General features: G+C 36.4%; 1 long non-coding RNA gene across 1 annotated transcript; it reads right to left on the bottom strand.

Moving 5' to 3' along the window:
• Window positions 1–9,047: 9,047 nt before the first annotated feature.
• LOC138153302 (uncharacterized) lies at window positions 9,048–42,469 on the bottom strand. Its single transcript, XR_011166334.1, has 3 exons — window positions 42,245–42,469; window positions 9,537–9,653; window positions 9,048–9,281 (listed from the first exon to the last, which is right to left on the bottom strand). It is a non-coding gene; the product is annotated as an uncharacterized lncRNA (long non-coding RNA).
• Between the last annotated feature and the right edge of the window lie 18,479 nt (window positions 42,470–60,948).

The following is a 60,948-nucleotide window of genomic DNA, read 5'->3' on the forward strand; positions in this document are numbered from 1 at the left end:
ATCAGTGTTGGTTGATGAGTTTGGCATAAGAATACTCCAAAGTAAAACAATCTGGTCTGTCAGAAGCACAACAACTTCAGACTGTTCTTTGATCTATAGCTCACAAGCTGGCTGCTACATGACATTTAATACCCTTCCCCACCTGGGGCTAACATCCTGGCCATCTGGAATCCACCTTCTTTTCCCTCCCTCATGGAATGGTTTTGCTCATCATATGGAAATTCTGGTGTCTGTGTCTTGATTTCTTCCACCCTATCCAGTAAATGTCTCTTTAGGTTTTAGTCTCTCAGAACAAACATTTGGGAATCTTTAGGTGAAATGACTCCTACACCCACTTGAACTTGCCAACATGTTTAGAAAGAGAAAAGCATGCATGGCATTTTCCTGTTCATTAATTGAGTTGTTTCCATGCTTTGGCACTTTACTGGAGATTCATATTATTTCTGGAAAATGTGCTTTCCAGAATTGACATATATTTTTTCAATGCATTTGGCAAGAAGCTTGTATATTTTCAGGGGTCTTGCTCAAATGAGTGTCGACATAAATTCACCGTGAAAAATTCAAATGGGAAACCATTTTTATCTCTCTATGAACATGCCTATTTCTGTATGGCTGTGTTTACACTGGTACCCAATCTCTTTCGGCTTGTAACGCTCACCTGAGGGGAAACGAGTGGGGAAATACATGTTTTCTAGTACCAGAAATAACTCCTAACCCCAGCAAAGAACAGGTGAAAAGCTGCAAAATAAAAGAGGAGGATTCATTGTTAAAGAGGAACAAAGTTCCTTGCAACTCCAAATCTTTGGACTCAGACATCAATGGGTATTTATTAAGCCTCTTTGACCAGGCTCTAAGCACTATGCTGACACCAGGAATACAAAGGCAAAAATGAAATCCTCCTTTGCCCCTAAAGAGTTTTGGGAAACAGCATTAATTTATGTACATATGTATTTACATAGGTACAGAATATATACAGAATGAATATGAAAGGTTTCACATAGAAGGTGGTACTTGAGCACTAGGGATATCAAGAAGTGGAGGTAAGGAGGGACAGCATTACAGATGTGATAGATAAGTAGTGAAATAATGAAGATGAGACAGAATGTTAAATGTGTAGAACAGTGATACCTAAATCCCAAAATGGGAGAAGAGGAATAATATGTACAAAGACTGACAAAGAAGAAAGGGGGCAATTTGTGAAGAGTTTTACATGACAAAAAGAAAAGTTCATATTTGATCCTAAAAGACATAGGGAACCACTGAATTTTATTGAATAGGAGAGTGACAGTATCTGATCTATACATTAGGAGAATTGCTTTGGCAACAGTGAGAAGGATGGAATGAATAGAGAAGAGCTGGAGGCAGGGAGACCAGAGGGAAAACACTTCAGTAGCCTAGGTGAGAAGTGATAAGGCCTGAATACGCGCGTGGATTGGGTGAGAGAGATAGAGAGGACATTAGAGCTACAGCAGATATTAGAAAATGATATGGAGATAGAAATGACAAAATTTGGCAACTGATTTGATACATAGGCTTAATAAGAGTAATAAGTAGAGGAGGTTAATGAGGTTGTAAACTTGGGTGACTGGAGGAATGATGGTGCATTAACAACAAGAGGGAAATCTGGAAATGGAGTGAGTTTTTTGGGAAAGTAATGAGTTCTATTTTATTTTATTTATTTAATTATTTATTTTGCTTTTTGGAGGGGGGAGGATAGGGCAATTGGGGTTGACTTACCCAAGGTCACATGGCTAGTTTTTGTGTTCGGTGTCTGATGTCAAATTTGAACTCAGGTCCTCCTGACTCCAGGGCCAGTGCTCTATTCACTGTGCCAGATAGCCACCCCCCTGAGTTCTATTTTAGATACACTGAATTTGAGATTCCTGCAGAAGAAACAGTTTGAAATGTCTACTGAAAAATCATTTGAGAAAGGAGACCAGAAGAGAAATCAGGGCTGGGTTTATAGATCTAGGAGTCACCCACTTAGAGAGGGTAACTATTGGTGATATTGCCAAAAGAAAGATTATAGAGAAAAAAAAGAACAGAGAGACCAGTGCAGAGCTTTGTGGTTAGTTGATAGAGTGCTGCTGGATTAGAGACAGAAATACCTAAATTCAGATCCTTCACAGAAAGTGGGACCCTTGGCAAAATTCTTCTCCCTTCTCTTTCTCACTTTTCTCTTCTGGAAAATGAGCAGGTTGAACTTGGAGGCCTCTAAGGTCCCTTCCAGCCCTAAATCTATGATCCTATGCATAAAGGAGACAGAGGAGTGGTCAAATAGGTAGGAGGGGAAATAGGAGAGAGAACTATTATGAAAATTCATAGAGAATCTAGGGATCATAGAGAGTAGTCAACAGTGTCGAATGCTTCAGATAGGTCAAGGAGCATGCAGATTGAGAAGAAATGAATAGATTTTACAATTAAGAGATTGTTAGTAAATTTGGAAAGAACAACTTCAGTTCAACGGTGAGGGTGGAAGCCAGAGATTGGAGTGGGTTTAGAAGAGAATGAACTGGAAACAATGATTATAGATAGCTTTTTATTTTCTAAAAATAGTAAACATATTTTATGTGATAATTTTGCAAAATTAATATTCAACACAGATCTTGATGTAAAAAATAAAGAAAACAACAACTAAGGTCTTGGCAACTGGTGTCATCACTTCCTGGAAAGTAGAGAGAGAAGAAATAGAAACTGTCAAATTTTATAATCTTGGGCTCTAAGATCACTGCAAATAGTGACTGCAGTCATGAAATGAAAAGACCCTTACTTCTATGAAGGAAAGCTATGGCAAATCTTGATAGCACAAACAGAGACATCATCTTGGTGACAAAGGTTCATACAGTCAAAGCTACGTTTTTTTCTAGTAGCAATATATGGCTGTGAGAGTTGGACTACAAAGAAAGCTGAGTGCTATAGAATTGATGCTCTTAAATTGTGGTTGCGGAGAAGACTTTTGAGAGTTCCTTCAACAGCAAGGAGGTCAAATCAAAAACAATTTAAAGAATTTATTTGAGGCTATTCACTAGTAGTTCAAATGCTGAAGCTTAAATACTTTGACCACATAATGAGAAGAAAAGAATCATTGGAAAAGACCCTGATGTTGGGAAAGATTGAAACCAAAATGAAACGGGGATGGCAGAGGATGAGATGGATAGATAGTATCATGGAAACAATGAACATGAACTTGGACAACTTCAAGAGATAGTGAAGGACAAAAGGGCGCGGCATGCTTTGGTCCAATGGGGTATGAAGAGTCAGACGTGGTTGAATAACTAAATAGCAATGCAGAGTTATTTTTTTAAGCAATTAGGGTTAAGTAACTTGCCCAAGGTGACACAGCCAGTTTTTTTGTGTGGGTGTTAAGTATCTCAGGCCGGAACCGATCCCAGGTCCTCTTAACTCCAGGGTTGGCACTCTTACTCACTGTGTCAGTTAGCCACTCCTTTTTTTTTTTTGCTTTTTTTTTGGAGGGCAATTGGGGTTGTGACTTGCCCAAGGTCACATGGCTAGTTAAGTGTTAAGTGTCTGAGGCCGCATTTGAACTCAGGTCCTCCTGACTCCAGGGCTGGTGCTCTGTTCACTGCACCACCTAGCCGCCTCTACAGATTTATTTTTTTTAATAGCTGTCATTGTCAGTATGTGGCTTACGGGGATGGTTAGATCTAGTGAGTTGTTTTTTTTTTAAAGATGGAAGAGACTGTAGTTTATTTGTAGAGAAGAGAGAAAGAAATAATAGATATGGAAATATCAAAGAATAGAAAGAATGAGGGAATGATAATGAGGGGAATTTCCTGGAAAAGAAGGAGGAGAAGGACTTGATGAGAAGGGTTACTCTATCAGAAATTGAAGTAAAGGAGGAAATGGCTGGGGATGAAGTCAAGGATTTAAGAGATGATGAGGAAAAGTGTCAGATGCAGAGGGAGTTCTTGACAAAAAGATTTTTAAAAAATAAAGTAGGAGGTGAGTGCTTCAGTAGAGAGGGTGGGGCAAGGGTCTTGACACAGGAAGAGAAATTTTGGAACAGCCATTGTGAAGAGTGGGATAGAGAATCAATTAGGGTGGAGCAAAAGGACTGCCTTCTTGCATCGAGTATCCATTAGATGAGCAGTGGCTTCAGTTAGTATGGTTACAAGATTTTCTCCAGTTCTACTTATTAGCATATTAATAGGAGCAGAAAAAGATTAATGGCAAGAGGGGATGCTAGATATTTTTGCAGATTTGAGAAGAGAGGATAGTGTGGAGTTAACTAGTTCACTAAAATATCATCATTAGGAAGAGAGGAGAATCTAGCCAAAGAAGGGATGATGGTCTAGCAACATACTGAAATGTGGAGAGATTACAGGTGGAGATAAGTATGAAGGATAAATTTGAGTGGTGTAAAGCACAGGAAAAGATAGAGTGATTAAAAAACCACGGTCAGATAAAAGAATTTCAGAGTTCATGGCAAAATCAAGGGAGTGAAGATCTCTGTGTGTATTGAGGGAAATGGGAGAAATAAATCATGAGAGTTGATCAGATTGAGAAACTGAGAAATTGAATATTAAATTCAATTCAGTATTGAATAATTATTAATATTAATCAATAACAATTAAATTCAATATTAAAGTCCCCTAGAATGAATTCAGGAGATGGAAGAGGAATACTGTGAATCAAGAATTGAACCATTAGAGAAAAGAGAGAGAATATTCTGGAGGTTAAAAGACAACAGCCACCAGTATCTGGATTGGGTGATAAGTTTGTTTAAAGTGAATCCCAAAGAAAGATAGGATGCTGAGTGATTGTGGCAAAGATAAAGTCTAGAAGTAGCAACAGAAAGAGAATTCTGACTCCCTCACCATGACCAATGAGTTGCGGATGTTGGGGTCACATGAGAAAAAGTATAGTCAATGATATAAAAGATAACTGGGGAGTGAGGTCTTTGTACTCATGTATATTTCAACTCCTTCCTCTGGGACCAGTGTGTCAGAGGATGTGATAATCAATGCAAATAAATTTCTCAGACTACCTCACATATTTTTTTGGGGGGAAGCTTTTTGCAAATCTTAAAGCACTAATATAGTTGTGAATAACTATTCCCAGCTGGAGGAAATGTAAAAGTGGAATAGGTGGAAAAGGACAAGAGTACAGTCCTTTGGTGTCATAGTTTGTACTACCCCCTTCTCATCTACCACTTCCAACATTAGGGATATATCATAAGCAATTCCACACCCTTACCTGTCTCTGCTTTAAAAAGGCATGGGTCATATGTGGTTCAAAGGCCATTTGATCTGAACAATAGATATGTGTATATTGCAGAACCACAGAAAATGAGAGTTAGAAGCTATCTGGTTCAACTCATTCTGGTAATAATGAGGTACTAGGGCTGACCTATAAAGAAGGAAGACAGAAGAAACTATATTTCTGTATTTCCCTTAAATTCTAAGCCAACACTAACAACCATTTGGCAAAGCAGGAGATGTGAGTCAAGCTACCCTCAACCAATGCCATAAAAATGCTATAAAAGCTGGGAGAGAGGTGCAAAATATGACTAGCTCTGCAGACAGTATATAGTTATCCAAGAACATCAAGACAAAAGGCAATATAGCATAGTAAAGAGAATGTTGGGTATGGTGTCAGTAAGACCCAGGTTTAAATCCCATCTTCTGACACATAACTCCCCTACAGAGATCTCAGATCTTTCCTGTATTTATGAGGCAAAAGACAGCAAATGAGAAATTAGTCAAGAATACTGCAATCATAATAGAGAAAAAATCAAAATTAATAAAACAGCATGAGGCGTAGTCAAATGTTGGTAATACAATTAGTTTAAAATTAACTTGGATGAGACTCAGGCAAATGTAATCTTATCTCTCTACCAAAATTAGATTTTTCTCAATACTTTGTCCAGTTGAGATAGGCATATTGTAAATTGTCAGGCTAGATCACATCTGGGCCACAAGTTAAATAGTAGTTTTAGGTGTCAAATGGCTTAATAAGGTAGCAGTATGATGTGTCAGCCACAAAGATAATGTGTTTTGTTTTGTTCTGTATTAAGAGGGAAATAGTTTCCAGAAATTGTCATAGTTTCATTGTATTATGTTAGACCACATCTGGTAGATTTTGCTCATTTCTGAACATTATAATATAAAAAGGACACTGATAAGTTTGAGATCCTCTAGAAAAGAATAAGAAGGATGGTATAGGGCCTTGATTACATCCCTCATGAAGATCAGCTGAAGAAACCAGGAATTATTAGCCTAAAGAAGAAAAGGTTCAGAGGGGACATGATAGATATTTGAAGGGCTACCATGTAAAAGAAAGATTCAACTTACTCAGTTAGATCCCAGAGGGCAGAACCAGGAGTATTGATACAAGACACAACAAGGAAGTTTTCAGTTTTATATCTGGGAATATTTCCTAATAATTAGATCAGTCTGAAAGTGGAATGGACTCTCTCAGGAAATAGTGGATCCCCTTTCATTGAATGTCTTTAAACAGAGTCTGGGTGAACACTTGTCAGGTATATTAGAGTAGGAATTCCTTTTGGGGATAGGAGTTGGTCTAGGTGATTATTGAGAGCTCTTCAAAATTTTAGAATCCTATGATTCTGTGACCCTGAGTAAAAAGAAAAATTATCCTCATTCATAATTACATAGAGTCTCAGTATTTGAAGGTGATCCCAAAGGCCATCTGCAAGAGATCATTCAGCCTTTATTTGATGACCATAAGTGAAGGAAGAACTTACTACTAATTTCACTTTTAGAGAGCTCTAATTGTTTGGATTTTTTCCCTTATAAAAAGCATAAATCTCCCTCTCTGCAATGTATACCAATTCTTCTTACTTGTCCCTGCTGAGGTCAAGGAGAAATCAAATGTAATTTCTGTTCTGTACAACATCCCTTAAAATTCTTAAAGATGGCTTTCGTGACCTTCTATATATTTTTCTTCTTCATCTCATTCATTTCTAATTCCTTTACCTGATCCTCAATGTCATGACCTTAAGATCTTTTACCAACCTGGTCACTATTTTGGGTGCTCATCAATGGTCTGTCAAAAATATAATACCCAGAATTAAATACAAGATTTTACAAATGGTCTGATTAAGATAAGGTACAGTGGGACTCTCATCATATTCTAGACACTAAAACTTTATTATGGTAGCCTAAGACCAAATTAGTTGGTTTGTTTTTGTTTTTGTTTTGTTTGGTTTGGTTTTTGTTCTGTATTTTTTGGTCTACCACATTATAACTGTTGCCTCTTCAGAGTACAGTCTTCCACAGATGACCTTCTGTCTAACCACAATTCCCCCATCTTGTGCTTTGGAGTTGTGGGGTTTTTTTATCCAAATGCAGGACCTTATATTTATCCTGAATTAACTCTCATCCTATTAAATTGAATCCAGTGCTCCAGTCTATCAAGACCTTTTTTGGATACTGACTTTGTCATATGATGTGTTACCCACCCCTCTCAATTTTTATCATTTATAAATTTTATAAGTATGTCAGTCCAATTCATCAGTTAAATAGTAGAGAAGTGATTATGCTTCTGTTCTCAAGATTGATAGTTTTTAAAATATTCTTGTATCCTAAAAATATCTAATCATATTTTAATTTTTTGAAGGCTTCTAAATTCATATCACATTGAGAAGAGAAACATTAACATTGACATAATTTATACATTTCTTGATTTTATTTGGATGTCCAATTTCTTGAGGTTTTGTGGGCTTTTTCCACCATACCATAGGAATTCACATTTATTTTTTATGAAACTTTCCTTCAGAGGTTCACAAAATAGGAACAATATGCTAACCTCCTCTTTTGTGAAAGTTAGACTAGTTTTACCTTAAAAGGTTTTGAGACATTCCTTGAGTTTTGGTTGACTTAGTGGACTAGTGGGTTGGACTGTTGTCATTTTCTAAATGGCTAATTATAGCCACAAGGAGCTAAGAGGATGTTGTGATGCCCAGCTGGGGGAACAGGATGGTTAACTCAAACAAGAGAACTTAGTTCGCAAATGAATCAACTCAAGCTGTCTGCAATGACTCTTATTGGATATCTTTTCCCCACTGTGGCGAAGTACATTTCTTCTTGTTAACTGCTGATTAACCTACAATGTCTCATTTCTGTTCTAGTTTCAAAATTAACTACCACGGGTCTCAGTCAGGCCTCATGGCCTAGCCCAGAAAAACATAAATAGGAAAGTTGAAGGCCCCAAATATAAGGATAATGCAGATGAATTAGCAGTTCTCAGCCTTTCATTGTTTTGGGTTCTAGACAGTTTTACCAGGCTCACCTCAATCAGAAGACCTCATGAGTGAGAGAATAAATAGCAGAGCCCTGAAATTATAGTGTTAACAATGATTTCTATAGTCCCCACTGCCTAAAAGCCAAGTATGTTGCATTTCAACACTCCCCCAGAGTTCTCCAGTACCTTTAAGGGGCTTTGGGAGTGTCTCTCATCTCTACTGTTATCTCACGCCCCCACAAATTATGTTCCCCAAGATTTAGGGATCCCTACCACTTCAATTCCACTTAACCACTAAATAGATTAACTTTTTGAAAGGAATATTTGCTTCAACAGTAGAGCAAAAGCAAACATACAAGTATTCCCTCCATGATGTCATTGGTCCTCTTTGAAAATGAAGGACAAACAACGACATCACCATGCTACTCACTCAAGTGTTGATTGCTCCTACCTCCTTCAGCCTCCTCCACTCTCTGATTGGAAGGCTGGACAGTGCAGTACCAAACTCTTTCCAATGTCTTCCTTTATACAGGGCAGAAGCTAGACTTCTGACTCACTCTATTCTTCATCTGCTACTCTTCCTGTTTTCAACTCTATGAAACAAGATGGCCCCTGGTGTTCTTCTCTCCTGCCCTGGCTTACTTGCCTCCTTTTGTGCAGGATCTTATATTTATCCCAAATTAACTTTTATCCACCATGTCTCCCTCCACTAGATTGTAAGATCCTTGAGAACAGGGACCATCATTCTTTTTTTATTTGTATCCCTAGTGCTTAGCACAGTGTGTGACACATAGTATATGTTTAATAAATGTTTATTGCATTGAATAATGCCCCATCTGCCACCTCAGTCTTTGAGGAGGAAAGGAAGATTAGGTTTAGCTCAGTTCCTATATAGCAGTAGTCCCAACAAGTTCAAAGTCCAAAGTGGCCTCGTGCCCCAGCACCTTGGATTCTCAAGGCTATCCTGATGAGCTGGTGACAACATTTGACCTTGAATCCTGGCTCCAAGATCACCATGCCTTGAGCTCCTAGGACTCTATTTCCTTCATCTATACCTGAAAAAGACAAATAAAACAGAACAAAATCTCAACCCTATTTCTAGGAATCACAGGGTTTAAGGGAAAAATGATGGAGGCCCTTCCCCTAACCTCTTGGTTTTAGTGAGTGGTACTCATGCAGTGAGTGAATGAATGATACCATCACCCTATTTGTCACTGGGAAGAGAAAGTGAGGCTTTCCCAGTCTTGCAGTTTTAAAGATACAAACAGTTCTTTCTACATAGTCAATAGAAGGAGACCATTCCCACCTACATGATAGCAGAATACAGAACTTCTTCTCCCAGAAGCTGGTCTCTGGGATCTTCCACATGAGTATTTTCTTCTTAGGTGATCTGGGCACGTGACAAATCTTGTTTACATTAGGATGGCCTGATAACGACAATAAAGAATTTGAGTTGTATTTATTGTTTTCTGTTTGTTTAAAGTTTGAAATATAAGAGAACATGATTTGATCATGTAGATTTTTTTGGTATAAGCCATTGGGGATGATTTTGAAAGATCAATGTTAAATTCTACCCGAGAGTCCAGAGATATTTCCACTGAGGGAACCTGTGGCAGTGTAAGCCCTCAAGAACGTATGTGATCATTATGTATCATTCAGCCTTACAACAGAGATAATTTAGGTGGTGTGGTAGATAGAGGGCTAGACCTGGCGTCAGGATGATCTGAGTTCAAATTCAACCTTAAATACTTATTAGCTGGGAAAGTAGCTTGCCTTCTGCTCACCTCAATTTCCCTAACTGTAAAATGGGAATAATAATAGGACCCATCTCCCAGGATTGTTGTGAGGTTCAAATGAGATGGTATTTGGAAAACACTTGTCATACATAGTATTTGGTATGTATGTAGTAGGTGCTTAATAAGGCACTAGATGGCACAGGTGATAGGCACTGGTCCTGGAGTCAAAAAGACCTGACTTCAAATTTGGCCTCATATACTAGCTATGTAACCCTGGGCAAGTCACTTAATTATGTTTTCTCTTCTGTAAAATGAACTGGAGAAAGAAATGGCAAACCACTCCAGTATCATTGCCATGAAAACTCCAAATGAGGTCATGAAGAGTTAGACATGATTGAAATGACTCAAAAAAAACAACAGGTGCTTAATAAATTATTATTTCCTTCTTTCAAAACATTCTTTTGATGTATAGCAAGAAAAGATAGAGTTAACCTTGTATTAGAAGAGAAACTAAATTTCAGAAAACCTAGGTCAATTTTAGCAGGAAATATGTGACTTCATCCTAGGTCAGTTGACCCTTGGTAAACTTTTTCTGTTACATTACCTCATCTTCTCAAGTTTGATCATACCAACTTAGATGTATCAGACAGACAAAACTACCTTCAATAGGGCACTACTGAACAAATCATTTCAAGTCCCATAGCCAGGTAAATAGAATTTTACCTGAAATTTTATTCCAGGAAATAAATAGCAGTTTTATACAAATCTCTATTAATAGAATGTTACCCTACTTTTATCTGAAAAACACATCTATTATGCCACGGAATTATTTGTCTTTTCTGAATCTCGTACTCTATTCTATCTTAATAAATATTTATTAAATACCTACTATGTGCAGAAGTCTATGCAATAGTAGAAATGGAGTTTATATAAAGCACCATCCCTGAGCTAATGCAGCTTAAGGTTTATTCACTCCTAGATATATAGAGAACATTTTTAATACCTAGGTCTACCTTATCAAGTAACAATACAAAGGAACCCAGAGAGTGGTGTGGAAGACAGGAAGGAAGGCAGAATAATACTAGTACTTGGATAGATGGTATCATGTTAATGAAGTTGAGCTACTAAATTTCAGGAAACAGAGTATCTGGATTTCAGGCAGCCATAGTATATCCTATGGTATTCTTTTAAACAAGATGGAGAGATTTGATATGAATAATGTGTTATAATTTGCTGAACAACTTGTTGATAGTTGTCAACCTGGAGAAGGACTTCAGGTAGCATGTTTGTTCATATTATCAATAATTTGAATGAAAACATGGAAAGCATTCTTGCAAAATGGTTGGATGGTATAACTGGTGGGTAATATGTTGGAGAATAGTAATAATAGCTTAGTAATAGTTTAAAAAATAGGCAACATAATTAGACTCTGAAAAAACTTTGGTAGGTTAGAATATTGAATCGAACAAGATTAAATTTAGTAAAGATGTGTAAAGCCCTGGACTCATATTTAAAGAATTAACTGAATGGAGACATGAATGAAAATGATATAGGGGTTTAGCTGATTGGCAGCTCAATATGAGCTGGCAACTGATGTAACTATCACAAAAGCTAATGCAATTTAGCTTTCTTTTTTATCAGCAGAGAACTAGAAAGTGTTAATTGATTAGAGATTGGCTAAACAACATGAATGTAATGGCAGATAATCAGCACTTAATAAATGCTTATAGATTGATTAATTATTATGCTACAAGAAACAATGAATATAAAGAATTCAGAGAAGTCCAGGAATACTTATTTGAACTGTGGAGTGAAGTAAGTAAATACAGGTGAACAAATACACAATAACTATGACAGTATAAACAGAACAAAAAATAAAAATAAAAATGCTGGATGCTGTCTAATTCTAATGATCAAATGACTCTTAAAAAAGATTTGAGAAAATATACTTCTGTCTGTTTATTACAGAGGTGGTAGACTATGGGTGTCAAATATTTCATTTATTGTCAGACATAGTTTCTGTGTTAGATTAGTTAGAACAGTTTTTTTTCCCTCCCTATTTTTTAAAGTTCTGTTACAAAAGATGAGAAAGGGATAGATTCAGAAATGGTTATGATGGAAAAACAGAAAGCACAAATGAAAAAAGATAAAATTTACAAATAAAACTACATAATAAAGGTAATACAACTAGATTGAAACTTCAATGCTTTAAGAATTCATGTTGTTTCTTTTTTCCCCCAGGGATGGTATTTCCAGATTGCAACTCCTCAGCAACCTTGAGTGAGTGATCTCTTAGAGTTGTTAAGGTCAAATAATGTGGTACCCTATGACAATCCTCTCTGAATTTAATTAGGTTGGCCCTCAGACAACAGACACCCACTGTTAGACTGTCTTAATAGCCACCCAGTAGCACATTCATACATACTTAAGATCTTTCCAGGTTGCCAAGATCTGCCAGAGATTTCAATCCTCTGGCACAGCCTTGGACTATCCAGGATCACCTCCACCACAAAGTAAACTGTTGTAGTAGAATTTTTTTTTTTGTGGTGGAAAGTAATCTTAGACCACATTAACAGAAGCACGTTCAGAGCAAGAAACTATAATTGTCTCACTAAACTTTTCACTGGTTGAAGCACATCTAGAGTTTTACAAGTATTGTGTTCAGTTCTAGGAGCCACCTTTTGAGAATGTGTTCAAAGTAGGGTAATCAGGATAATGGTAGGATTTGAAACTGTGTCATCAATCAATCAATTGTACAATAAGGATTTATTAAGTACTTACTATGTTCTAGGCATTGTATAAAGTACTGGAGATTCAAAAACAGGTTAACAAAAATCCTGCACTCAAGAGGCTTACATTCTAGAGAAGAGAAACTATACATATGTAGGTATAGACAAGACACACATACAAACTAAACATAAGGTAACCTTGTGTTGTACCTGCATGGGAGTGGTTGGTGCGGGGGGGGGGGGAGCGAGTCGCTTACTTGGAATGGGGGAAGGAGAGTGAGAATCAAGAAAGGTGTCCTACGTAAGATTCCCCTTGAGCTGAATCTTGAAGGAAATTAGTGAGTCTGAGAGTCATAGGTGATTAAGGAATGCAATCAAAGTATGGGACTTGGTCAGTGCAAAGGCACAGAGATAATGAAGTATTTTGTATACAGAACAGTAAGTAGACCAGTACGGTTGGACTGTGGAGGACACAGAGGGAAGTAATATGTAAGAAGACTGGAGCTGTAGGAATGAGATATGAGAAATCACTTAAATAACTAGGAATGTTTTAGTGGGGAAGAAAAGACTTAGTAGAAATCTTGAATAATTTGAAAGTCATGTGGAAGAAGAATTCAAGGTATTTAATGTCCTTCTAGGGGACAGAACTTAGATTCGTGAATGGAAGTTATAGGGAAGTAATTTCAGTTTGACAAAACAAAACAAAACTTCAGAACTAGAATTGTTTGAAAACAAAACTGGGGTTGTTTTTTTTGTTTGTTTTTTGAAGTTTTGTGCAGTCCTTTGAGTTTTAACAGAGGCTAGATAACCAACAATCCAGGAAATAGGACTGCACTGAGTGGGAGGGTAGATTAGATTCTTTCAAACTCAAACACTTTATGGTTCTATTAAATTATATCACATCCCTAAGCCACATTTCCTGGAGAGCTCAGGGTGCCCACTCCCAGCAGCAGCAGCAGCAGCACTACCCCAAATGATCTCTGCACCATCCCAAAGACGAACAATACCACACCCTCTCAACCACTGCACAACCCATGCAACAGACACAGTCTCACAAAAATCTGTTGGAAATAGGGTCACAAGATCATTGTCCCCTATGCTTTGAAAATCCTTCATTATTTTCACTATATTCTAGGCATTGCCAGTCCTGTGTAGATTTTCTACATAAGTATATTTAGGGCCATTTTGAGGCACGTGACCTAGACTGCCCAGAAGTATTTTCCCCCTGATTTGCGTACCATGATATCTTGCTCTTAGAGGCTATGACATGAAATTTCTATAGGAATGTTCTAAAAAATATTTGAGAAGTGAGGGACATAGTCTCTGAAGGACCACAAGCACATGAATTGCCTAGGATTGGCTAAGAGGCTCTCCTTTAGTTTTCTCCCATTAAATATTAATTATAACAATAGTAAACACCCATCTATACATATATGTATGTGTGTTACCCACATATATGTATATGTATTACTGTATATTACTCTACACATATATACTATATATGTATATGTATATACATAAAATATATATGTATGTATATTACTCTAAGGATAAAATTGCTTTCCACACAACAACCCTGTGAATTAAGTTCTGTTTTGTTATTCCTCTTTTATAGATAAGGAAACAGACTTGGAGAGGTTACTTAATGGACCTATGATAAGGGTCAGAACCATAATTCAAACTCAATTTCCTGATCTGTAAAATGAGCTAGAGAAGAAAATGCAAACCACTCTAGTATCTTTGCCAAGAAAACCCCAAATGGGGTCATGAAGAGTCAGACACAACTGAAACTGAATCACAACAAAATAATTTTAATTCAGGTCTTCCTCACTCTAGTCACCCACTGAAGTCTGTCTTCCTGGTGGCTCCATGAAAGCTGTGGACAGAATGGTTCACTTGAAGTCAGGAATCCCTGGGTTTGAATACTCCCCTCAGATACTTACTGACTGTAGGCAAATCACTAATTTCTTTCTCCTTCAGTGTCCTTATCTGCATAGCAGTGATGATTATAGTACCCACTTCACAGTATTATAAAAATGAAATGACTCAATGTAAGTAAAGCACTTTGTAAACTTTAAAGAACTATATAAATGTTAGCTATTATCATTATATTGAAGATGGTGCTATTAATCCCTGTCTTTTTCAGCACTCTTTTCTCTATTTAGTTGGGTTGATAACAAGCCTACCATTTTTTTTTCTTTTTGGAGGGCAATTGGGGTTAAATGACTTTCCCAAGGTCACATGGCTAGTTTTTGTGCTAAGTGTCTGAGGCCAGATTTGAACTCAGGTCCTCCTGACTCCAGGGCCGGTGCTCTATTCACCACACCACCTAGCCACCCCCCACCAATTATTTTTGACTGACTTCAGCTTCAATATTATTTCTGAGCAACTTTAGCTTCAAAATTATTTCCAAATTCTTCTCTGTAACATACTTGAATTATGTGTTGACAATTAGTAATTCTCCAAGATGTTTCTCAAGATAAAATCCTACACAGATTGCTTGCTGAGACAATGGTTTCTTTTAGTCAGCTGAATCAGAGAAATAATATCCTTTGAATTTCAGGAATAAATCTTCAATGTTATTTGGCCTATAATAAAGAATTAAAGAATAATGATCTCTGTAATCATTGTACTTGAAAGAAGGTAGAAAAAAAAGAAGTAGAGGCAACTTTAGGGTTCTAGAAACTATGCATAGTTGTACCCTAAAGTCCTAAATTTCTGTCAGTCAAACTTGAAAGCTAAGAGACTGTGCTATTTACTTGGAAATATGTAGACGAAAGACTACATATATTTCTCACTTATTAATAGGATCTTTTTATCTGCATTATGGGTCTGATTAGGCAATCCTGGAAGGAGATGAAACAACTCTCATTTAATTTAACTCTAAAATGACTCAGCAACTTATATAGCCATTAAGTGGCATTCCAAATCAAGTTGTAAAATGAAAAAGTGAAATCCAGATTAGCAACTTCTCCAACCTCAGTCATAGAGATGTGACTTCTTTATCTCTTTTCTTTCTTTCTTTCTTTCTTTCTTTCTTTCTTTCTTTCTTTCTTTCTTTCTTTCCTTCTTTCTTTCTTTCCTTCTTTCTTTCTTTCTTTCTTTCTTTCTTTCTTTCTTTCTTTCTTTCTTTCTTTCTTTCTTTCTTTCTTTCTTTCAAAACTGGACAGCTAGGTGGCACAATGGATAGAGCATCCAGCACAGGAAGACCTGAGTTAAAATATGACCTCAGACACTTAGTAGCTTGTGTAACCTTGGGCAAGTCACTTAACCCTGTTTGCCTCAGTTTCCTCATCTATAAAATTAGCTGGAGAAGGAAATGGTAAACCATTCAAGTATCTTTGCCAAGAAAACCCCAAATGGAGTCATGGAGAATCAGATATGATTGAAACAACTGAACAACAACAACATTCAAATAACTACCCAATATCATTTGGTTAATCTACTTAATAATTTGTTTAATTATATTCATACATTTGCATCTTAACACATAGTATCCAATCTTGAATTTGGAAATTTGACTTTATTCTACTCACTCAGTCCATCACTTTGGATCAAAAATCTCTTTTCCTAGTAAAATGTATTCATGTATTATCTGCCTACATATCTGTGGATAATTCCACAACAAAAGCATTAAACTAAGAATCAGAAGATCTGATATGCAGGTCCATCTATGTGTAATGGCAAGCAAAGAAGTAGTCAACACCTTGTTTCAGCTATTGAATTAACACAGAAGTAGTTAACACCTTGTATCAGTTCATGATTGTATCAGGTATTAAGATCCAGAACTTGTGAATCCCACAACTTGTGAACCCTAGGACTTGTGAACTCCAGCAACAGGAAGGGGAGGAGCTAATGATCATATATAAGGAGAGGCCCAGGCTGGAGACAGCAGAACTGAGAAGAGAGCTCTTGTGGTGGAAGAAGAAAAAACTCGTGGTATCCTGGCACTCTATGTTTGTCTGTTCTGTTTGTGTTGATGTCTGTTTGTGATACTTTGTACAGAAGCCCTAGGACCTTACTGGAAGCCCTGAAAGATGATTTTCTGGTTGTCTGTTTACAGAAGTCCTGGAGGAGGGATTTCGAGGTCCTGAGACTGTACTGATGATTTGTGTTGACTTCTTGGACCTTGTTTGTGGGTCCCTGTTGATTTCACAGACAGATAGTGAATTGATGATGGTGCCTGCAATGTGAATGAATGTTGTTTTGGCTCTAAGCTTTGTCTTCCCAGAAACAGAAACTGTGAAGGATTTGCAATGGACTGGACACTGTGACTTTCAATATGGAAAGGGAACTGAACAAGGAACTGGATGAAGAACTGGACAAGGAGCTGGACAAGGAACTGAGAGCTGCCTGCCTTTCAACCCAGGTGATAGTTATGTAGATTCAGCAGAAGCTGGGACCATGGAAGAGGAACCGTGGAAGCTGAGAGCCAGCCTCTAGTCAAGATGAAAAGATCTCTTCTTGGGTACCTGATGCTGACTGAGAAGATTATGATTTACTGTGACCTAGGGGTGGCGAACTTTGACCTTTATACTTTGTGTCCAGTAAGGAGACAAGCTTTCTTAAGGATGATTTAATTAAGAACTTACTAAATGATTGAGTTACTAAATTATTGTACTTTGTTTAAAACTATGTGGCCACTCTGGGAAAAAACTATGTGGACATTTTAGTGATAAGTTGTCATGTCATAACATTGGGAATGCTGTACTTTGATTTCTGTGAATGTTTTGCCTTAATTTACTGCTGAATAAACAGAGTTCACTATACTATGTAATCAGAATCTTGAAGCTATTCACAGCAGCAGTCCTCTGGAAAGCTGCTTATGCTTGCCTTTATACTATGCCACTAGCCAACTCTGTGATTCTAGGAAGTAATTTAGTACCCTACCTGCACATTAGTTTACTACCTGCAAGATAAAAAGGTTAAAATAGATCAACAGATCAATACATTTTTGCTAAAGGACTTTTAAAACATCTTCCAATTCTAATATCATAAGTGTTTTCAATGCTTGACTTTCTTTCCCATCCTGACAGTCTGGAAAAGTTTGCTCTCTCTTTTCCCTAATGCCATAATAGTTTCTATGAATCTAGGATTTCTCTGCAGCTCCACTCCCCTGTGTTACTTCTCATTCCGGTTTTGCCCTGTAGCGCTTTTCACAAGTTTCCATTGGATTAGCCCCATTGAGGGTTCTGCATTTGGCTCCCTACTGTTCCAATATCCCCTTACCATTTCCTGATTTATTAAAAGCTTAGGGATGTGAAAGGGCTGTGATTCCTCTGGAGGATATCAGAGTCACTCCTGGGTCGGAATGTTCCCCTTCTAGTTAAACAGTCACACTTCTGAAAACCACATCCCAATACTTAAATTCTGCATTTGACTTAAAGTAACCCTGGCTACTCATACCACATGAATGAAGGCAGTGAGATGTTGACCATACAAATTCATTGAATAAAACAACCTTTTCCCTCTGGGATTTCATTTGTTGAAACATTTGGTTGGAAATTTTTTATTTTAAATTCTTTGTGTATTTTATACTTCCAGAACATTCCTACTCTAATGTCCCATCATGACATAGAGGTGACCTTAAGTACTCAAAGGCTACAGGACCAAAGCGCAAGCTCTGGCCAGTTTTCCCAAGATATAAAGGATCATTGGATCACAGAGATGAAGCTAAAAAGAAGCTCAGTGGTCATGTAGTCCAACCCTCTTATATAACCAATGAGGAAACTGAGGCCCAGGGCACTTAATAGCTTCCTAGGGTCACATCGGTAAGCCTCAGAGACAGAATTTGAAGTCATGTGCTGTTGACTTCAAAAGAAATACATTTTTCATTGTTCCACAGTGCTTCCCAAAGATTTTTAAGTACAAGGTCCAATATATACTGTGTCTAGGGTCATCACTGGTAGATTAGCTACAAACATTTTTTTGGCCCTAGTGATTGATGAAAGCCACCAAAATACAAAATGGCACTGAATTGCTGGTAGCTTCCTTGAGCTTTTTTGGTGAGAATGGGAGAAAGAAGTAAAGAAAGTACTAAAAATCACACAGCTCTTCATGTCTGCACATAGTAATTTAGTTCTTATTGTTCTTAATGTGCCATCTTCTTCCAAAAATCAAGAAATTGACATACTAAAAAAACTGAACAACTCTATATTGCCTCTTAAAGCCTCACAGGACATATAACCACTTGCCATATGCTAGGTACTTGAGGGAAGACCTCAAATGGTCATTTGCCTCCCTCAATAGATCTTTCTCCAACCAATGCTACTGACTCCTCAAAGATTACCATACTCCTACCCCCTTATATTATTCCCATTCCAGTTTTTCTGATTTTTTTTCTGTTTTAAGGGGAATTTTTAACACTAAGAAATAAAGAGTTAACAAATACATTAAGAAATAGATATTTGACTAACACAAGGCAAGGTCAGTCAACTCAAGCATTTATTAAGAGCTCATTATGTACTGGGTACTATGCTAGGCTTTGGATTACAAATACAAACAGAAAGAAGACAATGTCTTCTCACAAGAGGTTTAGGTGCTACCTGCCAAGACAAACCCAGGGACTATATGAACACAATTAGTGAACACTTTTCTTTCAAATATAGACAGATCTAAATGATTGGAGATATGTTAATTGCTCATGGGTAGGTTGAGCAAAATGATAAAAATGACAGTTCTACCTAAGTTAATTTACTTATTCACTACCACACCAATCAAACTTCCAAAGAGTTATTTTGTACAACTAGAAAAATAAAAACAAAATTCATTTGGAAGGGCAAAAAGTCAAGACTATCAAAGGAATCAATAAAAAAAAATATAAAGTAAGGTGGCTTAGAAATATCAGATTTTATACTATATTACAAAGTGGGTAATAAAAAAAGGGCAGCTAGGTGGCTTAGTGGATAGAGTGCTGGGCCTGGAGTCAGGAAGACCTGAGTTCAAATCCAGCCTCAGATATTTACTAGCTGTGTGACCCTGAACAAGTTGCTTAACTTCTTTTTGCCCTATTCCACTGGAGAAGGAAGGAAATGGCAAATCACTCTAGTATCTTTGTCAAAACAACAACAAAACCCACGACTATGGTCCACAGAGTCACAAAGAGTTGGACACAAATGAATGATTGAACAACAGCAATCATAAAAACAATCTGATGGCTATGGAATAAAATGGTGGATCAGGGGAATATGTTAGATACATAAAACACAGTAGAAAATGACCATGATATTTTAGTGTTTGATAAATTCAAAGAACCAATCTTTGGGGCTAAGAACTCACCATTTGACAAAAATTACTGGAGAAACTGGAAAGCACTTTGGAAGAAATTAAGCATAGACCAATGTTTCACACCAAGGATAAGGTGAAAATTAATAAATGATTTAGACATTAAAGATGATATCATAAGTAAACTAGGAGAGTATAGAAAAGTGTACCTGTTAGATCTCTGGACAAGGGAAGAGCTTGTGACCAAATAAGAGACAGAGCATAACAGAAAACAAAATAGATAATTTTGATTACATGAAATTTAAAAGTTATTAAAAAAGCTAATGCAGTTAAAATTAGAAAAGAAAACAAGAAACTTTAAAAATGTATAGCAAATTTCTCTGATAAAGGCCTCATTTCTCAAATATATAGGGAACTCAGCCAAATTTATAGAAACAAAAGCAATTCCCCAATTGATACATGGTCAAAAGAGATGAACAATAAATTTTCAAAAGAAACCAAAGCTATCTATATAGTCACCTGAAAAAATGCTCTAAATCACTATTGTTTAGAAAAATGCAAATTAAAACATCTCTGAGATACCACCTCACACCTATCAGATTAATTAACATGCAGAAAAGGAAAATGACATATACTGGAGGGGATATGGAAAAATTGGGACACTAATGCACTGATGGTGGAATTGTGAACTGGTCCAACCATTCTGGAAAACAACTTGGAACTATGTACAAAGGGCTATAAAACTGTGCATACATGTTGATCCAGTATTCCACTAGCAGGTCTATATCTCAAAGATATCAGAGAAAAGGGAAAAGAGCTATATTTATGAAAATATTTATGGCAGCTCTTTTTCTGTGGTGACAAAAGACTGGAAATTTAGCGGATGCCCATTGGTTGGAGAAATGACTGAACAAGTTGTCATATATGATTATGATGGAATACTACTGTGCTATAAGAAATGACAAGCAGGATGATTAAAAAAAAACAACTTGGAAGACTTACATGTACTGACTCAGAGTGAAGTGAGCAGAACAAGAACATTGTCCACAGCAATAGTAATATTGTAAGGATGATTAACTACGAAAGACTTTAGCTACTCTTATCAAGGCAATGATCCAAGACAATCCCAAAGGACCCATGATGAAAAATGCTATCCACCTCCAGAGAGAGAACCAATGAACTCTTGCTGCTTGAAGCATACTTTGTTTTGCTTTTATGTTTTTCTTTGTGTGTGTGTTTTGTTTTGCAACATGGTTAATGTGGACATCTGTTTTGCATGATTTCACTTGTATAATTAATATAGTGCTTGCTTTCTTAATGAGTGGGGGAGGGGTGACAGGGAAGGAGAGAATTTGGAACTCAAAATTCTAAAAGAATGGTTAAAATTTTTACAAGTAATCACTTAATGAAATAGCTAAAATATATTTTAAAAAGAGAAATTTAGGTTCACTAGGGGAAGATGACAAAGAAGGGAATTGAAAAAGAGTGAAGGATCCTGCTCAGGAACACAGTCATAAATTATAGAGAATAAAGAGTTCAGCCTGGTGAGGAAGATATGGCTGGTCCAAGTATTTTCCTTGAAATGGAGGTTCTAGATGGAACCACCCAGTAAGAGGAAGAGACTTTAGGAGTATAGAGTCTTACCAGGGTGAGGTAAAAACAACCAAAAAACACCCAGTACAGAGTCAGGAATATGTCCTGGAGAGGAATGAAGATATGATTAATCTGGGTGTTTTCCTTAAAATGTAGGTTCTTCATGGAACCATCCAATCAGAGGCTGGGGTTTCAAAGCAGAAGTTACTGTCAGGATAAAGAGCTTTCTGTGATATTATAGGAAAAGTGTGTCTATAATCCTATAGAGTCACTGCTATACAGCTCACGAATTTCTGAAGAGACTGAATAAAAGTAAGGTTATTTAAAAGACTAAACTGTGTTAGTAAGTATACTTTATATGAAAACAGATTGAAAATTTGAACTGGCAGAGTAGGAGGCAACTCTCTCAAACATTACAACAAAAACTCCCATTTTAATGTAATTTTCTACCCTTTCCATCTCCATAGGTGGCATGTTGCCAATATAGAAACCCCAACCTATCCCCAGCTTCCTGCTTCTTACTCCTAACCACCTAAACTCTACCTCATATTTTTACATTGCTTATTCTGAGTCTGCCTTTCCTTTCCACTGTGTCTTGTGGAATTCCTGTTCTATAATTAGCAACTTATTTGCATCTTAAGCTTCTTCCTTTCTCACTGCTTCTATCTCCTTGGTACACACTGAAATCTAGTTCTAGAGTATAATGGGTCCAGTGGTAAAAGCTCTCAGAGTTAACAGTGAAATTTGTTTGAAATTTAAAATAGTTAAATATAGCTAATTACATAGTTAAAATTTAATAGTTAAATAGTTTCAAGTGTGAGCATTTATACCTCATAAATTAGCAAGTGCTACAAATCATGACTTCCTTTATTTTATTATTTATCTATTCTGTTTATTTTCTAGGTAAGTGGTATGAAATTCAAATAGAGACAGGGTCATTACTCCATACATAAAGATCCCTGGACCATATAGTGACTTAATTTTAAAATGTAATGGTATGTTTTATCATATTTTTGTTTATTTTGCTAAAGATTTCCCAGTTACATTTTAACTGATTAGGAGGCACTCAAGTTTGATGACTCTGGTCTAGGTGTGAGAAAGTGATAGAAAAATGTTCATACAAATTAAACTTTAAAAAGTGTCCTGGTTTTTGGAGAGCTGGTTGATATTTACCAGAACATTCTTTGCCTGGCTTCCTTATAATGACACTGCTTCTCTTGTCTTGTACCCTTTACAATATTGACGATACTTATTCTCTTCCCCTTGACTCTTTTTGTCATGAAGGGAGAGTTAAAATACTTTTTGCTCACATATGTTTTTTCCAAACTCTCTCTCTCTCTCACTAACGCCCAGTGACTCTACTCCTTTGAGGTCCAAGTCATCCAAACTTATCACCCAATCCAATTCCTGGTGGCTTTTATCTACTTATACTGCTGCCTTTTCCCTTCACTCCACACACACTTTCTCCTCATTTTCCACTTAGTTCAGTACCTGACTCAAAGGCATTTTTTCCTTCCTAACCCTTGTCCTCAAATGAGGAGAGAGGGAAGTCCTTCACAATCCATATAAATATTGCCTCAAACATCCTAACTTCCCAATTCTTCAATTCACTTTTTTTAAAATTATTTTTACTGATAAACATTTTGTTTTTATATCATTTAATTTCTCCATATTCTCTCCTATCTTGGTTTACATGATATTAGTCTCTTCTGCTTTTCCTCCTATCTGTATGACTTCTTCTTCTCAATCTTCTTTGCCGATTCTTTTTCATTATCACACCAACTAACCCTGAGTGCTACCCAAGGCTCTGTTGTAGGTCCTTTCTCTTTTCGCACTGTACTATTTCACTTGATGATTTCATTAGGTGCTAAGACTGAACTACCTCTATATGCTGACTGTGCAGAGATTGATAGATCTATTTTTTGTCTATCTAACCCTAGTCTTTTTCCTGAGCTACAGATCATCTCCAATTGACTTTTGTACATCTCAAAGTGGTTGTCCTGAAGGCATCTTCAGGATAAACCAAAATTAATTATCTCTTCCCCTAAAACCTCTCCTTTTTGGAATTTCCCTAATTGCTATGAAGTTCATCCTCCCCATCACACAAACTCACAACCACCATAATCCTTGACACATAACTCTCATTCACCCCATATATCTAATTTGTTGTCAAATCTTATCATTTCTATCTTCATACCTTTTGTACACATCTCCTTTTTTATATGTAGCCACTGCTCTAATTCAGGTTCTTATCACCTCTCATCTATTACCTGTTGTAATAGTTTCCTAATCAGTCTCCCTGACTCAACTCCTTTCTTACTCCAATCCATCATCTATCAAAGTGATTTTTTCTTAAGTATAGGTCTATCTATTTGGCTCCAACAAATTCCAAGGGCCCCTTATTACCAGAAGAATCGAATACAACGTCCTGTTTGTCAATAATTTTTAAAAAAATAATCTAGTCCCTTTCTACTGTTATGATTTTCTTATCCTTTCCTTCCCTCCACATGTTTTATGATTTAGCTACAGTGGCCTATATGTTGTTCTTCCTTCAAGACACTCCAACTCCTGTTTACAGGACTTTGCACTAATGTCCTCCATGCATGGAAGGCCTTTACTTTCATATATTAGCTTCCCCGAATTATTTTCAGACCCAATTTAAATCTTACCTTCTACTCAAGACCTTTCCTCAAGCCTTCATCTTTCTCCACCCCCAGTTGCTAATATCTTTCTCTCTGTGATTATCTATTTATTTACATGTTGTATCCCCCATTAAAATGTCAGCTCTATGGGCCCTCAAATTCACATCTGTGACAAAGGCACCTGGGGCAGAGTTCCAAAACAGATACCAATTTATTAGGGAGACCAGTGGTCCCTAAGCAATTGGATCCAAGTGGTCAAGAATTCCTCTTCTGGGACTTTGGTTCTTATTGACATTGAGAGGTGACTAAAAAATAGAATGAGGAAGTACAATTCACAATTCCGTGAATAGGTGCAGAAAAGGGGAAATTTTGTGATTGGTTACGAAAAATGTTTATCCAACACCGGTGTTTCATCAGTGTCTAGTCATCGAGACTCAGGACTTTCCACTAGCAGTTACAACCAATAGCCACGAAAGAACAGAGAGGCACAAGGAAACAGTGGGGTTTTTTGAGCATTAATCTCTGAGGTGGGGTTGTACTTCTACAGCATTTCTCTCTCTCTATTCCTCTAAATGTCATTAACAAAGTACGATTCTATGAAGTGTAAATCTATCCTATAACCAAACATAAGCGCCATATTCATCAATGCATGGTATTATTATTATAGAAATTAATAAATCACAATATACAATATATTAATACATAATGTATATAATATATGAAATAAAATCTTAATTAAATTATCAAAGTATTCCTAATTGTAACCCACATAACTCTGATTCTATTTAACGAAATCGAAGTTTACTCTATCCCACCTAGCACAACCCTTGATAGCCATTAGATTACAATGAATTGAATAAATCCCGATTAAATTGACTTATGGTTCTTCTCACTTCACACACAGACTCTTTTACTTTTCTTTGTGCCCTTAGCTCTTAGCACGGAGTCTGGCACAATAAGCTCTTAATAAAAACTTGTTGACTGACAGACAACAAACACACACACACACACCCCCATAATGACATTCTCAATCATCTGTAATCACATTTGTGTGGATATTCTCTCCATTAACATGGATTGCACCTCTTCTATCCCTTAACATATTTTAAAAGAATTTTAATGGCACAATACCTCATATTCTAGAAACTCTTAATAATGCTTTTTTTTTTTTTAAAGACAAGGTCTCCCTGTCTCACCGGGACTAGAAATACAATAGCCATTCGTTATCCTCTGATATTAGCGCTGATCAGCACTAGAGCACCTGCTTTTTCTGATCTGAGCTGGTTATCTTTCCCTGAGCAATCCATTCCCTCTTAGGGATATCTCACTATATGGATGCCAGACTATTGTTTTAGTTCACTACAGCTCAGAACTCCCAAGCTCAAGAAGAGAGCCAGCCTCAGCCTCCCAGTAGTAGAGATTATGGATTGTGCACCACTGTGCCTGGCAAATGCTTTTTGGACAGCAATTTAAGATTATGCAAATTGTGGTAAAATGTTCATATTCTTTGACCCAGAGATTCCACTGTTATGCATCTACTAGATGAAGTACATTGATAAAGGGAAAGGTTCCATATATACCCAGATATTTATAGCAATACTTTCTGTGGTAGCAGAAAACTGGAATTAAAATAGATTCCTTCAAGTGGGGAATGGATTAACAGTGGTACATCAATGTAATAGAATATTATTATTCTTTAAGAAATAACGAATATGATGAATACAGAAAAGGAACATGAAAACACTTAAAAGTATTGATTCAATAAGAGGTAGCAGCATGAAGAAAACAATATACACAATAGTTACAAAATTTAAATGGGAAGAATAGCAACCACAAAGCAATTGAAATTGAACATTACAATATTTAAGTTTGACCCCAAAGAAAGATAAGAAAAGACACGTTCTCTCACTCTTTGGGTGTGTGTATAGGTGTGGCATTTTGTATAAATTGTCAAATGTTTTCAATATATTGATAAATGTTGCTGATTTTTCCTCATCTTTCTCTTTTTACTTTTTAAATTGTTTATGATAAAGGATGGCTCTCTAAGAGATACACAGGGGGAAATTTAAGTGATACAAAAATAAAAGACAAATAAAATGTATTTTTAAAAAACAATACACATTGAATTGAATTAGCTAGATTTCATGTTCACGACCATATTCTTTAAGATCTCAGTATCACAGTCATACTTTGATGAAATATCAGAGTGGGACTTTGTTGGAGTGAAATATTGTTGATATAAATAAAACCAGATAACAAAAAGAAATTCATTGAAAGTATGGTTAAAGGAGTCAATTCATAGAAGCAAATAAAGGAGTTGGTACAGTCGATTTCATCTTACACCCAAAGGTAACAAGAAAAGTCATTTTGTGGGCCTCTCAACTTGTAACGTTCAGGTTGAATATAAGCAAATAATACCATTAATATAATTACAGTTTATGAATTGACATCTATTGCAAAGGATAAAGAAGTAGAGAAATTCTAACAAGACCCTAACAAGGATACTCCCAACTAAGTCCACATACATACACTTCAATATTCAGTGACTTCCAAGTGAATGTGGGTACAGAAGAGGATCATGAAAGCTAAATTATACATTGGAAAATAAAGTTGGGAATCAAGAAATGAAAACATCCAAAGGTTTGTTGACTATTCTGAAGACTCACATGTCCACCATGAATAATTTTTTTTTCCAAAAAGAGTCAGAAGGTGCTAATCATGGCAAACACTGAATAACATCATAAAAATGAAATTGACTAGATTTTAAAAGTCAACAGATATAAAGTTATTTCAGAAACAACATGTGCATTCACTTGATCCAGTCATATAAGCAAAAATCCAAGTAGAATATGTCATGGGAGAAGTCCCAGGAAAAGAATAAAACAGTAAAGCATCTCATTCTTAGGGGAAGGTTCTCCAAAAATTCTCCTTTTCACAGACGCATTGTATTAATTTCAGACTACTGAGGAACAACACCAAATTGTTTTACAAAAATTCTAATCTTAAGGGCCATCAACTCCCTCAAATTTAAATATAGAAAATGTAATTACAAAATTTACAAAATTACATAAAACTACAAACTCCTTAGCAACTTTTTTTTAAAGTAAATTTAATTTTAACAAAATAATAACAAAAACATCCTATTTAGTTGTGTGCCCTTTTGATCTTTTTGAGTCTATTTTTTTGGGGTATTTCACTCATAGTCTAACAGGTAACAAAAGGAGGTTGAATTGGTCATAACAGGGAATAGACAGAGTAGTGCAGGTGTGTTCACTGAGGATTAATCCAACTGTGCTTATCTCCCCTGTGTTGGTACGTTAGGTACGTTGCTTTTCTATGGCAGAAGCTAAAAGAAGTTGCTGGAGTTCTTTATGCCCTAATTCTTTTTGTACACAAATATACCAGGTGATCAGGAAGCTACTTCAGTGACATAAGCCTTAGTATTCTTAGACAGTTAAATAGGGAAGAAAGGTTCAAAACCTTTTAAGAAAAAACTAGGAGGGGCTAGGTGGCACAGTGAATAGAGCACCAACCCTGGAGTCAGGAGGACCCAAGTTCAAATCTGGTCTCAGACACTTAACACTTACTAGCTGTGTGACCTTGGGCAAGTCTCTTAACCCCAATTGCCCTGCCTTCCCCACTCCAAAAAGGAAAAAAAAACTAGCTTAAGATGCAAGTAATGGGGCTATAGGATACTGCTCCCATCATGTTGTATCTCTTTCATGTTTATCATTATTTATTGGAATAATATCCCATAACACTCACATTCTACCGTTTGTTCAGCTCTTCCCCAATCATTAATAACTTATTTCCAATATTTTGCTGTTATGACTAAGTTTAAAGATATTCTTCTTCCCTAACATACTTAGAAATACCTTCCTAGCTGTGGGTCACTAGGTGTGAACATTTTAGAGGATATTATTGTATATTCCTATATTATTGTCTGAAAAGATTAAACCAATTCACAATTCTACCAGCATTTTAATACTTTTCTTCTTCAAAAAAAACATTGAATTTTAATTCTTTAAAAAAAATTTTTTTTGCCTTTTTTTTGGAGGGAGAAGGGCAAGCGCAATTGGGATTAAGCGACTTGCTCAAGGTCATATGGTTAGTTTTTGTGTTAAGTGTCTGAGGTCGGATTTGAACTCAGGTCGTCCTGACTCCAGGACCGGTGCTCTATTTTACTACACCACTTAACCACCCCTAAATTTTAATTCTTTAAAATATTTTTGTCACTTAATGGATGTGAGGTGGCATTTTGGTATTGTTTGATTTTACATTTTTATGATTACAGAGTTTGAACAAATTTGGAAATTACTGATAATATGTTTTTCTTTTTCTTTCAAGAAAGGTTGTTCATTTCCTTTCTCCATGGGGGAATATATTTAATTTGTATAAGTTTTTGTCAATTTCTCAACAAATTTTGGATGTAAGATATTTAATAGAAATAGTATAGCAATTTCCTTCACCCACTTGTTTCTTTTTTATTCAGGACGTATGAAATAAGTTTGTTGTGAAAATCTCTTCATTTTTAGATAATGAAATCCACAAGGGCAATGCTGGGCAGGGGAAAAGGCTCTGACTTTAAATCCAAAAAACCTAAGATAAGATCCTAGCTCTACCAGTTGCAATCTGTGTGATATCAACTGAGACACAACCTCCATAGGCCTTCATTTGTTCATCTATAGAATGAAGGGGTTGGTCTAGGTGACTTTTAAGATGTCTTGGAGCTCTAAATCTATAAATATATTTTATTTGTTGAATAAATAACAGTCTTTTCATTCTCCATAATTATAATAGCTAGAGCATTCCATTTTCTTATTATGTGAATTTTAAAAAAATGTTGATCATATTGACCCACTTTAACCTAACAGTATGAGATATGGATTTAATTCCATTTTTCAGCATCTTGCTATTTAATTTTCCCAAAAGTTTTTTAATTAAAATAAACTTTAAAAATTAATGAATATTTTCCCTGGTAATTTATTGATCTTGTATTTCATCAAACATTAGTGGATAGTAGGCCTTTGGTTATAATTTTAGGTCTAATACCAGTTTTGCTAAGCATTGTTTTGAAGTATAAATGAAAATCTGACACCATAAGTTCTTACTCTTTTCTTCCCCTTATTTACAATTCTCATTGATATTCTTGTCTGTTTCTTAACACAAAATTTATTGTCACTTTAATTATACAGCCCATTGGAAATTTGATTACTATGACATCATATCTATAAATTGTTTTGGTTAACATTGCCATCTTTGCCACCTTTAGTTATTTAAAAATTATTCTAATCGCTGTGTGTGTTTGTGTGTGTTGTTGCTCAGTTGTTTCCGTCATATATGACTCTTTTGTGATCCCATTTTGGGTTTTCTTGGCCAAGACGCTAGAGTGCTTTGCCATTTCTTTCTCCAACTCATTTTACTGATGAGGAAACTGAGGCAAACAATATCAAGCAACTTACCCAGGGTCACACAACTAGTTAGGGTCCAAGGTTGAATTTGAACTTGGGTCTTCCTGATTCCAGGTTTGGCACTCTATCCACTGTGCCATCTGATAGATCTGCATAGATACAGATTCAGATACAGATATGGTCTTTGCTGGTTAACTGCGAGTATTTGAAACATTTTATTGTTGTTGTAAACTATCTTTTGATTAATATCTTCTAATTTTCGTTAATGCTCTATGGAGCTTTATTTTCAAGCAAAGACTTCTAGATTTAGAATCAAAAGAGCTAGGTTCATGTGAACTAAGTTTGAGGCTCCACCCTTTGGCAAGTCGAGTTCTTTGAGTGTTGTTAACATCTGTCAAAGTCAGAGAACTATGCTTCAAATCATTGATAAAAAGAGCAATGCTAATTAAAACAACTATGAGGTTCACCTCACATTTAGCAAATTGGTAAATGTGATAAAAAATGAAAATAGTTAACGTTAGAGGAGTTGGGATAAGACTTACAAGCTAATATAATATTGATAAAGCTGTGAATGAGTCTAAAACAATTTGGAATAATGTGACACATTACTAAATTGTTTTACCCTTTGATTCAGTTATCCCTATTGAAGGAATCATAAAAACCAAGATTTTCATAACAACATTTTTTGTAGTAAGAAAAAAAAGGGTCTTTTAGGGTTATAGATAAGGGATTTAGTGACATGGGTGAGAGAGTACTGGAATTTAGGAAGACCCGAGTCCATATCCTACATGAGGCACTCACTAGTTGTACAACCTTGGGCAAATCACTTAACCTCAGTCTCAGTTTCCTCACATACTGCCCTCCTACGTTATCAGCCTCTTACACCTTACTCTTTACTATGTGCCCTTTGATCCAGTGACACTGGCCCCCTGGATGTTCCATGAATAAGACATGCCAACTGCTCTCTGGGCATTTTCTCTGGCTGTCCTCCATGCCTGTAATGCTCTCTTTCCTCATCTCCAACTGCTGGCTTTTTTTTTAAGTCACAACTAAAATTACATCGTCTATATGAAACCGTTACTAACCTCTCAATTTGCTAGTGCCTTTCCTCTAATTTATTTTCTACTTATCCTCTATGTGGCTTTTTAGTATATATTTATTTGCTTGTTTTCCCCATTAGACCATAAGCTCCTTGAGGGCAGAAACTGACTTTTGTCTCTTTCTGTATTCCTACTACTTAGTACAATGGCTGATATGGGATAGGTGCTCAATAAATGTTTATTGACTGAATGATTTACTGCTAGATTGAGATCTCAAAAATTAAAAAAAAATACGTATGGCAATTTGGCAGAAGAGAAGCAAAGACATTTGCTTTAAAAGAATACATGAATTATATACAAGCCAAAGAACCAAGACATCAGGGAAATGATGACATGACTTGCAAATGATTTTGATTTGAGTGAGGGAGGGCTGTGCAAAGTTATCAGCCTCACTTTCTCCGTCAGAGTCATCTGGGGTCAGTGGTCAGATATTCATCAGGATGATGCAGTGGGAGACCTTGGCCCTTTTAAGCTAAGGTCTTTTCAGGTTTTCTCTTTGAGTGAGGCAATGCCCATTCCATGAATACGCCTCTTTAAAAAGTGAGTGAAGGGATGGCCCCTTTAATTAAAAAAAAAAAAATCAAACTGGAAGGGGAAGACCCTCAGGCTTGCTGGCCAAGAGAGAAACAGTTACTATTTGCATTCACTCAGAGCCAGGAGGGCCCCCAAAATAACCATTAAGTGGTGCTTGGGCAGTGACCTACTGCTGTCCAATCCCTGAGAATACAGTGTGAATTGGGTTTAAGCCTTGGTCTTTGAGAAAGAAATCTAGCCAGTAAACCCCCAAGTTAACTAGGTAGCTTTTGGCCATCAAAATTTTCCTTCCTTTGGGCAGATCACCCTCAGGTGACAGATGAGGAAAGGAGAGGGGAGGGGAAGGGAGGAGAGAGGAGAGAGAACAGGAGGAGGAGGTGAGTTGCTGTAAAAACCACCACACTGGAATACTGAGGATGACTGCTAGCACAGGTTCTTTGATCTGCTTTTCTAAAGGAAAGCAACTTTAAAGGGGTCAACAATCGTACTTTAATTAAACATATATATATATATAATTCATTTAGTTCAGGGGAAAAATCAGCACCCTGAACTTCAGAGAAAATACAAACAGAAATTATAAGCAGAAATTACAAGCAGAGAAAACAGCACAGATCAACAGGGCTTTAACCATCTGAGAAATTAGTACTGATCAATACACAGATCCAACCATCTGACCATAGCAATACATAACATAGTTACCAGAGAAAGAAGCACCAACATCTGGGTTTTCAAAGCCAGGGTAGGGGTGGCCTCCGTAAGGGCTACGCAGAGTCTCACCTGGCCAAATCACACCAACATTCTTCCAAGAGTGAGCCCCATAACTCACTCACAGAGTATATACTCACTCACTCACAGGGTTTATATATAGACTTCTCAGAGTCAGAGGGCATCACAACCTAATTAGAAATTAGCAAAAGGTGTGGGCCTTCCTACAAAACAAGCCTCCTCAATCAAGCTATCCTTAATAGACTCCACAAGAGGCCTATTAATGGTCATGGAAGAGCTTCAGCTCCTATTAACATTACAGCTGCCTTTGTAATTGGGCCCATTCCTGGCCTATTCCTCTACAAATGCACAAAGTCATAGAATCTCAGAGTTATTACAGAGGCATCTAGGTCAATCCCTGCCTAAATCAGAATGACAATCCTATGTAAATTACTCAGGAAGAAGCAAATTAATTTATTAAGATATAATAATACTTAAAACTTTTTTACATCTTTAGAAGCCTATAATATAGTTTCGTGCCCCTGTTTTGCCAAACTCACTTCTTTTACACTATTTGGCACTGAGTTCACAAAATTTTGATATATATATATATACTTTAATTCTTCATTGTGAACCTACACTTTTACCAAATTGGATAAGAAGCATACTTTTTATGAAGTGTTCATTTTTCCATGTTAAGCCTTGATGTCGGGCCATAGGTTTTTAGTGGGGTCTAAATCACATTCATTCTTATGCCATTGAAACCCCAGAAGTCTGATTTTGAAATTCCAGATTGACCCCTTTCTCAAAGTACTTGTAGAAGTTGTGGCTCAAGAAGCAATTGCCTGAGGAATTCAATTCATTCACAAGCTGTCAACATGACTTATCTGCTCATAAAGAATGCCTTTTATGGGGTAATTGTTTTGTTATTGCAGAAGGTGGTCATTGCATTGTCTTGGACATACTACATGCAGCACATCTGGGAAACGTTTACATGAAAGCCTTGGCTAGAAGCTGAGTTTGGTGGCCTGGAATTGATTCTGATATTGAAAAAGCTACAAGAGAAAACAGTATATGTTGTACTATATAGCACAACTCAAAGGCACCTACTTTTCTATGGGAAGGGACTCAATGTGATTGAGTACAAATTAATGTTGCAGGACGATCCCAGGGGAAGAACTTCTGGATTAAGTTATACTTCTCACAAAATGATTTGAAATACTCTTAGTTATATCTCAAGCTTCAATTACAATGATCAAAGCTATGTAACAGTTATAGCAATATATAAAATTGTCAGAAACTATCATTTCTGTCAATAGTTCTGTGTTGACTTTAGTTAAGTATTTGGCATTTGTGGATAGGAAGCATATCCAAGCTGTCACTATTATGCTTCTCAACTTAAAAGTACGGTGCAGGAAACTAGGATGCTCCGAAGTTTATTATGGCTAAAAGGAGGTTGAGTAACATGGGAAAGTAGCTTGCTAGGCTTTGTGGTCAATAAAACATTATTTAGTCTTGTGTAATTACTGATGTAGGGCTTCTAGGTAGCACAGTGGATAGAGTATGGTCAGGCAGGCTCATCTTCCTCAGTTCAAATCTGGTCTCAGACACTTAGTGGCCCTAAGCAAGTTACTTAACTCTATCTGCCTCCGTTTCCTTATGTGTAAAATGACCTGGAAAAGAAAATAGCAAACCTCTTCAGTATCTTTGCCAAGAAAACCCTAATTGGGGTCACAAAGAGTCAAATACAACTGAAATGACTGAATAGTGATGACACCCACAACTGTAGTGGTATAATGAATAGAAAGCTGATCTTGGAATAAAATAAGCAATTTAGGTTCAAAGTTCTCTTCTGACTTATATTGGATTGTGATCCTGGGCTAGTGGGGTAAACACGCAGTGCTCCCAGGCAATCCTAAAGTATCCATTCTGCATTGGTAAAAGGGAGTTTCTTTATTAGGAATTCACTATGCCAGAAATTACAGGTTTGGTCCCATCCCATATTAGGTCCCTAGAGGAAGGTGAAATCTTTTTTCGTTTTTTGAAATTTATGAAACTTTGGTTTATATATTAGTTCATGTGAACTACCACAGTTGGGCACAGAAGGAATGGGGAAATTTCTAAATTTTTTAATATAACTGGAGACAATAGGAGAGAGAAAAAGACCCATAGTCTGAAACTTGGTATATTGAAACTCTTTTGTTGTCTCTTCCTTATAATTAGAATTTCTTTTGGAAATGGTTTATTGTAGGTAGTTTTACTCCATCTGACTATTCTTAGAACTCGTTTATTTGTTGTAAACTCTTGCCAGTTTGCAAAATTCTTTGTAATTTTTTCCACTATCAGGAATGCTTGTTTGTGGTTTATTTTTAATGGACTCATTGCCTATCCCCACTGGAAAACTTTTATGATGGAACTTGTAGCTACTTAATTACTTTTGGTTGTTGTTTTCTGAGGACTCTTGGGAATGATAGATTGCTACGTGCCCTTTGTTTGGAATTGGATTCTTTCCTTTATTCTTATAAAAGATTTCCTCAACCTATCCCATGACAAACTTTACATCTACCTCTTGTTGGTTCTACAACTACTAAATCAATTGGTCACTGAAATGAAATGAACTGAAATGAAATAAATGCATTTCCCCTTTTAAATGAATAGTTTTTGCCTTTACCCAATTCTTCACTTCCACTATAACTCTGCAGCAGATCATTGTAAAAGAAGTTAAACAAATTGAAACCATGAGGTGGTTCCTGGAAATTTAGGATTTTTTTTTTATGACCAAAGAGAGCATTTCTCAGGCACAATTGATCTTTTCATATTGAAATTATGGATTTGGAATTCACCCTCCTCCTCCTGTGCTGAATCAGGTTTTAACTTCAGCTTATCCAGAAAATTATGATAGAATTTTTTAAAAAACCAAAATAATAATAGAACAAATAAATACACTTTGTCAAAGTGTGAGAAATTTGCTTTGTGAAAGATCCAGCTGTCCTAGGATGAAAACCCTTTTTGAACATGTGTTTTATAGCACTTCCTAGAACTGGCCCTTTTTCTCCTGATATTTTATATCTCTAGGCAGCTCTAGATTTGGTGATTTTTATTTCTATTCATCTGATATTAAGGACCAAGAACGGATAGAAACTAGGATAATTTTAGAAGAAAACCATTACACATAATATGAAAGATTAACCTGGAAAAGTAGAAGATAATGGTGTAATAGTATTATATTCTAACACTCTTACCTTATAACTCTATTTAACAGGGCTTTGATATATACCCAGATAACCTAAGAGGTGCACCAGTGTAGGGGATCCCAGGGACTTCCTCTAGGAGAAGACATTATATTCCCCTACCACCGCTGTGGGTGAGGCCTTTCCTGTTGGCTACATTTGGAAAACTACCAGATTGGGACAATCTATTTCTGTCTCTCTGTCTCTGCATCTGTCTGTCTCTCACTGGTGGTCTCCAAAGGGGTAAATGCCCTGTATATTCATGAGCTGGGTAGGGAGAAGGGCTACCTTCTCCCATACTTCTTGTACCCATGGCACATAGAAATCTAACAATTACAGACTTTGCATACACATTATTCCCATTTAATTTTCACAACAACATATAATTTCATGGAGAAGTTGTTCAATAGTGAGAAAGAGACCTTGAAGTCCACTTGAAAATAAAATCCTAGTTGGTAGTTAATTTAGAACATTATAACAGATCCTTTGCTGAGGTGGATTATTCTAAAAGGCCTATCTATTTGAAATTCTGCTAACAAGGAAACCTTAATTATGAATGCAAACTTATAGGCACTTGGGGAGGAGGACTTTACAGTTTTTATATATAATGCAAAAAAAAATTAATAATCTACATTTTTTAAAAATAAGGAATCCGTATTCTCCAGAAGACTTTGGGTCAGTTCTATGTCTGTGTAAGCAGCTGTTATCTCTCTCTGGACTATGTCTCCAATGAGGTTTTGGAATAAAGAGTTTTCTGAAAGGAGGTCCTGAAAATGATTTCCAAAAGGTCTTTTACCAGTTAGACAGGCATATTATTTTAGCAGAGATGCTAATAAGGATGCACAGAGAGAGATGGAGAGATAGCATCAAAAAGAAATTTTTTCCTTTACTATTCCTGAGTCTGCAGTACCAGATAGATGCGAGCTGACCCCTGGCATAGGTATTACAGGCAAGATGTCAGAACTGATCACAAGTTGGAGGCATCAGCTGGTGGAGAAGAAAGCAACTGATCATGAATCTATTGTAGTGATCAATATAAGCTAAACTGCACATGGAAAATAAAAAAAGACTTTACTAGCTATAGAAACTGATCCTGATGTATAGCCTATTTCAGATTGCATGCCATCTTGGGGAGGGGGGGAACATTTAGAACTCAAATTCTTATAGAAGTGAATGTTGACTGGGGGCGGCCAGGTAGCACAGTGAGTAAGAGCACCGGCTCCAGTGTTGAGAAGACCTGGAGATTGAATCCCGGGCTCAGACACTTAGCACCCACCCAGAAACACCTGGCCATGTAACCTTGAGCAAGTTACTTAACCCCAATTGCTTAGGGGAAGCCAGGTGGCTCAGCGAGTAAGAGCACGGGCTCCAGTGTTGGGATGACCTGAATCAAATCCGGGCTCAGATACTCAGCACCACACCCAGAAATAACTGGCCGTGTAACCTTGAGCAAGTTACTTAACCCCTATTGCTTATTAAAAAAAAAAAAAGAAGTGAATGTTGAAAACTAAAAGTAAATAAACTAAATAAATAAATGAAAGAAACTGATCCTGAGTTAACTGGTATGAATGACCTTTCTAATTTCCCACTCCTGGTATATGGTGCTAGGAGGGCTTAAAACAATTATTAAGGAAGCAAACTTTGTGGTTCTTTCTCTTCCTGTAGCAGTTCAGGAAAATGAAGAAAGGGGGAAAGGATTAAAACATGGGACAGGTTGGTGGAACTGCAAAGTCTTTGGAATGTTGTATTTTATGATGCCAATAGTTATAATGCTTCCTGATTTATTACCTTGAGGTTGGAGTGACTGAAACTACTTGTTGACCCTGCAAGGAAACGGACTAACTAGTGGTGGCTGAGTTGACGTACTGAATGACAAGTAGTAATTGACAGTTATTACTGAATCAAGAGCCTTTGACGTTATTCAAAACATATTTCCATATTCATTACATGCAAAAAAATAGTAAGTTAGAAACATAAAGAAAGTGAGAAATATGCTTCAATCTATACTTGGAGTTCATCAGTTCTCTCACTGGAGGCAGATAGAATTTTTCATCATGAGTCCTTTGGAATTGTCTTGGATCATTGCACTGATGGGGAATAGCTAAATCATTCACAATTGATCATCATATGATAATTGCTGTTGCTCTGTACAATGTTCTGCTGGTTCTGCTCACTTCACTTTGTATCACTTCATATAAGTCTTCCTAGGTTTTTCTGAAACAACCCTTCTAGTCATTTCATATAATAAAATAACATTTCATCATAAACATATACCATAACTTGTTCAGTCATTCTCCAAGTATTGGATATATAATCCAATTTCTAATTCTTTGCCTCCATAAGAAAACCTGCTATAACTATTTTTGTACATATAGGTCCTTTTATCCTTTTTTTTTTATCTCTTTGGGGTATAGACCTAGTAGTCATGTTGCTGAATTGAGGGGTATGCATACCTAGAATGATCAGTTCTTATTCCAAAAACTTGGATCTTTGGCCTTATCAAACACTAGAATATTATGGTCATTTTCTACTCTTTTGTATACCTAATCTACATTTTCTACTCTTTTGTATACCTAATCTATTCCACTATTCCACCACTCTATTATTTAGTACTAGATTGTTTTAATGATTATTGCTTTGTAATATAGTTTGAAATCCTGTACTGCTAGACTTCCCTTTTTCACATTTTTTTTCCCCACAGGTTCCTTTGATATCAGTTCCCTTTGGGCATAGTTCCAAATTGCTCTACAGAATAGTTGGACTAGTTCACAATTCCGCGAATAGTGCACAAGTGTGTCTATTTTTCCACATCCCCTTCAGCATTTAGGATTTTATTTTTCTGTCATGTTAGCCAATCTGGTATGTGAGAGTTATTTTAATGTGAATTTTTAATTGATAATGATTTAGGGCATATCATGTCATTATTGATAACTTTGATTATTTTTTTCTGAAAACTGCTTATTCATATCCTCTGACCATTATCAATTGGTGAATGGCTCATATCTTTATAAATTCAGCTCAGTTTCCTGTGTATTTGGGAAGTGAGATTTTTATCAGAGAACTTGCAGAAATTTTTTTTTTTTAAGCAATTGGGGTTAAGTAACTTGCTCAAGGTTACCCGGCCAGTTATTTCTGGGTGTGGTGCTGAGTGTCTGAGCCCGGGATTCGATCTCCAGGTCTTCTCAACACTGGAACCGGTGCTCTTACTCACTGAGCCACCTGGCCGTCCCACTTGCAGAAATTTTTTTTCTCAGTTTCCTGCTTTTTTTCTAGCTGTTTTTTTTTTGTTTTTTTTTTGCTTTTTGGAGGGCAGTTGGGGTTAAGTAACTTGCCCAAGGTCACACAGCTAGTGTTTTTGTGTGTTAAGTGTCTGAGGCCAGACTGAACTCAGGTCCTCCTGGCTCCAGGGCTGGCGCTCTACTCACCGCGCCACCTAGCCGCCCCATTTTTTTTCTAATTTCAACTGCATTTGTTTTGTTTGTGCAAAACCTTTTTAATTTCATGTAATTAAAATTAGCCATTTAACTTCCCATGATGCTCTCTCTATATCTTCTTTGATCATTAACTCTTCACTTATCCATAGACCTGACAAGCAAATTTTTTCCATGCTCCCCTGTTTTAATTGTAATATTACCCTTTATGTCTAAATCATTTACCCATTTGATCTTATTTTGATATGCAGTGTTAAATGTTGGTCTCTGACTAGATTCTTCCAAGCTACTTTCCAGTTTTCCTAGAAATTTTTTTTTATCACACAATCTTGCCCACAAAACTTAGATCTTTGGATTTATTTAACACTAGATTACTATGGTAATTTTATACTAAGTATTGTGTACTTAAACTATTCCACTGATCTGCCACTTTATTTCTTAGCCAGTACCAAATTATTTTCATGATTATGGCTTTGTAATATAGTTTTAAATCTTGCCCTACTAGGCTGCCTTCCATCATATTTTTCCCCATTGGATTCCTTGATATTATTGACCTTTTGTTCTTTTCAGATGAATTTTTAAATTATTTTCTCCAGCTATATAAAATAATTCTTTGGTAGTTTGATTAGTATGGTACAATAAGCAAATTAACATAGGTAGAATTATTATTCTTATTATATTGATTCAGCCTACCTATGAACAATTAATATTTATCCAATTATTTAGATGTCTTTATTAGTGTAAAGAATGTTTTTAATTGTGTTCAAATGGGTTTGTCTTGGCAGGTAGATTCCAAAGTATTTTATATTGTCAGAAGTTATTTTAAATGAAATTTCTTTGTCTATCTTTTCCCACTGGGTTTTGTTGGTTGTATATAGAAGTGCTGATGATTTGTGTAGGTTTATTTTGTATCCTGTAACTGATAAAATTATTAATTGTTTCAGTGCGTTTTTAGTTGATTCTTTAGGGTACTCTAAGTATACCATCACATCATTTTTGCAAAGAGTAATAATTTTGTTTCTTCACTGATGACTTTTAATCCTCCAATTTCTTTTTTCTTATCTTATTGCTATGACTAGAATTTCTAATACAAAACTGAATAACAGTGAAAATGGACAGCCTTGCCTTACCCCAATCTTATTGGGAAGGCTTCTAAATTTATCCCCATTACAGATAATGCTTGTTCTTGGTTTTAGGAGGAAATTACTTCTCATTTTAAGAAAGCCCCCTTTATTTCTATGCTTTCTAATGTTTATCATAGGAAGTGGTGCCATATTTTGTCTGAAGCTTTTTCTGCATGTATTGAGAAACCATTTGATTTTTATTATTTTTGTGATTGATATGGTCAATTATACTGATAGTTTTCCTAATATTGAACCAACTTTAAATTCCTGGTATAAATTCCATCTATTTAGAATGTGTGATCTATGTGATACATAGTTGTAATCTCCTTGCTAGTGTTTAATTTAAATTTTTTGCATTGATATTTTTTAAGGATATTGGTGTATAGTTTTCTTTCTTTGTTTTAGCTCTTTCTAGTTTAGGTATCAAAGCCAAATTTCTGTCATAAAAGGAATTAGGTATGATTCCTTCTTTATCTATTTTTTTCAAATATTTTATATAGTATTGGGATTAATTGTTCCTTAAATGTTTGGTAGAATTTATTTGTAAATCTTATCTGATCCTGGGGATTTTTTCTTAGGGAGCTCATTAATTTTTTTTTCATTTTGTTCTAAGACAGGGTTATTTAGGTGTTCCAAATGATCTAAAATTCTTTTCATCTTTTTAACATCTTTCTTATTTATTTATGGTTAGGTTTATCTAGCTCTGAGGAACAAAAGTTGAGTTCTCCCATGAGTATAGTTTTACTGCCTATTTCCCCTTATAATTTATTTAATTTTTCCTTTATGAATTTGGACACTATCTATTTGGTTCATATATGTTTCGTATTGTTATTACTTAATTGTGTATAGTGCCTTTTGGCAAGATATAGTTTCCCTGCTTATATCTTTTAATTAAGTCTATTTTTGCTTTTTATTTGTCTAAAATAAAGATTGCTACCCCCATCTTTTTAAACTTTGGCTGAAGCATAATAGTAATGAAACTATTGAACTAATAAATAAAACTAAGAGCTGGTTTTATGAAAAAAAAACAATAAAATAAATAAACTTTTGGTTAATTTGATTTAAAAAAAAAGAAATAAGAAAACCAAATTACTAGTATCAAAAATGAAAAGGGTGAATTCACCATCAGTGAAGAAGAAATTAAAGCAATAATTAGGAACTATTTGCCAAACTGTATGTCAATAAGTCTGATGATCTAAGTGAAACAAGCAAACAAACAAATACATAAAGTAGAAAAAAAGACAAGAAAATAGCTCTGGCTCTCTCTCAACCCTGGAATACTTTCTCTGCTCATCTTTGCCTCCTGAATTCTCGGTCTTCCTTTTAGTATCAACTAAAATTCATTTTCCACAAGAAGCCTTTTCCAGTTCCCTTTTCTTCTAGTGCCTTCCCTCTATTGATCATTTCTTCATTATCCTGTGTAAAACTTATTTGAACATAGTTTCTTGTTTGTTTTCTTCCCATTAAACTATGAACTTTTTGAGAGCAAGGATTGTCTTTTGCTTTTATATCCCCAATGCTTAGCTTGACATATAGTAAGCTTGACATATAAGTAAGAAATGTTTATTGACTGACTATCTGGATAGGACCTTTAAATAAAAAAGAAATAAGAATCCACAGGGAAAAAAATAAGAATCATTCAGTCATTTATAATGCTATTTTGATCATGAGATCTTTTCATTTCTTTTAAGCCGTAATATAACCCAGGTTTCCAAATAAGCCTAGGGCATATTGGATACTGATGTTTAGATGAGAATCCTAACTAGTACAATGAATGCTGATGCAATGCTCAATGTTTAAGCAGCGGATAAATTTGGTATAAGAGCTTTGAGAGGACATTGATGGTGTCAGACTCTCTTGGAGACCAATTACGTTGATGTGGAGTCAGAGACAGGACAGATACATAGACTTTGGAAGCTGCATACATGTACAGTAAAGTGGTTCCTCAACATGTCATTGAATTTGAACCATAGGGAGGAATAGCTGCTTCCATAGGTAGCAACATCTGCTATTTTAGGTAGCAATATCTGCTTCCTACTTTCATTTCTGAGGTCAGTCATTTTTTTAGCTATGCAGGAACCAAAAAGACTCTTCGGTATGTGGTTAACCAACCAGAATCAGTTATGAAATGTTCATGCATTTTCCAAATCAGGGAGCAGAGCACTTCTATTATCAGTTATGCCTTTTTGGAACTAGGTTTCCTTGCCTCTTCTGGCTGATTGGATCAGCCCTTTCTCCCCCTTACAACAATAATTAAAGTAAATCATGTCCCTAGAGGACCCAATGTGAAGAAAGAAACTAAAAAAAAAAAAGCCCTTTAGGTAAATGCAAAGTATAATGTAACTTACTTCAATCAGTTCTATAGTCAAGTTATTATTTACCTAACCAGGAAAAAGATTGTTAAAATGCAAGCTTATCTCCTCAGTGAGCTTTTATGTGCCCTCTTCCTCAGGGAATGAACTGTTTAGAACCATTTTTTTTTTTTTACAGAATCCTCATTAATCCAGTCAGCCCAAGTTATTTGTTTGAGTTTAAATTGGAAGGGATTATATTTCTTACCTGCCTAATCCTTCTGTCAGTATTGATACTGGAACAGGCATGAGATCCTTGATGAAGATTTCCATTCCACCACCCCTTTCATTTGTGTGTGCCTCCTGCATCAGTCACATGTATACATTTTTTTATGTTTCCTTTTTTTTCTATTTACTTTGTCTTTTCATTAGATCATAAGTCCTCAAGAGTCAAGCTATTTGACCTGCTTTCTTTCAACACCGTATATAGCTAACAGATACTATTGACCCACTAAAAAAACTCTTTGTGTATGTAATTTCCTGTTTTATGTTTTGGCTTAATCATGATGAGCCTAGATTCCAAGCCTGTGTTCATTTTAGACAGATTTCAGGAACAAATTTTCTCAATACCACACGTTTATTTTTAATAGCATCATTTTCCTGCTGGGGAAGGTCATGTATTATTGATACCTTCATTACCCTGCTTTTTCTTGAGAGTTTTCCTATGCTGATTTGAAATAGTAGTATCTACATCTCTTTCTATCAATTCAGTTGAATTTCTTTCAATTAAGTGCTTATATTGCTGAACAAAATCAATTCAAATAGGAGAAAAAGGAAAGTCAGCTATCTCTGATAGGGTCTGACATCCAAGATATTCAGAGAACTAACACAAATATATAATACTAAAAGCTATTCCTTAATGTATAAGTGGTAAAAGTATATGAACAGTTCCTCAAAGAGGAATAACCTTATGAAAGATTGCTCCAAATTACTAATAGTCGATGAAGTGCACATCAAAAACAACTCTGAGAATAAACTCACATTCAGAAAACTGGCAAATATGAGAAAAGATAGAAATAGTCAATGCTAGAGGAGTTTTAGAATATGGTCACATTTATGTATTGTTGGTAGACTTGTGAATTGGTCAAATCATTCTATGCAGGTGTGAGATTAAAATGTTCATACCTTTTGATCTAAATATCTCACCATGGCTTATATCTAATGAAAGTTATAAATAAAAAGATAGGTAGGTAGATAGGTAGAATTTTATTGGTTATCCCCCATGCCTGAAATTTTCCCTCATCTGATCTCTGACTCCCAGATTGCCTTGCTACTTTCAAGTCTCAGGTAAAATTTCACCTTCTGTCAGTCTTTCCTGATGATCTTTAATGCTTGTGCCCTCCCTCTGTTAATTATCTCCTATTTATATGATTGTTTGCATATTTTCTCTGCCATCAGATAATGAACTCCTTGAAAGCAGGGACTTTTTCTTCCTTCCTTCCTTCCTTCCTTCCTTCCTTCCTTCCTTCCTTCCTTCCTTCCTTCCTTCCTTCCTTCCTTCCTTCCTTCCTTCCTCATTCCTTTTTCTTTTTTTACCCAAGTTTAATACAGTGTCTGACTCAATGCGTGCTTATTGACTTGATTTAAAGATGAATAAATGAAAGAATGAATACATGAATGAATATATGATTACATCTACCCATCAGCTCCCACCTGTGCCTTTCACACTGTGGGAGCTAAATCTTTTGACAAATTCATACCTACATTCACATTGCCTTCTCCCCTGCACCCTCCTAAGATAAAACTTCATTGTTTTATAGGTAAATGAATGCTCAAACTACTCTGGGCTGTTTTGGATGCCAATGTACACACACCCAAATCAAACCCAGAGGAGGTATATATCCATATTGACGTCAATGGAAGATGTATTCAGTATAGAATTTGATCTGACACCTCTTACTTCCTTTAGTAAAAAGATATTTCATTAGGGAAAAAAAATGACATGGTGGAATTAAAATCTCAAGTATATATTTTTGGTTCTGATGATTATGAATCTTAGAACAAATACCGAGGAGCTTTTAAACTCTAGAGTTAAAAAAATAAATTTAAATAGAATTTCCAGTGTCATTTTCTCACAGTCTATGCATCTGCTTTGAAGATAAAAGCAAGGAGGAAGCTTATAAAGACATAAACCATAGTTTCCATGTCTTGTGAATCACTCAACTCACATTTAGTGTGCTTTTGTTCCCCCTTCCCTTCAGATAATAACAAAGCAGAAATGGTCATTTAGGATAACACAAAGTGCTTGGTACTATATTTACACAATTCATGGAAATCTTATTGTGTCAGCATACTACATATGATGTCCATGTAAAATAATTATAATAATTATCTAGTTGAAAAGACAGATATGATAAAGAGCTAAAGTGCTATGTAATAATAACAGTGTTATTACTGATGTTCCTTTAACACTTCAAGAACTAAATCTTTCATGACAGTGAATAGAGTGCTGGTCTTGGAGTCAGAAGAACCCCAATACTTTCTCTGACATGTATTAGCTGTGTGACCCTTAGCAAGTCACTCCAACTTTTGATAACTCAGGCAACCCCCAAGCAATTATTTACTAAGATAGAATCAAGGTGAGATCTCTGGAGAGAACCCTCAGATTAAGAGTTTGCCTTAGATGCTCATCAACTGGGGAATGGATGAACAAGGTGTGTTATATGATTGTAGTGGAATACTTTTGTGCTATAAGAAATGATAATAAGCAGGATGGCTTCAGAACAATCTGGGAAGACATATGGACTGATGCAAACTGAAATGAGCAGAGTCAGCAGAATATTGTATATGGTAACAGCAATATTGTATGATTATCAGCTGTGAATGACTTAGCTATTCTGAGCAATACAATGATCGAAGAAAATTCTGAAGGACTTGTGATGAAAAATGCTATCTATTTTCAGTGAAAGAACCAGTGGAGTCTAAATGAAAATTGAAGCATAGTTTTTAAACTTCATTTTCTTGTTTTTTTTTCTTTTGAACATGGATAAGACAGAAAATTTTTTTGCATGTTTTCACATGTATGATCTATATCCAACTGTTTACCTTCTAAGAAGGGATGGAAAGGAGAATGAATTTGGAGCTCAAAATTTTCAAAAATGAATGCTAAAATTTTTCATATAATTGAGAAATATAAAATAAAAGAAAAAATAACTAGCATTAAAAATAAGCATCAAATTGTAAAAATAAATAAATGAAACACCGAAGAGAACTGGAGGAAGACCTGAACAAAAAAGACAGCTTTGAAAGTGACATATTGAATTTATTATGTACTTAAAAGGAAAAGCCATCTGTATATAATAGAGATTGATAGTTTCATGTACAAACTTCTTTTTCTGTTCTACTTTTGTATATGGAAATGATCATTTTGTTTGGTGTTTATTGAGTTCAAAATAAAAAAAGAATTTGCCTTGCCAAAAACAACAACCCACTAATCTTTTATATATTTGTGTGTTTTAGTTGAAGGTTATATCTTGATCTGGTCATGCTAAAAGGTCCACGACATCAAACTACTATGAAGGGCTCTCTATGTGCAGAAATCATCCTAGCCCTCATAGCCCTGCCACTTAAGAATGGTTTTTACATTTTAAAGTAAAGATTTATCGTATTTTAAAATTAAAAAAATAAAACATGCTTAGCTTCCTATGTGTACAAAAAACTGTTCACCAATATCTGCTTGAAATGGAATGAGGTGAAGAGGTTGCTTGAAACTTGAGTTAAGGGAAAATGCCTTCTGGAATAGTGAGATCAGTGAAATTTTACCACCACTTTGAAGTCCTAGCTCTATCACTAATTACCTTGACCAATTACTTACACTCTGAATCACAGTTTCATCAATTAAAAAGCAGGTTTGGTTTTGGAGGGGATGGGAGGGAGAGGGGTTCTGTACCTATGACTTCTTTTTGGTCCTGTGATCTAATTAATGTAAGAAGCTCCCTTCTAGGAAATTCTTTCTACCAAAGAGGATCAGTCAATCACTAAACATATATTACATGCGAGGCACTGCGCTAAGCACTGGGATACAAAGAAAGCCAGAAGACAGTCTCTGTTCTCAAGTAACTCACAGTCTAATGGGGGAGAAAACATGCAAACAATTATATACAGTCAAGCTATTGTCAGAATGAATTGGAAATAATCAACCTAGGGAAAGTCCTCGAATTAAGAAAGATTGGGAAAAGCTTCCTGTATGTGGAAGGTGGTTTTTAGCAGGGACTTGGAGAAAGCCAAGGAAGTCAACAGTTGGAGACAAGGAGGGAGAGCATTCTAGGCATGGGGGCAGCTAGTGAAAATGCCTAGAGTTGGGAGATGGAGTCTTATTTGAGGAATAGCAAGGGAGCCTGTGTCAGTGGATTGCAGAGTATGAGGAGAGGAATAAGGTTTAAGACTATAAAAGTGTGTGGGTATGGGGCAGTAAGAAGGTTTAAGACTATAAAAGTGTGTGGGTATGGGGCAGTAAGAGTTAGTGGGATGGGGAACAAGGTTTTGAAAACTAAACAAGGAAAATGATAGGGAACCACTAAAGTTTATTGAGTGGGTGACATGCAGACTTGTGCTTTAGGAAGATCACTTTGACAGCTGAGTGAAGGGAAAGCTAGAATTAGGAGAGACTTGTGACTCTCAGGTCAACTGGCAGATTATTACAATAGTCTAGGCTGAGGCCTAGGGGAGTGACAGGAACTGTTCCCTAATTTATGGTAGTATAGGATTGCCTGAGATCCCAAGGGGTTAAGCTATTTGCCCATAGGAAGGAATTTTTCTGATTTTTGGAGGAGGGTAATATATTTTTAAAAGTCTTGACATCTTAAAATAGTTGGGTAAAGCATATTCTTCTTATGTGGAAGAGATAGCACAATAGCTAAGATCTTTAAAAGAAGCAAGAAATACGAGGCTGAGAAAAGCTTCTAATTATCTCCCTAGCAATAACTGCCAACAAAAACATCTGAGGGGTACCAAACAGTGAACACAACATACCCCAAGGAGCAATTTGTCATAAAGACAAAGCGTCCAGCAGGAAGTGTGATAACATCACGGGAAGAAATCAATGGTCCTGGGTCAATGGAGTTTTACTTTACCCCTACACATTTGTGTGCCTCTCCATGAGTATTTCCAGTGGATGTCTACTCTTCTCATTGTTGGTGTATATTCTAGGTTTGCGTGGGTGAGTAGGTGGTAGACATTTTATGTTTTACGACTTCTCCTTCATACTTTTTTCATTAAATGTTCTTGTTTTGAAATCATGTCCTCTGACTAGCTAATAAAGGTATACATACTTTGGTGGGAGCCTGTGAGGTGTGACTTTAAATGAATGCAACCCTTAAATTTTTCTAGAGGAACCACTTTATGATTTAGAGTAGTATTTATAGGCGATGTTTTTGTTGGAAAAAAAAGATTTTTCTTTTAAATGTGTATTTAGAAAAATTATCTGTGTTCTTACATGTGTCCATTTTTCATGTCTTGTCAAAACTTTCACAGAGTGCATTGCTGAACTTATAAATGAATGGAAATGCATTCTTTGAAAAATTTCAATTTTACAAAACTTTTTAGGAATTTGGTTTTGCATAAAATGAGACAATCTTTATATTATATATAATCTCAATATTATATGTAACCTCAAAGGCAAGACTGGTTCATTAAGAAAGTCATCATGAGCAGGAAGATTTCAGAAAAACCAGTAAGATTTATATGAACTAATACTGAGTGAAGTGAACAGAACTAGGTGAACATTTTACACAATAACAGCAACTCTGTGTGATGATCAACTATGATAGATTTAGCTCTTCTCAGCAACACAATGATCCAAAACAATTCCAAAAGACTTGGGATGGAAAACGCTATCCACATCCAGAGAAAGTAATATAGAATCTGAATGCAGACTGAAGCATATTATTTTCACTTTTTTTTGTTGTTTCTTTCTCATGGTTTTCCCCTTTTCTTTTGATTCTTCTTTCACAACATGACTAATGTTGAAATATATTTCACATAATTTTACATGTATAGTCTATATCAGATTATTTGCTGTCTTAGGGAGGAGGGAGAGAAGGAAAAGCATTTGAAACTCAAAATCTTACAAAAATGAATGCTGAAAACAATCTTTACAAGTAATCGGAAAAATAAAATACTATTAAATGTAAAAAAAAGAAAGCCATCATATTTGCAGTTCATGAAAACATTTTCTCTAGGGTACCAGAGTCGGTGGCTAAATCCAATGAAAACAAATCAAACAAACCTATTGATTAATATTTTCACAGTATGGAACTGTATTTTGCTTTCATTAGAAGTTCCAGTACTAGGCAGGTACAGCCCTAGTCTTTCTTTCATAGAAGGATTCTTCCCAAAATAATTCTGGTACTTAACCATAAGATTTTATTTTTGCTGTTACTGGTAAATCAACCAACATTCACCATTTTGTAAAGGTAATGGGAATTTGAAGGTCTTCCCTGCCCCTTGTATTGGCAAGCAAACAGGTACTTAGCACTTAGTTCCAAGTTCATGATTGTGTTAAGTATTAAGACCCAGAACTCATGAATCCCACAGTGGGATTGACTTGCTGACATAACAGGAAGGGGTGGGATAGGGAGGAGCTAATACCATATATAAGGAGAAGCCCAAGCTGGAGAGCCAGAACTGTTGGGAGCAAGTATCTGGAGGCTGAGCTGCTACTGCTGGAAAGAGAGAAGAGAACTGAGAACTGAACTGAGAATTCAGAAGAACTGAGAAATGAGAAGAGAGGAGAACTGGGGGGAGGCACGGCTGTGGTGCCAGTACTTTGTCTGTCTGGTTTTATGTTACTTTGTCAGATTTGTTTGCTGATAGAGGATGGTGCTGTTTTTACAGAAGCCCTGGGACCTTGCTGCTGGTTCAGAAGCCCTAGAAGAGGATTTTCTTGTTGTATGTTTATAGAAATACTGGAGGAGGGTCTTGCTGATGATTTCAGAGGTCCAAGAACTATACTGATGATTTGTGTTGATTCCTCAGACCTTATTGTTGGGTCTATATTGATTTCACAGGCAAAAAGTGAATTGACGAGGATGCCGGCAGTGTGAATGAATATTATTGTGGCTTTGTTAAGCTTTGTCTTCCCAGGAACAGAAACTGTGAAGGAGTTGAGGTGGACCAGACACTGTGAACTTCAGTGTGGATTGGGAACTGGATAAGGAACTGCACAAGAAGCTGGAAAAAGAACTGAGAGCTGTCTGCCTTTGAACTCAGGTCACAGTGGGATAGATTCTGGCAGGGCCTGGGACCATGGAAGAAGCTGAGAGCCTACCTCAAGTCAAGATGAAAAGACCTCTCCTTGGGTATTTAATGCAAACTGAGAAAATCATGACTTACTGTGGCCTAGGGGTGGAGAACTCTGACCTTTATATATAGATGATTGAGTTAAGGACTTCTCCAATTAAGAAGAAAGGACTTTTTGATTGAAGAGATTAAGAGAATGTGACCTTGGGGTGGAGGACTTTGACCTTTATACTTTGTGTCAATTAAGGAGGCTTGCTGTGTGGCCACTTTAGTGATAAGTTGTTAAGCCATAACATTGTGAATGCTGTATTTTAATCTCTGTGAATGTTTTGTCTTAGTTTGTTACTGAATAGAGAGTCCACTATACTGTGTAATCAGAACCTTGAAAGCTGTTCACAGCAGCAGTCCCCTGGAAAGCTGCTTGTGCTTGGCTTTACACATTTAAAAATGAATGAATAACACCAAGAGTCATTATTAAATAGATAAGTAGTTCAAGGAATGAATAATTTTCAAAAAAGGAATTAGAAATTGTCAATGATTATATGAAAATATGTTCCAAATCTCTAATAGTAAGAAAAATGTATATTAAAACAACTTTATGCTCTCAATTAGGTCCCCATGATAGGGGAATCACTTAAGCAAAGACATAGGAATTTTTAAACTGAAAGCAGGTTACTGAGTAGTACCAATATTATGTTTGCTTTTTGTTTATCTCCATAGATGAGATTTCCAGAATCTGGTCTTTTAGCAAAAGGAAGGGGAACTCCTAGGTTTTTGCCAGCCTCTTGGGTAGAAGTGGATTACATATATTCCCTTCTATCTGTAAGTAAAGTGGATTTTAGTGTGTGTAAAGTGGATTTTTGTTATTTTTTTTTTTAGAGTTCAGTTTCCCAGAATCCATTGCCATGACAATCTCACTTTCCCAGGTTCATGACTTGTAAACATCTCCACCATGCTTGTGATGATCACAACTGTAACACATCCAGTGTTGAGTCACATAGAGCCTGGAGCAGAGTCAATCAGGTGCTGAGTAACATAGGCTTTCATGCCTTCTGGCTCTGAGCCAATCAGGTGTAGAGTCATGTGGGTTATGGTGCCTTCTGGTTCTAGGAAACGATATATTCTTGGAAATTGATATTTTGCCTTGGGGAACCCTTAGAAAGTTGAATGCTCAAGCTGGAATGCTATGTGTGCCTTGACTGGCCTTCATCAAAGCTTGGAGGGAATCTGTGTTTGCCTCGATCGGCCCCTATTGAGGTTTGAGTTGTTTTATAGGAGTGCACAAGTGGTGCCTGTCTCAATTGATGCAGGCTAGCCAGGCCCTGCAAGAAGGGTGATTAGCAGGCCCTGCAAGAAGGGTGATTAGCGGGGCAGTTAGGTGGCACAGTGAACTAATGCTGAGTGCACATCATCCCTGGAGTCAGGAGGACCTAAGTTCAAAGCCTGCCTGAAATGCTTGACACCATTACTAGCTGTGTGATCTTGGGCAAGTCACTTAACCCCAATTGTCTTACCTCCTCTCTTCCCCCCCCTAAAAATAAGGGTGATTTGGGAATGCTACAGGAATTGTGCTTCCACTATCAGCAACCCTTGTGAGAAGACTAGACTAAAGTAAGATTATTAATCCCTCCGAAGGTGTCTGCCTGTCTGACTAGATCAAGAGTGAACAAACTCCAGTGAGAGCTGAACATGCCTCCTGTGTGTTATCACATTAACGATATGCTACCCCAGCAGTAACCATGACATGGGGGAATAAAATACCCATATTTGCCTTCCGTTATTCCTTTGAGTTTTTTAGACTGTGCAGGTCTTTTGGGAAAGGGTTTGCTTTCCTAGCTTTCCAAGTGTGTTTCCCTTGTGGGGAAAATTCAAGTCCTTTGAATACCATAAAGCTGGGTGCCTGTATGGCCTTTGGAGACAGATTACAATGAAGACACCGATGAACTGGAGATTGTCCAGAGGAAAGCAACTAGAATTATGATTGACCTTTAGTTCATATCATATGATTAATCAATCAATCAATCAATCAACATTATTAAGTATCTACTCTGTGCCAGGCACTGTACTAAAAAGGGGCAAAAGACAGCCCCTGCCTTCAAGGAGCTTACAATCTAATGATTAGATCAAAGAACTAAAGATACTTAGCCAGAAGAAAAGAGCACGTGGTAGCTATCTTCAAGGATTTGCAGGTCTGTCACATGGAAGAAGGTTTAAAAATGTTTTGTTTGACCTCAGAGGGCTAAATTAGGAGCAACATTTGGAAGCTGGAAGAGGCATATTTAATTTTGCTGTGAGAAAAAACTTGGTAATCATTAGAGCCATTCTAAAGTGAAATGGTCTTTTTCCCAGAAGCAGTGGGTTTCCTCTCAGGAAGTCTTCAGGCATGGATATCCAAATGGACAGCCATTTGTTGGGTAATTCTGTGGAGTGCATTATTTTTCAGGTGTTGGTTGTACTAGATGGTTGACTCTAAAATGATTCTTGGAATATTTAACATTCAAGAGAAAATTTTTAAACTCAGTTTTATTTTAAAGTTTTCTACTTAAAATTCTGAGACAAGGAGAGATACAGAAAATGAGGCAAGGTTTTGTTCAGCTTCATTTTGTGTTCAGGGGGACATGAATGACCATGAGACTTTAAAGCATATGAAATAAATGTCTGGCTATCTTTTTAAACATGTTGAGATTCAGAAAATGTGGAAAGCAGATTTATCTACTAAATTAGACTCTGCACAGTGGAAAGCTGGAACACATGAGCTCTGGCACTATACTTTGTCCCTGGTCCAGATATCATACTCTATTATCCACTGTATATTCTAAAGCCTGGTAAAACTAACATGTCTGTATTTCATTACTCAATGGGGCTGGTCCCGTGAAAAACAATTGCATGGTTTAATGTACTTCTTTTCCAAATGCAAATTGGCTAGTTGTTTATAATTTTATAGTTTTTGGATTCAGAGTTTTGGCTTTCATCTTTGTGTATTCGGCTGCACACATTTGACAGGTCTCTGGTGTGGGCAAAAAATCAGGTGGATGTCTTGCTAACCAGCATGCTGTGGGAAGCATATGCCAACTTTCCTCATGGTCCATGAAGATCTAATCAAGATTGCTTACTTCACACCTCTGCTTGTTCCTGAGAACAGACATATCTTCTCCCACTTCCTTCTCCTTTGGGATTTTAAGGCAAGATGAATTTGTTTTCTCAATAACTTATCAAATAACAGACAAAAAAAATCCATAATACAATGAAGAAATAATTTTCACAGAATGAGTTTTCTCAGCCTTCAAACTTCACATATATACATATATATGTAAACACACACCAGACACCTAATAAATGTGATGATATTTTCATTTAACAGGAAAATTGAGACACAAATTAAATAATTTAATAATGATCATAGACTTAATTAGTTTTGGGATCCTGAAAGGATCTTGGGAACTATAATCTGCTTGTGTATGCCCTTACTACTGGGTCATTCCAACACCCAGCATGGGAGAATGGCTCTCCTTCTTTGGCACTAACGTATTTATGGGACACACTTGCCTAGCTTTTTCCAAAGGAATTTTTGCATATGGCCTTGGAATGATATTTGAAAATTGAACAATTCTGTTAGAAATTTATGAAATAATAACTTTGATTACAAGGTTTAAAATTGCTCTTGCCTTGGCTCTGACACTCACATGAGTGGGGCTCTGTGTGTGAGTGAAATCCAAATTGGAAAGTAACTTAAGCCAGAAAAAATAAGAATGACTGAAAAAGAAAGGGAAAAAAGAAAGCGAGAAAAGAACTGTCATTTGTATTCAGAAATATTTTCGTGGTTGCTTTACTGGGAAAACTCCTGGAACATTGGAATTAGTATGAAGAGAAATCATTTTCCATAAAGGGCTCTGCTCCACGTTAGCTGAGTTTGGTGGCTTTCTTACTGAATGAGTGTGATCGGATACTGGGTAGTATTGGCTATTGGGCATTTAGGTGGCACATTGGATGGGACACTGGGCCTGGAGTCAAGAAGACCTGAGTTCAAATATGTCCTCAGACACTTACTAGGTATGTGACCCCGGGACCAGTCATTTAACCCTATTGGCCTCAATTTCCTCATTTTGTAAAATGAGGAGGCAAACTGCTCTGGTATCTTAGCCAAGAAAGCTTCAAATAGAATTACAAAGAGTCAGACCTGATTGACTTGACTGAAGAACAATTGGATATTAGGAAGGGTCCTGGATTTGGAGTCAGAAAACTTTAATTTGAGTCTTAAGTTTTTCATTTATTACTTGTGTGACCTTCTGTGAACTCCAATGTATTAAATGAGAAAATTGAACTCCATGATTTCCCAGGTTTAGCCTAACCTGACATGCAATGAACATTGTGAAGTATGATGTGTCCTGGAATGCCAAGCATAAGAGAAAGACCTTTCAGTCAGTCAGTCAATAAACATTTATTAAATGTCACTATGTGCCAAGTTAAGTGTTCAGGACACAAAGAAAGGCAAAAGGCATAATCTAATAGGGAAATCATTTCCCCAAAGAAGCTGGTGGAAGAAGGGGGAAGGGAAAGTGGTAAAGGGGGAATGATGAAGTCCAGGGGAGTGCAGGCAGGTGAGAAATGATGAGATGGATTCCCTGAGCACTCTTCTGAAATAGAGGATCTGGTAGTAACTCTCCATGTCCACCCTGTCCTATCAGGGGCTCCAGGGGCTTTGAATACTGAGGAGATGTGAGTTCCAGAGTTAAGGTGATCTTGCAGGATGATAAATTTCTGGAGACCATGATGCAATCCAGGAGTGCAGACAGTTGGGAAATGACAGTTTTTGGAAATAGTGCACAGAAAGGCCTAAAAGAAAAGATAGTAGGTAAATGTAAACTTCAATAAAATTTAAAAAAATCAATCCATATTAATATAATTTTGTTCCAAAGCCTAACCCATGTCACTCTAATAACAACTCACATTTATATCAGATTTTAAGAATTGCCAAGTGCCCCACCAGAACTTCCATTTAAGGAGAGTGCTTAAGCTATCCATGTCTTCATTTCTCACCAAGCTGAAATCCGGGCTCCTCCATCCACCCCCCCCCCACTCCCTTTTCAGTTTCCTTTTGTGTGTTGTCTTTTCTCATTTGTATAAGTTCCTTGAGGGTAGGGAAGGTCCTTTTCCTTGTATTCCTATTCCCAGCAATGTCTGGCACTTAAGAAAGGAAACTGATTCCCAGGGATTAAGTCACTTGCCAGAGACTGCACACCTAAGCAGTAATGGGCTTGGCACGGTGCCACCAGAGTCCCGTGACCTCCAGCAGGCTGACTCTTCTTTTCTGTGGAGTTCACGTTTCCACACCTCTCTTGTCTCATGGCAAGTGCTCCCTCTTCTGCATTTCCACAGTATCATTTATTGATCTTCTTGCTCATTTGGACATTAGCATATTCTAATTTCTATTTGTTACCTTTTATGTGATAACAATAGATCTTCGCCAAATGAATTGTAAACTGGGGATGAGGAGGGCACCTAAATGATGCCCCTGAAGCACTTAGCTCAATACCTCGCATACGGTGAGCAATTTATAGACATGAAAAGCAATTGTTGTTGGGTTGTTTTCATTTCAGCGTGACTCATTGTGACCCTATTTGGGGTTTTCTTGGAAAAGATACTGGAGGGGTTTGTCATTTCCTTCTCTAGCTCATATTACAGATGAGGAGACTGAGGTAAAAAGGGTTAAGTGACTTGGGCTCACTTATCTAGTGTCTCAGTTCAGATTTGAATTTAGGAAGATCACTCCAGGCCTGGCACTTTAATCTACTGCATCACCTAGCTGCCCATGAGAAGCAATATGATGCTGTAAATAGATCAACCTGTAAGCAGATTGGGTTAAAATCTTAGCTTTCTTAGGATTTGGTACCTGTGTGACCTTGTGCAAAAACAAAACAAAACAACAGTGATATAGCGCTTTTGTCCTTAGAACAATTCTATGAGTCACTCGGTACTGCAGATGAAGAAGCCTAAGTAAGTGGTGATCCTTTTACTAGTAATTCTGGAATCAAAATTCAAACTCAGGTCTCTCTTGATTCCAAGACTAATATACTTTCAATATGTTCTGCTACCTCTCACTAATAGTTTTTTGTTCAACCTGTATCATGAAAATTATGATTTTAGAGAACTTTGGTAGGGCTGGTGAAACTGGTGCAGATTAGGAACATGGCTAACATTTCAGGACACCACAGACACCATAATGAAGTAATAGGAGCTGGAGAACTGACTAGTATTCTGGGATTTGTAGCTCAGAGGGAAAAGCTTTCAGTCAATGAATGAATCAGTCAACCTGCACCGTGCTAAAAATGGTGATACAAGGAAAGGCAAAAACAACTCATTTCCTTGTATCCTGAGAATTATTTGGAATATTGAGATGTCTGAGCCGGAAAGAAGAATTTGAGTCATGCATGAGTGTTTTTAAAAGAGATCCACACAGACTTCAAGAGAGCAAATTGAGAGGAAGGCTGTTTCAGGAGCAAGACACTTCATCTCTGTTCTGAACATTTTCTTTGGTAGCTCCCTATGCCTGGAATGCTCTCCCTCCTCAACTCTGCCCACTGACTCCCCGGTCTCCTTTAAGCCCCATGTTTTACAGGAAGCCTTTCTCAGTTCCTCTCAGTCTTAATGCCTTCCCTCTGTTCATTATTTCCTGTTTATCCTATATGAAGCCTGTTTGCATTTATTTGTTTGAATGTCATCTCCTTTATTAGACTGTGAGCTCCTCGAAGTCAGGGGTAGTCTCTTGCTTTTTTTTTCTGTCTCCAGCACTTAGTATAGTGTCTGGTGCATAGAAGGTAAGTAATAAACATTTATTGATTGATCAAATGATTGATTTACACAGTTATACAATTAGTAAGTGTCAGATGGAGAATTAGAATTCAAATCTCTCCTGTTTTCAATTGGAGTTCTCTTTCTGGATACCACTGCAAACTTTGGGAGAGATTGGAGTATTAGAGGATCTTTTCAAGTAGTGGCCCCAAGGCAGTACTGAAAAGATAGAATTGATAATGATTTTTGGTATGTATATTCATATAGCTGGAGAGTATACAGGGAAAAGTATTTTTGGTGGGTTGGGAGGTGGCAATTCATTAAAGAATTAGAATTAAGAAAAGAAAGAAAGTCACATTTTCTTCAGCTTACAAACTTTATACATGCAGAGAATTACTCAAACCTAATGTCTGGAGGTTAAGACTGAGTTTTGCCAGGTTATGATGTAATATAGTAAGATTTTGGTATTTGGAGGGCATCATTTCTTACAAATTTAGTAGTTGTTCTATCACATTGTATGTGCAGTGTGAAGGAAAATTCACACAGTAATCCAACAGTTGTTGTTCAGTATTGTCTGACTATTTGTGCCTCCATTTGGGGTTTCTTTGGCAAAGATACTAGAGAGATTTGTGATTTCCTTCTCCAGTTTATTTTACAGATGAAGAGACTGAGGCAAACAGAATTAAGTTACCTGCCCAGGGTTACATAGCTAGACCTGAACTCATGAAGATGAGCCTTTCTGACTCCAGGCCCAGAATTCTATTCACTGTGCCACCTACCTACCCCAAATTAAAAATAGATTTAGAATAAATATAGCAGACGAGACTAGGTCAAATGTTTATAAGGTATTTGGAACAAAGACAATGTTTTAAGACTGACAAATCACATTTCAGATTTTGTATTCATGAGTTATGAGAAGAGCTGTTAAATAATTTTTCCTTTAATAGACACAGGATGATTACCAAGAATCAATCAGTATGCATTTATTGATTACTTTCAATGTGCTAGGGATCATGGAAGATGCATGAAAGTAGGATATACTGTAGATACGCTTGAAGACCATTTAGTCTCAAAGAATGCAAGTGGGATGTAAGAGCTAGAAAGGACATTAGAGAATTTGTGTTCCAAAACCTATAACATTACCTGGCATATAATAGATGCTTTAAAAATGTATCTTTGATTCATTAAAGCTTTTGCAACACCTTTATTTTATAGAAATTTCAGAGAGAAATGATCACTGGCTCATGGGTAAAGAGCCAATTTGTGGCAGACTTGGATATGCCCCATTCTCCTGACTTGTCCAATACTCTTCCAACCACACCAGTGAACTCCAAACTCCAAAGCAATGAAAGGACTGTGTATGATGGACTCATAAGAGGTATGAAGAAAAGGGTGCTGATTTACTCAACTTCCTCCTTTGGAGTTAAGCTGAATAAGCATTACAAGAAAAAGAGAAGAAATCAAAGAGAATTTTCTTCAGGTAGAGTTCTATGGTCTGATTTTTAAATGACATAAATGAAAATTTTATGTTTTGATTTCTGTTTGATGTCTCCCCAGTAACTCCTCACAGTGCCAAGGAAATAGATTCCTGGCTTGGTAGACAGAAACTAGCTTGCTGGCTGGTTCTTACTCTCCTATTTGTCCGAGGGAATTTACTTAATGTTTAGCATTGATAAAAAAATATTTGAAGATATTTGTTCATTAAACAGGATGAATGACAGGATTAAACTGTGAAAGCTTAGCATGAAGTGTCTGGCTCTGAAGGAGGATTTGAAAACGTCATGCTCATCTTTACAAATAATCCACACGATGTAGAAGGAACTCTGATTATAGCAACCTTTCTGAGGCTGATATTCCTTCTCATGGAGCATACTGGTAGAATACAAAATGTTCAAAATGACAACAATATAAAGCATTCCTCCATAGAAGGAGATAGAAGTTTGTTTCAATAATTTTTTTTAATTTTGTTGCAAAGGTAGCTTGAATTTAAAGTAATGGATTTTTTTTTTTTTTGCATTTTAGAGGGTAACTGGGGTTAAGTGACCTGCCCAAAGTCACATGGCTAGTATGTCAAGTGTCTGAGGCTGGATTTGAACCCAGGTCCTCCTGACTCCAGGGTCGGTGCTCTATTCACTGTACCACCTAGCCACCTCTAAGTGATGGATTTCTTGAAAGTGTTATTTTGCTACTAATTATTTCAAGCAGAAACTCCTTTAAGGTGAACTGGTTTATGACTCGAGTTAAAGTTAAGTTTAAAAGTTTAGTTAAGTTTAAGTTAAAATTATGAACTGGCTTATGACTTTTAAGTTAAAAAAGGACTGTCTGATAAAACTGGGATTCACTTGTAGTGGAACAATGATATAATTATGCTGGTTGAGATTAAAAACTTGTGGTCTTTAAATTAAGCATTTTTCCCCCAAATGTAGAGAGGTGGATGATTTGAAGAAACACCAGCAAATACCTAGTCACAAAATAATAAAGGAAACAGCACCAAACTATCCCAGTTAAATGTACACAGTGTCCTATGGTACTTAATGTACCTCAGGATCCAATTGCTATTGGTTAATCCCTACCTTTTTACAGATAAGGAAATAGGGTTTAGGGTGTTTATTACTCAAGGTCATTTAGCACCTTATGGCAGAAGTCCAGGTCTCATGTCTGCAGTCCAGGGCTTAATTGATTACATAGTACAGCCTTCTGATCTTGTAGTTCCACATTTTTTCAGTCTTGATCCTAGTGTTTGTGAGGAAGAGAATCAAACACTTTAGAGGCGGTTGGTGCTGAAGTGAATAGAAGGCTATGTATGCCTCGTCAGGAAGACCTGAGTTCAAATCAACAATCTCAAAGTTGTTATTTTCCCACTTCAGGATGAAAAAAAATAGTTATCGTCGTCACATCTTTACAAACACATTATTAGAAACTGATTTCTTCTTTCCAATAGTAGTTGTGCTTATGAAAAATGGACGTTTCTGTTAGAGAAAGGTGACTTGATTCAAAACATCCAAATGAATCTGTAAACCCATCGACTTGAGAGTTCCCACCAATGATGCAAAGGGTAGCCCACCCATGCTTACTCATCCTTAGAAATTCTTGTTGATCTTCTTCCATAAGTTTGCCACAGAGAGGTTGACTCAATGGCTGGAGGACTTCCTTGGTTTCTCATATACACATATGCATATACATATACATTATGTGTGTGCTTGTGTAAGTCTACAGGGTGCCCATCCAAATACATGCTGAAGACTTTTACTGTGGGATTGGGGCAAGAGGCATTCCTTATCCATTGGGTGAATGAAGTACTTAAATTTTGTAATTTCTTGATAGGGATAGAAATTGATCAGAAAAATAAAAACTATTTTCTTAGAAAGCAAGCAGCAGTTCTTATATATTATTATTAAGATATGGATGTTTATTGCCAACCCTATGGACTTCAATAAATAACCATATTCTAGCTACTAAGTCAAGCAAGAAGTGTTTATTGATTACCTATGTGGCTATTATAGTTTTTGTAGAGGTCAGAAAAGGCATTAGTTCCCCAGTGTCTAGGAACTCAGTTACCAACCATAATTGTGCAATGAAGGACTCTGGGAAATTTTAATATCTGCACTTTTATTTCAACCCTTTTGGGTGGAAATGTTTGTGAAATCATTATAACTTCCTTTGAATAAGTAGTATACAAACACAATTAACTCTTCTTTGATAACTCAGTGTCATCGGTGTGAATTACTGTAGTGTGCTGAAGATATAGATGGCACAGACCATAGGGTGTTCACTTTGCAAAATTATAGGACTTGAGAGTTGGGTCCAACCCATACCTTAAAGGTATCTCTATTCTATAACATATATCTATTTCTATATATAGGCCAACCATTAAGGGCCTATTGTATTTAGAACTACTGGGTACTGGATGAATACAAATTCTTTATACACAAAAAAAAATTAAAACTGATTAAATTCAGTTTGGAATAATGGTTGATTGAAACTGCCCCCTAAGTTTTCTTGCCTTACGTGAAACAGGAGAGTGGTTAGGCTTATTTAGAAGGGTTTTTACAGGGAAAAACATGTATAGAACATTCTGCTTATTGTATTAAGAGAAGCCTAATGAGAAGTTAAAATGTGATTGGATTAAATTTAGCTGAAGAGCAAAGCTCTGTACCCGGCAGGGGAAAGAGTATCACCTCTGGGGATGTTCAATCCTTAACTGTAATAAAATGATTGTGTTATCTTTTCAAGGTTGGGAGGAAAGTACATTGTATCCTGTGAGGCAATATATGAATGTTAGCCATCTTTGATTGACTTATTTATTATTCAAATGTCCCAATGGATTTATGACTTGATCAATTTGGAAATTCCTTCTAACATTATAGCTAGTAACTTATCCATACCTATCCATAATCAACCTAACCATCCTGTGCCATTCCTACCCATATATTTCCATCAGTTTCCCACAGGGGTTCCCCTAATATGCTGGAGACCTTCCTCATTTATTCCTTGATACTAATTTAATCAACAAATATGCTCAGTATGTAGGGGATTGGCAGTATTTCTATGAACTGTGTTCTGAAAATTTGTAAGTTGCCTTGATTTTATTTTGTAAGCCTATGTAGGTTAAGCTATTTATTTTCTTTAAGAGGTAATACAAATTTTCCTTGTGACTTGATTGGTAAAGACAGACTAAAGTTGTTGACATGGCTTCCCGTTCACCTGAATATGAAAAGCCAGAAGAATCTCTAGCTCTCTATGGCTTCTGAATGACAATATGGTCAGTACTGGGAAGGGACATGTAGCTGAATTAATGAATTCTTATTGATTTCTTTGGAAGGCCAACCAAACTTTTGTTAATTATTTAGATATAAGTATTTCACTTTATTCTAATATCAGATC

Source organism: Petaurus breviceps, unplaced genomic scaffold (assembly GCF_028583685.1).
Source record: "Petaurus breviceps papuanus isolate PSGF00001 unplaced genomic scaffold, PetGlider_PUasm1.0 90977, whole genome shotgun sequence".
Taxonomy (NCBI): domain Eukaryota; kingdom Metazoa; phylum Chordata; class Mammalia; order Diprotodontia; family Petauridae; genus Petaurus; species Petaurus breviceps.